We start from the raw sequence: 70,129 nt of genomic DNA on the forward strand, positions 1-70,129 counted from the left end.
TATTCTACTGGATAGAATGTCAAACCTGTGTCAAGTGTTTATCATTTCTCTCTGCTAACCACTAGTGTTTTTGTGGGGGCAAAGACCAGGTGAGGTTACCTGGTGGCCATTGCCTCTGTGTTTGCAAGCAGTTTGGGACTGTTAGTGACTCAGACAAAGCCTGCTGAAGCAAAAAGTGGTAATGGATTAAAATTGTGATGTGGCATTTCAGCTCTACCTGGCTGGAGGGGCAGACAGAAGAATTATGTTTTGTTTCTGTGTCAGAGTTGGGGGTATGACTATAGAAAATCTTTAGCAATTCAACTAGTTGATATTTTTCATATTTTCAAACTCCTGCTTACTGTCACTGCTGTAATGGCCCTTTAAGGCAAGTTACAAATCCAGTTATGCCCTCCCAGTGTGGCCAGTTCTCACAATATTATTGTGAATCTTGTGATCTATGATGTTTTACTTAAAGTCCCCACTCTTGGAGTCACGTAATTATAGGAGAAACTCAGGGCTTGTCTAAATCTGAAGATTAATTCTGATTAAGGCAGGGTGTGAATATAAATCACAAGAACTATTCCAGAGTAATTCCATGTGTGGATACTCTTATTCTGAAATAAGAAGGCCTTGTTCCTGTTTAGTTTAAACCATTTTCAAAGATTCCAGAATAATTCCATGTGTAGACAAGCCCTCCGCTTTTATTTTAAAACTAAAGTAAGTTTCTAGCTCTCATGATTGTGGAGAAAATCTTGAAAACAAGGCGCAAGTGTAGGCAGAAGACTCAAAAACCAGAGGGAAGATTAAAAGAACCCAAAATGTTTTTTTTTTTAATCTCATGATTTTTAAGTCAACATCATGATTTTTTGGGGTGGCTGAGTTTTGAACATTTAGGGGGTGACAATACTGTGTTCTATTCAGGACAGAGGGGTGCTGGGTCAGAAGAACCATAGACACTAGAGGAAAAGGGACTGGTGTATATACGCTCCTACTCAAAACACAGAGAGGTTTAGGAGGGAATAGCTTGTGGTCTCTCCAACTCCCAAATAGAACTGGCGGGTCTCCCTCCTGAGAGAAGCTTCGGATACTCTGGGAAAAAGGCATATGAGGAAGGAATCCCAGGTCAGGGAACATCTGTGTGATTGCAGTACAGAGGCCACAAACAAAGTTGGAGGTTGGTTACAATGGCTTCACAAAATACCAACAGGAGGAGCAGATCATAGGAAGGAGTCCTGGGGAAAGGATAAGTTGAGGTAAAAGCAGGTAATCACCTCAGTGTCTAGGGCCACAGGATTAGAATTTACAGAAGAGGGATGACATGAACATTTTCATTCCCATAAATGAAAGAACCATTTCTTCGGAGGTCCATCTACACAGAGATATAAGCTGTTGTCAGCACCTTAAAAGCTTGTGAATATTTCACATATCCACAAAAAAAGCTCTCAACAGTGCACAAACATCACCAGCACCACTGTAAGCCCAGCTTGTTACAAATCTTCACAATGCCTCCACTTGCCCTCACTCAACACACAATAGTGCAACACCACCATGTGTGCACAGTAACAACAAGCATTGCAGCTGCACTATTGCAAGTGGTCCTTCTAGCTTCATCCCACAGAACACTGTGGCCATTTTATCTCCCTGGTGCATTCTGCAACTGAGTTCCCTGCCCTCATTTAAGCAGGCGTGCCACAACCAGGGCTCTCAGCAGGTCTTGGTTATACCTGTGCTTTTTTATTAAAAAAATGGATTTACTGAAAGCAATACAAACTATTTAACTACATTTTAATAAAGTCAAACTGAGTTAGAACTAATGAAAAAACATTTTATCTATCTAGGATTTGTATGGTTCTCATCACTGTAGTATATGAACTCCTCCCAAGTATTTATGGATTTAACCTTATAACACCTCTTTGGAGGTTGGGAAGTATTATTATCACCATTTTACAGATGAGGAACTGAGGCACAAAGAGATTTAGTGACTTAGCCAGTCACATGGAAGCCTGTGGCAAAGCAAGATATTGAACACAGAGCTCCTGAGTCCCAGAGCAGCACCTAAATTATAAGACCACCCCTTCCTTCCAGTAGAAACCTTTCCTTTATCTTCTCCTGTGAAATGAAAAACAAAATCCCATCTAGATGCCACACACAGAAATGGAACAATGGGGAGGGGAGAAAAGGGGCTAAATACTGTACCACAGCCACTTATTTACGTGGGTGCTAGGGCTGACAGATTCCTCAAGGAACTTCTTTAGCAGCAGCTCTTACATGGTGGATATCTGCAAGGAAAACAACAAGAAAGGAATATTGCACCAAATTCCACAACCTTTAATCAATCAAAGCTCCAACTGAAGTAAATAGGAAGTTTTACTGATCAGGGGCTGCAAAATTTGGCCCACAATGACATCCAAATTACAAACACACACACTATGCACTCTTACTCACATTTATATACTCACTATTCCCTGGCACTCTCCAAATAGCCTCATTTGCCTACCCACTTCCCAATATAACCCATGGCAAATGTAGCCAGATGCCATGATGATGAACTGTAAGATAGATCAGTTAGACAGAGCTTAGCATAGAACTGCTACCAGCAATGGATACACCCGCAAGCAGTCATCCCCCAGATCATTCCCCAAGCAAGCAAATAAATGCCATGCAGCAACAGGTAGGGGGAAATCTATTTGAACCAGAGCACCTCTCCTTCACACACCTGTCCCTTCCAGACAACAACTCTGCCAACATCAGTCACTGGATCCTAGGGAGGAAAATATGAGAAAGAGAATGAACCTGTTCAACTACAAAACGGGGGGGAAAGTTTAAAACATTCCAAAACAATTAGAAGCAAGTGACTTGCCTCCCCCAGCACCCAGTTGGAGAGTGTTCATCAAAATAAAGGCCCACACATAGTCCAGGGGAGCACCAGTGTTTCTCCTTCTCTCATTTCTGCACAAACAATGGTAGGACAGCGGAGTTAGGTATGCATGGATCACACAAAGGACAGACCAACAATGGAAGCAAATCTTGCAAGAAATCATGAGTTTTAATAGGATCTGAATAGCAGAATATTTGCAAATAGCCTAGTAAGGTACTGCAATAACTTGCTCGTTTCAGAAGAACATTCATCACACTTGAAAGAGTTACAATGGAATATTAGGTGTGGTCACACTGCACCATTCTATAAAACTCAGGGTTAAGTATGAACAAGATGAACAACTGCAGGAACAAACAGCTCTTGCAACACTTAGTTGCATTTCAGCATGAAATAGTGGCATCTGATACTTACAGATGTTTCTGTAAAGTCAGTAAAGGGTAACATTGTCCTATTGAGTCTCCACACCAGTTCTATGCATCACCTGGCACATTCCTTTCAAAAGATTAAACTCTCGGAAACAAATTCCAAAGATACTTTAAAAATGCAACAAATATTTTTGTGCATACACTTGTTTGTATGCAATAGTTCTTCACCTGCTCGCACAGCTTGGGCTATCTGTATACTAGTACCTGTTTCCATACAAATCTTTTCTTATTCGCATAACTTGCAAGTGGAAATATCCAAAGGCTTGCATGCAAATTTTGCGCATGCATATTTGGAGTCCCTTAGACTCAGGACACCTACATACAATTCCAGGCTCAGCCACAGACTCCCTGTATGATCTTACACAGGGGCAGCTCTAGACATTTCGCTGCCCCAAGCATGGCAGCACGCCGCAGGGGGCACTTTGCCGGTCGCCGGTCCCACGGCTCCGATGGACCTCCCGCAGGCATGCCAGCGGAAGGTCCACCAGAGCCGCAGGACCAGCAGACCCTCCACAGGCATGCCGCTGAAGGCTGCCTGCCTGCCGCCCTCCCGGCGAACGGCAGAGCGCCCCCCATGGTATACTGCCCCAAGCACGTGCTTGGTGTGCTGGGGCCTGGAGCCACCCCAACCTTACATATGTGACAATCTGCCCTGCACCTCAGTTTCTCTTCTGTGAAATGAGGATAATACTTCTCTAACCTCACAAGGTCCATTCGTTATCATCAGGTATTCATATACTCTGATGAGGAGGCCATATGTGGGCCTAGACAGATACCGCATATGCTCAGATTGAGGATTCCAACACATTTCTTGGTTTTTCACTTACTGCTAAATAAAACAAAAGTGACAAACAGAACTTTAATAATCTGAAAAAAAGCATGAGGTTATAAAAATAAATTAGGAATAAATGTTTCATTGAAACACATTGGAAACTCTTCATCATTAAATGAGATACTTAAAATCTTTTTAAAATTCATCCTGAAGAAATCGCTTTGAGAATAGTGAGATTTACCAAGTCTATAGAGACGTGTCACCAGATTAACTATTCCATACGTATTTGTATTTTAAAAAGATATACTTCCCTGTTGGCTTACTAGTGACATTAGGCAGCAGTTCCATGGTCACTTTCATAGTGATGACAGTGCAATATTGCAGCTCTTTAATCAATCAAAAAACCCTCCCTCGCTTTTGATTCCTCTCGTCCAGGATATCACCACTTCTGGGATACAGTCCTCTTGGCAAGCTCCGCCAGATCTATAAACTAACTTCTCAACATGCTGTACTGCAATTGCCATTTCTAGATTAACATTGACAGGCACTAACAGAGTCTTCAAAAACATCATAAACTTCGTTTTAGAGCTGACACACAATTGCTGCTTTGTACATTATGGGAGCATACACAGAGCTGTGCAAGCATATCTAGTACTGGTCAGATAGATGCCTTTTGTCATCACCTCCAAACACTATCTTTCAATTAAGGCAGGGGGAGGAGAAAAGCCATAAGAGAGTGACTTCTAGAAGTGACCTATGTCAGGGGTTCTCAACCTTTTTCTATTTGAGCCCCCTCCACCATGCTTAAAAACTCCACTGTTTTTTGTATGTAAAAGCCAGGGCCAGCATTAGCAGGTAGCAAGCAGGGTAATTGCCTGGGACCCATGCTACAAGGGCCCCTGCGAAGCTACATTGCTCAGGCTTCGGCTTCAGCCCTCGGTGGCAGGGCTCACGGCCCTGGGCTTCAGCTTTCTGCCATGGGCCCCAGTGAGTCTAATGCTGACCCTGCCTGGCAGACCCCTGAAACCTGCTCACGGGCTCCCCAGCAGGCCCCAGACCGCTGGTTGAGAACCACTGACCTATACTACAGTGTCTGTAGGTCAGATGTATTATAGTATAAGCTACTTCTCATACATTGATGTAACCTAAATTAATAAAATAATATATAGTACTTTATAAGTGAGCAACCTGGCAGCTCAGCAGTAGTGCTCTGCACTGCCATTGAGGATATCCAGGTTCATTCATCATCGTCTCCCTCTCCAAGTCAATTGGGGCTCAAACCACCACGGAAAATCAGTCATTCATTCCAGGTGGGACAGCTTGCTTCTCGCTGCTGACGAATGTCCTATGGCTCTCATCGCCAAGTATAATCCCTTTCTCATAACTCTTAGAAAACAAGAGACCTGTGAAGACTTTTTATTAGGAACCCACAAGAGCAGTTACTCTCCAACTTCCTAACAAACTTCTCTTAACACTAGCACAGTCCATCTGAGTTGCAAGTTAAACACTGGTGCGAACTGTGGAGTTAGCTAGGATGGAGTTACATACACTCTGCAGTAGATTTACTGTATTATACATTGCCAGTGGAAAATTAAGAACTGGTGATGGGGAGGCGGGGCTTTGAATGGAATCATGTCTAAGCTTCTTACTCCAGAAAGATGGTGTTCATAATATAGAGGACCTCAAGAATAGAGGGGAAGAAGGGGGCTAATATGGAGGGAAAAGGAACAAATCTTCAGCATTCAGACAGAAACACAAAGATTTTCCCAGAAAGGAAAAATGTACAGATAAAGATATAGCATCAAATAAACCCTATACTACATAAATAAGTTGTATTTCAGTTGATTTTACTGAGGTCGTAAAAGTGATAAGTAGCAATAACAGTTATTAAAAAAGCCATCCTCTAAAGTGATCCGGACCGTTCAAAATATAGAACATTTGCTCAAATGTGTCATATCCTCACACAAAAATCATTTCAAAATAACTGAAGACGAACCATCACTATAAAATAGTTTCTTTTTTCCCTTCAAGTTATTAATCAATAGCCCTCCAGAGAATGGCAGACAGCCAATGAAAAATTCCACAGACTCATCTCTGTCTCTGGTTAACAGAAGCTACAATGTTTATCTGTCCAAAGTAAAATTCTGGGTTAAGGTAGCCGATTTAAACTTCTATAATAAGCAACCCATCTTACATCTAGGGAAAAAATATTCTAATTTTATACTGCCAGACATTCACTCATTCAGCTAATCATTACATTTGTATGTCTAGATTCTGTGCATAATACACACAGAATCTGCAACGATTCTTGTCTTTTCATTTGCACATTTCATAGCATAGCTAATTAAAAACACTACTATACTCCTTGTGTTATGTTAAGTGGAATAAAATTCAGTGTGACTAATAATAAGTTCTCCATTTTATCTATTTCCTTTAAAAAAATCATTGTTACTAATGATACCTTCTTCATTTTATCTCTCTTTTTAAAAAAAATGTACATGTACAAAAGTGGATATAAACAGTTAGGACAATGACAATGGAGAGAATGCTGCCACCTTTTGGTCTTCTGTATAAACAGCACCACAGAAAAGGCAGCAATATTTTTCCCCATTAAATTAATCTGTTTTATTTTGTAAGCATGATGATGGGTCCCACTCCTGATTGTGGGCTCCAGATGCTACCAAAGATAAATGATTTTTAATAAGAATAACATTTCAATAAGTCAATGATGCTTTTATGCTACTTGTCTATACTATATATCAATTATTTTAGTTCACATGATGTAAAGGAAAGATTTTGAATTAAGTAAATAGATAGAGCTATAAAGTTTTCTGAGTGCTGAGAAATCAGAGTTCACCAATATCTGACCTAGACATGGGATAGTAGTAGACTACCTCCAGAGTAATAAAAGCACTACACTACCATTTCTGAAAGCCAGAACATAATAAGTGCAATTATGGCTGAAAGGCAGGGGTTTTTTTACATCAGTGGCTTGCTGGCAAAATGGATAAAAATGTGAACAAGGCTATACGTTCCCTTGTTTCAGTTCTTACAAGAAGATATACTAGACCTTCCTGGGGAAATGATTTTTAATAGAAAAAAGAATTATTCCTAACAATATAAATTTGTTGGGACTAGGGGCTGGCATATTTTGGGGAAGTCACTTTCACAGAAACCCATCAAACTATTTTTGCATTCAGAAAACCATGTTAAGTTCAGGAGGAGAGGGTTTGTTTGTTTTTCAAGCACTTTTTTCAGAGGTTCCCTTTTAAAAAATAATGTCTTCCTAGCTAACAGAAAGTCTGTACTATGTATTAAAGACGAAGAACATCCAAAAAGCTAAGCCAGCACAACTGAGTGGCTGACATATATTGCCTCTCCCAGCCCCACACTCCAACCTATGCTGTTTTTGTCAGCTTCTCCTAAGTGAAATATGAACCAAACACTCAAGACTGAGCTGAACTTTCAAATTCACAATATACGCAGGAGTTTGAAATTAGGAGGATGAGTTTGCTCATTACTTGTTAGGACTCACTCCCTATAGAAATAATTTAGCTGCCTGTAAGCAGTGGATGGCCCATGGAATAGAACAGAGTTCATCTATCTGTTTTGTAAGGCTGTTCCATGTTGTGCATGCATATGACTTTAGCGCTCATATAAGGATATGATACTGAGCTCATTTTATTCTTAGAAAAGATAAAGTACATGCAGCGACAGTTCAAGCTTCTCCATACCTTCCTACCAACATACCTATCCTCTGAACTAGAAGCTCGGTGTCAAGATGTGAATGAGTGGTCTATTTGCCACGTCTATTAAGTCTAGGACAACTGGCCTGGTTTCTGGGATTTGTACGGACTGAGAACTGGATTGACGCCAACATTCCTTTCAAACATGCCTCCAAAACAATCATCATCTGGTAACTTTCAATCACTACCAACAACCTAGAGGTGAAAGGCTCTATAGCCTATTCAAAAATCCCTTGAGACATGCAGTTGTCCTTTCCTTTTCTTGTTCCTAACCCCACCAATCTCTTCTCTTCATTCTGTCTTAACAACTTTGCTCAAGATCAGGTTTCACACAGCTTACTCTTCCAACCCTTCTCCACTTGTGAGTCACAGTTATTCTGATCTCTTCTGGAAAATCTGGGGCCCTCTCCCTCATCTGGCATCCTGAAATTTGATGTTAAAAAACATTGAATTAAAGTAGATGGAGAAGGAGGAGATTTTCAAAAGCACCTAAGAGATTTAGGAGCAGAAGTTCTATTAACTTTCAATGGGGTATGTGCATCTAAATATCTTAAAGCACTTTTGGAAACTCTCTCCCATACTGCGTGAAACCTCCCTTGTTTGTTAGAAATCAGGGGGGATAGGAAAACCAATGAGAGAGAGACACAAGGCTCTGAAAACTCCATGAGTTTCATCTCACAGAATTTCCAGTCACTAGCCTTGTGACAGTAGCTACTGGAGTCAATGGATACTGAACCCCCTGTCATCTGATATTACCAATATTATTATTTGTTTGTAACATGGCCATAACCAGTGGTCCCAGTCAAGCATCATGGCCCCTGTGATAAATGAAAGAGTCGTGGGTAGCTCCCTTTTATGGACCCAGTCAGTTAGACATAAAATTCCTCTTAGTAGGTGTTCTCTACTCGCTTTACCTGTAAAGGGTTAAAAAGTCTCCCTGTGATGCATAGGTAAAAGGAAGGGAGTGGGCACCTGACCAAAAGAGCCAATGGGAAGACTAGAACTTTTTGAATTTGAAAAAAACTTCCCCTTTGTCTGTCTGTCTGTCGTTCTTGGGAAGAAGCAGAGACAGGGCTGGAACTATGCTGTAAGAAACTTGGGGCCAGGTTTGCAAAATCATCTGAATCATACCTAGAAACTCCTCATTTGAAACCCCAAATATGTAAGTAGATCAGGGAATGTCTAGGAAGACGCAATTAGGTTTATCTCTTTTTTATTTCTTTATGGCTTGTGGACTCCTCTGTGCTAACTCCAGGTGCTTTTGTTTTGCTTGTAACCTTCAAGCTGGACCTCAAGAACTCTTCTTGATGTTTAATCCTTGTATTTGCTCTTTTTAAATCTAGCAATAGCCTGAGTTTCCAGATTTTTTTTGTTGTTGTTTTAATAAAATTTATCCTTTTTAAGAACAGGATTGGATTTTTGTGTCCTAAGAGATTTGTGCGCATGTTGTTTAATTAGTTGGTGGCAACAGCTGATTTCCTTGTTTTTCTTTCTCGGGTCTTTCCCAGCGGGGAGGTGAAAGGGCTTGAGGGTACCCCACAGGAAGGAATTCCCAAGTGTGCCTTCCTGGGTTCTCAAATGGGTTTTTGCGCTTGGGTTGTGGCAGAATCTACCAATCCAAGGTCAGAGAAATGCTGAAACCTTAGGAGTTTAATACAAGCCCAGAGTGGCCAGTATTAATTGTTAGAATCCTTGCAGGCCCCCACCTTCTGCACTCGAAGTGCTAGAGTGGGGAATCAGCCTTGACAGCCCCTTTTCACTAAACATTATGCAAACTCTTCTTAAGACTGTCCCTACCCCAAAGAGATTGCTATTTAGGTTACAAAATGAAGCCCACCAGATGTACAAACCAAACAAACAGGAGGAGGCCACAGTAAAACAAGCATATCTTAGCAGAATGAACACTAGCCATAATGTTTTGCTAAGTGAATGAGGACCAGCAAATAAAGATCCAGCTCTTCCTAGCTCTCCTGGATGTCACATCTGTATTGCAGTAATGCAGGTGGGATGTACTTGGAAGGGAACCACCAGATGAGCAACAGAAAGTGACTCTTCATGCTGCTGCCCCAGCTCCCCTCTCCCTCCACAGCTCCAGTAGGAGGGGCTTCTGTAGAGTCAGGGGAAAGGGGACAGGAAGATAACACAAAAACAATACAACCCTCTCTCACACCTAGATCTATCAAGTTTTCAACCCCTCATCACAGCTGTGGAGGAAACAAGTTGGCCTACAGTTAAACAACCACTCGTATCTATGTGTCAGAACAGCACAAATAATGACAAATAGCAGCAAGTAATGACCATAGTTATTCACAGTCATGTTTGAGGAGATTATTTAACAAGGCCAAGGTTACTACTGTCTATTAGACTAAATTATGTAACGGTGTTACAATCAACAGCACAAACATTGGGTGGGGGGTTGCATTATTTTGAGCAATGGGGTAAATGACTGGCATTTTTGGAGGAACTGGATCTCACCTGCTATAAAGAGTCTGGGCTTAGCCCTGGAAAATAAAACATTTCTCTTGCAAAGGATTTTGTCATATCAGGTAAATTCTGAGGCGGGATACTCTGTTCAATAACCATATGCTTGCATAGGCATGTATTGCTATGGACACATTGGGCTAGATTCACTCCACATGGCACAGGGAAGTAAATTGTTCCTGCTTGTGCCAAAGACCTGTGCCATGTTTCAGAGGGCATTCATAGTGAGAGGGCAGGTGAAGTTTTCATCATTGCCCTCTCTTGGGTGGGCTATTCCATAGATATTGCTTGGGCCTCCAGATGAGCCATGGAAGAGTCTGCCAAGTAGATTGGCTGGATCAACATATTATTTCACCAGTGCCTCACCTTTTGGGCCACATTGGCCCCCAGCTTTAAAATAATTCAGCCATTTTTCCTCCTTCAGCAAAACAACGTCTTGAGCTACCAAAACCTCCCTTAGGACAAACTTTTTGCTGCTAGGGCCATGGCATGCTTGTGTACAGCCACAGAAGCTATTGTTAAATGGAAGTGAATCTGGCCTGTTGAGTAAGACACTATAACTTCCTCTTTGGGTCCTGACATCTCAAAGTGTGTGCAGGGCTAGAAGAAAATCCATAGATCTTATGTCTTGGTCCTGCAGTATCAAATAGCACAGGAGAGAATTATACTTAAGACTAAAGGTGCCCTCCATTCCCATAAGTAAATGTCGCTGATGACCATGGGTACAACTGAAGTCCACTCTCACATGAAACTAATGATTTTCTTTATGAGATAAACATAGAACATGCATCCATTTCCTACAGCATTATGAATATGTCCCTTATTTGCTCAAATTAAACCAAGACCAATACCTGCTTAGAATTCTCATCACTGCAGTCACCAGACTGCACTATAGTTGCAAAAACAAACACGAACTCTGGAAATGTGGTTGACCAGAATAAAAATATTGAAAGAAATGGAGCCACATGCATCTGTATTAGGCTTCCACTTTTAAAACTATTTATTTATTTACTAAGTTTAACAAGCTAACAAATCCTTGTTGTGTAAATATCTGAAATACAGGCAACACTCGACTTTACAATGTTCGACTTATGATGAATGGCACTTACAACACATCTGAACTGACATCCTGATTTGACTTACAACAATTGTTTTTGACTTTACAAAGCTCGGTCCCACAATGGAGTGGATTGCGGTTCCGAGTTACAACACTTCGACTTACGATGCAATTTTCAGGAACCAATTGTGTTGTAAGTCCGAGGACTGCCTGTAAAAGAATCATTACAACAGTTAGCTTTTGTTTAAAGAGACATAATACAGGTATATAATCATATCTTTTATTTAACAGGGTATTCATATTACAGAGTGAGCATCATTACAATGCCTATAATATGTCATGTCTAGGGATTTTTACTGAGTGAAATCTCTATATACACATGTTGAACAGACCTGATACTCTATCAAAATATCAATATTCAAGAAAATTGGATAACTGTTCTGGGGTGGAGTGTTTTGTTTGTTTTGGTTTTTTCCAGGTGAATGTACTTTATGTGAGTGTTGAATAAAAGGTAATCAAATATCTAAGCATCTATCTGCCCTCTGTCTGTTTTGCTGGGTACATAACTGGTGCATTTTTTCCATAACCGCCAATCTTTTTCAACCATTCCTCTATGGTGGGGTTATTTTACTTTTACCATCCATAGCCTACCAATAGCTAGCAGATGAGAGATTAATTCTTCATTTCCTCCTGTGTGACCATTTCCTCTAAGAAACCTCAGCAGGATTACCGAAGGATCATTTGACATAATAAAATATCCAACAATTTATAGTATTTGGTTACGGATTATATCCCAGTACTCTCTAATGAGTGGACAAGTCCCCCATATATGCATAAAATCCCTTACCACAATTTATCCAACATTTATCCCCATTCAATCAGTGTGTGTGTGTGTGTATATATATATGTATTGAACCTGTCTGATATGAGGTACCATTGAAGCAGCATCTTTAAGAAATTTTATTTTACTGCTACACAATGAGGTTTCTGGTCCTCTTTTCCAGATCAAATTCCATTCCTCTAGGCTAATTTGTTTATCCGGGTCCTTTTCCCAGGTTTTTTTTTTGGGGGTGGGGGTGGGGGGGAGGACACAGGAAAATTGCAAAGATTGATATCAATTAATCGTAATTTTTTGTTTCCCAATTGATCAGATGGCATCACTTCTATTCAAATTAATTTTCTATATAAAACAAGTTTTCTAGAAAGTTGAGAAATATAATGCCCAAAATGCAAGTACTGGTACCTGTGGAGAGTGGGCTAGTTAATGTTATTTTTGATCTCTAAATAAAAGTTAAAAAAATTCTTTACTCGAATAGCTGGCCAACCATGTGTATTGCATGGCTCTCACAATCTTTGAAGCTCTCTGGTTCACGATTTGGGTTAAGATCTGGCTTATTTGCAATTGGCGAGGGGAAAAAAGTTCTCTCTCTAGTTCTATTCCAAACCTATAGAGTAGCCTTTGCTAAAGGATGTGTGAAAATTTCTGGAGGGTCTGATTTTTTTTTTTTTAATTTATGGTAGCCCAGTGATGTTTACAGCATTCTTGTTCAATAAAGACCCAGCGTTTGACTGGGTTAGAGTGCCCCCAATCTATTACCGCTTTGAGCTGGCTGGGTTTGATAGTTCCACAGAATATTTGGAACAGCTAGTCCACCCTGTTTAATAGGTCTGTACAAAGTATCTGCTCTCAGTCTTGGTCTTTTCTTATTCCACCTAAATTCTAAGACCATCCTCTGTATGCCTGCTAGGGTTTTATCTGGGATTATCCCAGAAAGATTTAGAAACAAGAAAGATATCCTTGGCAGGATGTTTCATTTTGATTGTGGGTGAGGTAATGTCTTTTATTTGATCAACTTCTGTGGCTTCCCAACCAAGAAATGGCATACTTCCCTGAGCACACCAAGTCTTTTGTTCACTTGCTGAAGTAGTGGTTTGATATTTAAATCGTAGAGTTCTTCTAGGTTGTTTGAGATTTGAATTCCCAGATATCTTATAAAATTTGCTGCTCAATTTGTACCTAAATGTTTTCTGGAAGAGTGACTTTCATGCATCTGTATTAGATTAACAATTGAACTGTTAGAGGAATGATGAGCCCAATGTGATGAACTGATTTTAAAAAATAAATTTTATGAAAACAATTTGTATATCTACTGCAACTCATGATCTCGTCCCAGCTCTGCTGTATTCTCTTACCTTTGGTATTTGTCACCTTCTTTTGTAACACTTATGCGGGGGCGGGGGGGCGGGGGGGCAGGGACTGTTCTATCAATAATTCAGTTTAACTTTAAAATAAAAGGTTAGTTACTAAAAAAAATCTGAGGAAAGATAAATGCCATTGAAGTTAGCCTTGGATAAAGAGGTCTGTTTAATTTAATGTCAATAGCTTTCTATTCATTATGCATTTTAATACGGGCAAGAAAGCTACATCATTTTAACTTACATAGTAAAATAAAGAGAAGGAAAGGTGGTAACTGTTATGCCAAGTTCAAAGAAAAGGTTGACAATGAATTTCATAATTTTGGCATTCGCTATCACATCAGTGTTACCTTTTCATATGCTCTTGATCTGATGAATTCATTAATCAGAGTTGATTAAAATAATATAACTTTTCAATGTATTTGAAGTTGAAAACAATCACAGAAAAGACTGAATCTGAAGGCAGCTATTTTCACTATTGCTTCAGATCCAAAACACTTCAAAAAGTGAACAGAAAATATGGCAAAAGCAGCCTTCTTGTCTACAGTATTTACATGCTTTACATACTTTAAAAATATATGGCTTATTAATGACTGATTTTTCAACCTCCCCAATAAGCTATTTTATTAACATGACAGTCCGTTACTTACAAGTGTCAAGCAATTCCTTACTGTGCATGTATCCTTTAAGATGTTTAATATAAAAGATAGTACAGTATTTATACCCCTCACAATAAGAGAATGGATTGTTTTAAGGTTATACGGCCCAGTTGTGACAAAAAAAAAGAAGGAACCTTACAAAATGATAAATATTTTCATTAAAAAACTTTAAAACTAAAAGTTCAAAGATATGTTCGCTTCTCTTATATCTTGTCAAAACATGACTTAGGACCCAAAACTAATCTACTTTCAATTTTATTCCATATTTCAGAGCTGTCATAGTACTCAGCAGAGAGTATTGGAATACGATCATTTTTTATTTTGTTGATGTTACCGACAGCTTTATTTCACAAAGCAATCTTATACTATGTCTACCAGTGGCAGGTCACAAAGGTCAAACAGTCTATCCTTACAGGTAGAGCTTATTAAATGGCACGTCTATTAAACCCAAAGGACAACATAAAGAAACATTTCAGCAAAATACTTTTAACATAGTTCAATGAAGATATGAGTCAAAACGATAGTAAATAATTTAAACTGAAACCAATAAGGAATTGTTGTGTTTTACAAGCATCTTCAAAATTATGCTTCAAAGACAATAGTAAGAATGAGGATTTTCAAGGTACTGACATTTACAACTATGTCTCTAAGTGACTAAATCAAGCTATATTTATGCTATCTAGGACTGTGTTTTAATTATATGTTAAATTTAAAATCATCATCAAATTTTGGGTAATAATTTCCTTCAAAGCTATCTTCATGTCAGCTTACCAACCACTATACTGAAACATCATGGGATAATTTTTAAGAAACAACCTATTTGTAGTTATTTGTTTTAGAATGACACTTAAAGAGATCACTTCCTGGCTTTGGAAATAATTCAGTAATGTATGTCAAAAGAATGAACTCTAAATAAGGAAAATGTGTGGACTTTACATGATATTACATGAATGTTTTAACTGAAAAGGATGTATGTGTTTTCTGGGGCCAGAAGAAAATATTTATTGATACATAACTGATTTTATCTGTTTTTCTGGCATCATTTGATTGTTGTGGTATTTCCCTGTGACTTAACCTATCATATGTTAGACCTTACTCTTTCAGTATTTATGTTTGCATAATCGTATTTACAAAAGAGGAACAAAAATAGGACATCTGTAGGATGGAAAGGTTATATATTCAAATACAGACTCATATTAGTTATCTTTAGACTTACTTTGATTGGAATGCAAAGGTTAAGTATTTTTAACTGACTTTTTAAAAACCAGTACCTGAATTTTGGTAACCATGGTCTCTTATATGGACTCTGTTGGATGAAGTACTTGATCCACTGTTACCAGTAGGTTCACCTAGTCAGATAATTAATAAGATACGGAAACATAAAACATGAGTTGTTAAAGTTTACAATTACCTTCCCTCACAGCTTCACTTTAAATGCACTGTCCTTGCTTTAACACACAGTAAATCATCTACCTAAATGTATTTGCACCCAATCATTTTTTAAAGTCACAATCTTTGTAGTGTCAACTTGTCAAGGGTCAAAGGGAAGAACGGGCAAGATTCCCAAATCAATCTGCTTGTAGAAACTGTCTCATTTCATTTCAAATTACCTGCTGTGGCTGAAGCAGGCTATGGACAAACTGCCTTCCTCCATAAACCATGACAGCACAGGTCGAACTTATGTGATCATTCATAAGGGGCAAGTCATGCTGGGTCTGTCATTAACTACTTTTAAACTGCTGTGCAGGGTTAAGTGATCTTGCAGGGCAGCAGCAGATATAAATACTATTTGGACAGTTTAATGTCAAGAGACAACTCCTCTGGGATTAAAACTGTGTAACCCAATAGTGCAGTTGTCGATATAAGGATAAAGGTACTTTGGGGCTGTTTCTTAGAGTCATGACTTTGCATGTGTTTTGTATGTTATTCAGATCTCAGACCCAGAATACAGCTGTATAAATTGCTTTGTAACAGACTCCCTGAAAATATTAAAATAACTCCAGCCTCTTGGTGTTCAAATACTTGTGATCTTCTAAGTAAGCATTCTCAGATGGTCTCCTTCTGTCCTTGTGAAACTGACCAACACATGAGAGAACACTGCTAGTTTAAGCACATAAGTATGTTGCAGCAACTAATCGTACACTGGGCTATATGATCAGTGGTCAAATGGAATACTACGCAATCCCTCCCAACCACCCTTGACCATCGAAGCAGCCATCCAGGAACAAACACCCCTCACGTAAACACACCCATTCATCCCTTGGAAAACGTTGGTCATGTCAACCTTCCTGAGCTAGATCCCAGGAAGAGGACTAAAGCTGAACATGGTCCCTTAAACTGGACCCTGCCACTTTTGGCCCCTTCATCTAAAGAAGAGTCATTAGACCTGTCTGCAACTAAGATGTAAAGACAAATGTCATTCAAAACAAAATATCAAGGGATATTAAAAGGTGAATAGAAATACTACCACTTTGCCCTTTTACAGCAGCTTCTATCCGAGCATTTCAAACCTAACATAACTTGCAGGTTACCCCCAGTGCTGGATGCTAGTGAATAAGATTCAGGTTCATTAAGGGTTGCCTGCCTGCCTGCCTGCAAGTTTTATCCAGTTCTATTGGTTATTTAAATAAAAGCTACAACATATTTGATTTCCAAACCATATCTCTATTTGAAGATGGGCGCTCAACATTTGGAAAAGGGTAAACAAGTGTATATGATTGTTTTTGTATCGATGTTAAAATGCTTTTATGGTGAGTCCCTGGCATTCAGTGAACTACACTGATACTGAGATCAATCTCAAAGCACTCTATGGACCTTTGGGAGCTAAAAACAAAGCAAGCCCTGCAAATGTGGCACCAGAATGATCACTAACTTACAATAGTCAGAAGGATCAAAGTAATTCTTACCTGTGTGGACCTTTACAGAGTATTTTTCAAATGAGTTTAATATGCCAATGGCATATGATTGAGAAATTAATTAAGGCTGAAGGACTTCTGGGAGATGTTTGATATAGTCAATTCAATCTCATATGGAATATATAAACTGGACAATTTTGGATGTTATCATGCTAACCTGCAGCTATGTGCACTACCTTGAAAAGTATTCTTGACAACAACTGCAGTTCAAAATGAAGTATAGAAAACCCCTTATGTTTCATTTCAAGTAGCATTCTTGCTCCAAATAGACTTACAGTTATTTTACATTCAAATAAAGCCTGACAGATGATGTCTCTGGGAAGAACACTTCAGCAATAGCATGTGCGTGAAGGATTCTTGAGTGAAATAACTAAAGTTTGAGTCACATTCTGTACTAACAATCAGACCTGTGGCCCCACAGTAACATCCACAGAGATCTTCAGAGAAGTTGAGCTTTCCACAACAGCTGTATTCTTTGCATTAATCTAGTCATACAATGAGCTAACATGCAAACTAACAGGAATACCTTAGGATATACGCTATTCCTGAAACCCTCCAGAGAAAGAATTACAATTTAGGGAGCTGATATAAAGTAGCAGTTTTAAATAATGAGTAGGGCTGACTGACTTTTCCCCACAAATGGTTATAGTGAATTGAAGACAATTCTAATACAGCAAACATAATTAAAATGCAGAGGGGAAAAAAGCTAGCACTGCATACAAACTTACTGAAGCAGCATGCAGGAAAACAAAACACAGTCACTGCACCAAAATAATAATGATATTTATAATGTTGATCAGTTAAGGACTGCAGATGCTTCTGTGAATATTAAATTCACATCCCAAATGTCACCAGTTTCACAGATGTTAGGCTGCTGTTCAGGAAGACAGAACACCACGTGTCAAAATTAGAAGAAGAAATTTGTTGGACATATCATTAAAAACTTTGGTCCAAATCCTGCAGATCATAGCCCTGGTCTATACTACAGGGTTAGGTCGATTTTAGCTGCGTTAGGTCGATTTTATAATGAATGCGTCTACACAAGCAATCCCATTCCGCCGACCTAAAGGGCTCTTAAAATCGACTTCTGTACTCCTCCCCAGTGAGGGGAATAGCGCTAAAATCAACCTTCTGGGTCAAACTTGGGGTTTGCGGACGCAAATCAATGTTATTGGCCTCCGAGAGCTATCCCAGAGTGCTCCAAAGTGACCGTTCTGGACAGCACTTTCAACTCAGATGCACTAGCCAGGTACACAGGAAAAGCCCCAGGAACTTTTGAATTTCATTTCCTGTTTGGTCAGTGTGGTGAGCTCAGCAGCACAGGTGACCTTGCAGTCCCCCCAGAATCACAAATGAGCTCCAGCATGGAGTGAATGGGAGACACTGGATCTGGTTGCTGTATGGGGAGAAGAATCTGTGCAGGCAGAAGGTCGATCAAAAAGAAGAAATACTAATATATATGCCAAAATTGCACAGGGTATGATGCTACAACAGGGACACACAGCAGTGCCACGTTAAAGTCAAGGAGCTGAGGCAAGTCTACCAAAAGAGAAAAGCAGCAAATGGTCACTCTGAGTCAGAGCCCCATACATGCCGCTTCTATGATCAGCTGCATGGCATTCTAGGGGAGAACCCTACCACCACCCCACCACTGTCCGTGGACACCTGGAAGGGGGGAGTCTCACACAACACGGAGGAGGAAGTGTGGATGAGGAAGTGGAGGAGGAGGAGAATGCGCAGCAGGCAAGCGGTGAATCCATTCTCTCTGGAGGCCAGGACCTTTTCATCACCCTGGAGCCAATGCCCTCCCAAGGCAGGATCTCCACCCTGAAGGCAGAGAAGGCACCTCTAGTGAGTGCACATTTGTAACCGCACTACAGGGTTTAAAAGTAATTGTGTTTAATGTTTGATTTGCCCTGAGACTTGGGATGCATTCCCAGCCAGTACAGCTACTGGAAAAGTCTGTTAACGTGTCTGGAGATGGAGTGGGAATCCTCCAGGGACATCTTCACAAAGCTCTTCTGGAGATACTCTGAAAACCTTTGCAGAAGGTTTCTGGGGAGGGCTACCTTATTTCATCCTCCACAGTTGGACACTTTACCACGCCAAGCCAGTAGCAAGTAGTCTTGAATCATTGCAGCACAAAGCCTGGCAGTGAATGGTCCTGGGTTTGGGTCGCATTCAAGCAACATTCGGTCTATATCTTTCTGTGTTTGCCTCAGAAGAGTGATATTCATGGTCACCTGGTTGAAACAGGGGAATTTTTGTAAGGGAACAGTAAAAGGACCCCGTTCATGCTGGGCTGTTTGCACTTGGCTAAAAGGGATCATCCCAGAGAATAACCACGCAGTGGGGGGGAGGGGTGAAAGGATCATTCCAAATAGCCATGCGGAGGGGTGAGGGGAGGTGTGCGCTGCACATCCACTCGAAACCGCAGCCCCTCCTTTTAAATGGCAAACCCAATTGGCATTGCTTGCTATGGGAAAGGAGGGAGCTGCAGTTTGAAAACATTCCCACATGTTATGAATGCGTAAGAAGCCAAACCCGCATACCCTTTGGTTTATCATGGCTGCCTGGAAACTGAATTCTGTTGCCCAGCCGTGTGTGATGTGTCACCATACCGGCAGGCGTTCAATATAAAAGGCAAAATGCCTTTGTTTTCAGAAATGTATCATCTTAAATTTTACTCTTTTTTCCCCTCCACAGGTGCAAATTTTTCTATGCTCCCCCATCATCTCCATCCCTGAAGTTATTGCAGATTAGAAGGCGGAAAAAACACACTTGCAGTTACATGTTTTCCAAGCTCATGCAGTCCTCCCCCACTGATAGGGCACAGCTGAATGCATGGAGGCTTTCACTGGCAGAGTCCAAGGAAGCATTAAGTGAGCATGATGAGAAGAGGCAGGATGCAATGCTGAGGTTAATGGGGGGAGAAAACGGACATGCTAAGGCATCTGGTGGAGCTGCAGGAAAGCCAACAAAAGCACAGACCACCACTGCATCCACTGTACTACCGCCTGCCCTCCTCTCCAGGTTCCATATCCGCCTCACCCAGATGCCCAAGAATGCCGGGGGTGGGGAGGCTCCGGGCACCCAGCTGCTTCACTCCAGAGGATGGGCCAAGCAACAGAAGGCTGTCATTCAAACAGTTTTTATTTGTAGTGTGGCTACAATAAGCAACGTGGCCTTATCCTTCCCTCCTCCCCCAATCCACCCTACCCCACCTGAGATTAGTTATCTCCCTCTTTTTTTAATTAATAAAGAAAGAATGCATGGCTTCAAAACAATAGTGACTTCATTTTCTTTGTCAGCTGTGATCGAAGGGGGGAGGGTGATTGGCTTACACAGAATAAAAATCAACAAAGAGGGCGGGTTTGCATCAAGGAGAAACACACACAACTGTCACATCGTAGCCTGGGCAGTCATGAAACTGGTTTTCAAAGCCTCTCTCATAGGCAGCGCGCCCTGCTGCACTCTTCTAATCACCCTAGTGTCTGGGTGGTCAAAATTGGCAGTCAGGTGATTTGCCTCAGCCTCCCACCCTGCCATAAACAGCTCCACCTTACTCTCACAGATATTATGGAGTACACAGCAAGCAGTAATAACAATGGGAATATTGGTTGCGCTGAGGTCTAACCTAGTCAGCAAACAGTGTCAGTGCACTTTTAAACATCCAAAGGCACATTCTACCACCATTCTGCACTTGCTCAGCCTATAGTTGAACTGCTCCTTACCACTGTCCAGACTGCCTGTGTATGGCTTCATGAATCATGGGAGCAAGGGGTAGGCTGGGTCCCCCAGGATAACTACAGGCATTTCAACATCCCCAACAGTAATTTTCTAGTCTGGGAAGTAACCAGCTGCTTAAACACCTTGGAGCTCCTAAAGATGCGAGCATCATGCACCTTTCCCGGCCATCCCATGATGATGTCAGTGAAACGTCCCTTGTGATCCACCAGTGCTTGCAGCACCATTGAGAAGTACCCCTTGCGGTTTATGTACTGGTTGGCAAGGTGGTCCGGTGCCAAGATAGGGATATGTGTTCCATCTATTGCTCCACCACAGTTAGGGAATCCCATTGCAGTAAAGCCATCCACTATGACCTGCACATTTCCCAGAGTCATTACCAATATCAATAAATAATCATACTCATGGCCAGTCCCTCCCTACTTCCAAGTCCAAGTCCTCTTGCCCAACCAGACTGTCTTACCCCAGCTCTCAGTCCTGGTCTCCATCTCCCTCTTTGCCAGCCTCCAGTCTCAGTTTCCACCATCCCCAAAGCTTCCTGTCCCAATCTACTCTCCTCACAGCTCTCATTCTTATTCCCTCCACATTCAAATCAGGTAGCTTCCTCCACTGATGCCTGGGCCCAGCAAAGAGGTCACTGAGAGCACAGGAGAGACAGTCTCCCTGCTCTTAGCTCAGATGGTTGCCCAAACCTATACCTAGCATGGCCTACAGCAACCCAGTGCTTCAGCTGTAGGGAAAGTCCTGCTCAGTCCTAGACTGCAGCATGCCAGTGCAGATGGAATCTTTGGGGAATTCAGCTGTTAGAATCTAATAAGTCCCTACTGAACATGTGCAAACTGATTTTTTCAAAGGCTTCTAACTTGGCCATATTTGGGCAGATTTTCACAGGGATGGTAAAAGAAAAAAGGCCTGCTAAAAGTCAAGTCTCTATCAAAAGCATGGAGGTGCTAGAACAAAAGGTCCGGATTTTTTAATGTAGGCAAAACAGTGCATATTTCCCTAGATTTAGTCTCGAAAATGGCTAAACCATTTTGCCTCAGCTTTTCCAGAAATATTCAACCTGAAGTAAACACCTAGCATGGAGAATTTCAACCTAAGTGATTGTAGTTTGACAAATTATAATTAACTGAAAACAGAATCTTATAATGGGAAGTGTTGGGCAACCTTAATAGTAGATGGTACTACCAGCCTTTCCTATAATATTGGAGCTATAGTTATAACATCCGTAGATTGTACGCTCCGTGGAGCTGATACAATCTTTATAGTGTTTGGAAATCACCTAGTGCATGGTGGGTACTGCTGCCAAACAATCATTTAAACCTACAGCTAAAGGGTAATCAGTGCAGCTCAGTAAATAATGGTATAATGCAAGCATTTTCTATATTTTATAAAGTTAAGCATGCTGCCTATAGGTAAACAATGGAGAAAGCAGAAAGATGGGCTACAAAATTATTCATATTATTATATGAAACACAGATGTTTAACGTTTTAGCAGCTAAAATGGTTAAATGATTCCAGATTATTTATATGCAGTGTTATCATAGCCACGTCAGTCCCAGGTTATTAGAGAGACCAGGTAAGTGAGGTAATATCTTTTATTGGACTAACTTCAGTTGCTGAGACAAGTTTTTGAGCTTACACACACACACACACGCTCTTCTTCCAGTCTCACTCACCAACAAAAGTTGATCAAGTAAAAGGTATTACCTCACTCACCTTGTCTCTCCAGGTATTTTAGATATGTAATAACTGATAGCAACATGACAAAGATAAAAAAAACACTATTAGAGGAGATTCTTGAATACTGGCATCTACAAACATTTTATGAAGGTGAAAGCAATGCAGACCATTTTCTAACATTCAATCAAATCCAAACATGCACAGTCAGAATGCAAATTGAGTTTTAAGACCACATTCTGGGTTCAGTCTACAAATGCTTAAAACCTCCTCTTTTCTCCCTCCTGGCCCTAAAGGTAGACTAAAGAACTCCCCAAATTTACACACCTTGTACTCTCCCTTTGCTGTGGTCTTGCAAAGCATCCATCATCCTTTTGACCAAAGAGGATGGAAGAGGATGCATTTTGTTGTTTGTCGGGGTGCAGCAAGTTTTATGCTTCCCGAGAAGGTGGATTACCAAGAGCACTCCAGCCACGGAGTCTGGGTGCTCCAGTGTGGACACCTCAAGAGTTAGGGCGCTCAGGGCTGATTTAATGCACTCCAACTCACAAGTATAGCCAAGGCTTGCAGCTTGGTTTCCTCTCTCCTACCATTGAGCAGGAAAGTGTAAGGTTCGATACTTACTCAGCTGTTCACCCAATTCCTCCTACAAAATACCCTATCATCCATATATTTTAGCAAGTAATTATGGATACAATTCCCTACATCTTTTCCAGAAATTATTATAAATAGTGGTAAAAGGGCAGAATTCGTAGCAATCTATTCTTTTTTATAAAACTTGTAACATTTCATTAATTATTTCAATTTACTTACAAAGCCTGGAATCCTCACAAATCATCACTACGCCCGCTAAAAGTTGCAAGTTTTGTTTTTTCATTCTGCTGCTGTAACATGTTAATAGTAAAAATGAGTAATGCTTACTGTGATAGTTGTATTAGAAAAACAAACTACATTTTTACCTTATTTGGATCTAATGATTTGTTTGTCCTACAGATATCATTAGGTCATTGCTCATATGGAGGAAATCACTGAAGCAATCAGAAGACCCAAAAAACCTCAAGAAATCCTTGAACAGATGACCCTATGATCTAAATTAGTCTGACATAGTAAGAATTGCATCAGACATAATGTGTGTGACTACAGGGATGATGATGATAATCTGAAACAATGAACTACAATTCCACTAAATAATAAACTCTATTACAGGAATTTCCCTGGATCTTCCATGAAGACTGTCACTTATTATGTCCCTTGGGGCTCAATCTTTTCAGCTTTGTTTATATAGCACAATGAGAGGTTATATGATGCTAATGCATTCGGCATCACCAATATGTAACACTGTATCAGCAAGCCATATGGCTCCTTAACAAATGGGGCTGGCACAGTCTCCCTGATGACAGTGTGTCCAAATAAAGTGAGGACCTGGATGAAAAGTAGCTGGCACAAGTGTCAATCAGAAGTCAAGCTGGCTGGCAGGGGAAAGCACTTTGAAGAAATGACTGGAGCTAATAAGACTCACGTTAGCAATATATTATTATTTAGGCCTGATCTACACTAGGAAATTAGGTTGGTATGACTACATCGCTCAGGAGTGTGAAAAATCCACATCCCTGAGCAACACCATTAAACTGAACTAACCCCCAGTATAGACAATGCTAGAGCCACAAGAGAACTTTCTCATTAACCTAGCTACCATCTCTCAGGGAGATGGATTACCTACGCTGACAAGGGAACCCCTCCTGTTAGCATAGGTAGCGTCTTCACTGAAATGCTGTAGCTGCAGCTTTGTAGAGTTTTAAATGTAGACAACCCCCTATATTCCTCTTGCGGTGGGGGAGGACTTCAAGGAATTTCTCCCTTTTCCCCCCCCAAGACATTTCTGGGGACATCTCTCACATAATATATATTTGATTTTGTATTAAATTATTAAACACATTTGTGTCTTACTGTAGGGACAACTGTTATCTGTTGAACACTTTGGGAAATTCCCTTGAGATTCTCATTCAAAATCTGCAAAATTCTGCAGATGATTAACTTCAAAGAATGGACCAATTTTTAAACTCTCTTGCAGGTATGCTTCTGAATGAAGATAAGTGAAAAATGACACAAAGGTGGCTCTAGCAATGTTGCTTCATTAGTAAGTACACCTAATCATTCCTGAAGCAATTCAAATGATGCAACAGCAGGCAGCAAAGTGGAAGACACAAGCCAATTTTTTCTTCAACGTTGCTGATCGCTAATGAGACTGGTCATTGCAGAATTATCTGCTGAATTACCAGAGGTAACTTTCAGAGGTAATCTCTAATGCACAAACTCCAATGGGGTTGATGCAGAAGCTTGTAGAGATAAAAGGGTTTGTGTTCTCTCTTGCAATTCATACAGAATTGCGAAAGAAAGAATGTGACTGAATTGTTTCCAATCTCTTGGAAAACACATCTGACACAAATAGAGACTATACATGGAAAAAAGTGGAGAGAGAATGTCCCAATCAGGAAAAACTCCCTGTTACTTCAAGGAGAGAGTGTTCTCACTAAACTCTTCAGAGTGTGTGGGGGGGATAGGGTGGGGGGGGTGGTTTCTTTTTTGTATTCGAATAGGAATGCTTGTTCACTAAATCGCTTCACTTAACACTTCCCAGAGGCATGGAAGAGTCCAGATTCTGATCTCACATACTGCTGTGAGAATCAGGAGAAATTCCACCGAAACCCATAATATTACTCCTGATTTACAGTGGTGTAAATTAGATCAGAATCGGTCCAGCCTGAGTGAATAGTTTACACTTTTGCTGTAACTATTGTTTGACTTTTCAGCAGAGCTGGTTAAACAAAAGCAACACTGAAGCTTAAACAAGGTTTGCATTGTAAAGTCTGTTGTCACAATGGGAAAAGCAAATAAGCTCTCAGAAAAAGGTTCTTCAGAAAAATCCTAAAATTAAAAAGGGGCTAATTTTCTTATACTCAGCAGTCATTTTCCAACATCCTGTTTGTAACCTTATCCTAAGGCCTTGTCTAGACACGAACCTGCACTGATTTAATTAAACTGTGTCAGATAAACCAGTGGAAACCTCGGTGTGGGCATCCTTATTTCTCTTTGAATTGCTTTTTTCAGTTTGGCTTAAACCTCTTTCTACCTGACAAACTCATTAAAGCTGAAATATGAATAGCAACACAGCCTTTTTCACTGGTGTAATTAAATCAGTTTAAAATCACACTCAAGTTAACCCAGTGTGTACACAAGTCCTCAGTCCTTAAATACATCTAAATCAAAATCTAAACTAATTTCTATACAGTATTTGGACTTCAGTGGTGAACTGCAGCTAGACGTTCAAACTACATGTTGATTTCCCCAATAATAAGGTGTATAGGAGCATTCAACACACAACGAATTTCACTGTAACCTTTATTTTAAACAATCATTCCATTCAGCTCCCAAATGTGCTGACAGACCAGAACTCTATATCACATCACATATAGGAGCAATTCCAATTGAGCTGGTCCATCAGTACTGAGATATATTAGTCTATGTAAAATAATAAATGTTTCAAAACTGACTACTGAAATAAGAAGCCAGCTCCACTTGTCCCGATTCTGATATCACTTACCCTCATTGAATGATACGTTCTGGGGCAGCCCAACAACCAAGAGCCAGATAGAATAACTCTTGATTTTTTAAAAATACTTTTTTTTAAAATAGGAGAAGCTGAATGCCCCTCTTGACCTTCAGTCCATCCAAGCACGTTTATTTCATTTCTGGTAAACTATCTGCATTTTTCCTTAATTAAGGTGGGGGGGTCACACTGGCTCCATAACCTATTAAACAAATATCTACTTTAGTCATTCAACTATGTCTCCAGATCACTTCAGAGAAGATATTCCCCTCACCAAATACCATCTCCTCCCAGATCCTCCTCTAATGTTTCTTACCTCTAATAAAATATTAATAGTCACCAATGCCAGCTGCTGTAGTCCACTACAGTTGATTTTGCTTTAAAAACCTACCAGCAGTGAAGAGATGCTATGCTCCATAATGTTTCCCCCTTTGGCATGCAATGTAATCAAAGTCACCTCCAATAGTGAAAGCTTTACAGAATATAAGATTTCTATGGTGCAGGCAAAATGAGACAGCTGTGTCAGCAGCTGGCAGTAACGTTTAGCAATGCTAGTGGTTATTTATTATTTTATTTATTAAGATGTCTAATTACAAAAGTCTCAGAGCTTATCTGCAACGTTTAAAAATGATACATAGTTCTTAATGACTAAATCCAGCAAAGAGAAAAGCCTGCACCTCTCCCAAAATAAATGGAATGAAATGCCTAGACCTACAGGTAAAAACAGGAGAAAAGATGGCCCTTACACTGTACACACTAAAAGTCATCATACGAGTGATCTGTTGGACCAGCAAAGGAATCTAAGCAGAGCTGAGGCTATTAACAGGGAAGGGTTCAGGGAAAGAAAGAGAAAGATGGGGTGGAGCAGATAGCAAAAGCATGGTAATGAGGCAAAAAGTTAAACAGGGAGAAGACAGAGGGAAAAATCTCAACTTCTAGATTTGTATGAAGATCATTGCATGCCACCTGAATCTGTAATAAAATTCTGCCAGGAAACTGTAGATAATACTGCACAGAATTTTTTTTAAACTGAATAAGGACGTGGACAAGCAGTTTCAGGGGTTCTTAAAGATGCAAAATACTTTTCATAATATTCCAATTAGCAAAGTGTCTATATTTTGTTCTTTGAAATAAATACAGAAGGTTACTTCCTATTTTGGAGGAGGTTTGCCTTTTGTAAATCACACACTTAATCTTTAAATAGATCAAAACCTTGTGTCATAGTAAGATAGAAGTTTGACAGAAAACATTTTATATTTTGCTACCACTAATTATTACTAGAACCATCTGTGCTCCTGAGGGCTAAGTAACCACTGCTGCTAAAGCTTGCTGAGTTCTGTGTCTGCACTGCAATTAAAAGGACCCTATGAGGTGGGAGGGTCTCAGAGCTTGCCCAAACATCTATATCACAGTTAAACAGCCCCTCAGGCCAGGCCCCACAATCCCGAGTTAGCTGGCTTGTCCAGCTGCAGATGTCTGTCTGCAGTGTAGACGTATCCTAAGTCAGATTTTAATGTTTCCAGTTAGGTTCAAAGAAATACACTTTTTTTAAGCACTGGGTAAACACCACCATCCACTTTTTTAAATATCACACTTGTATCTGAAAATTCAGTACCTACTCGAGTTGCAAGTTAACACCTAAAATTACTCTAGCGTAAAGTGTTAGGAAAAAGTAATTCTCCATTTTTTTCAGTTTTTATTTGTGCATTCAACAGCACTTTGTGAATAGTTAGTTTTGTTGTTCCCCTATTAAGTATTCTCCACACTGAGAATATTTACAAAAATATCCCCACTGGTACTGACTCCTTTCCATTTGAGAACCTGTCCAGCAATGTTGAAAGCCTTAATGTAAACTCTTCCTGCAACTGGACCTGTTTTTACCATCATTTCACTTAGAATTACTTTCAGCATGTTTAACTGAAATACTGGCAAAAATAGTACCAGACCTCTGTGCAAAGAAGCATCCAGATACCTAAAGAAACAATAAGGTTACAGCATCATATTACATGGCAGTAAATGCGCCGCAGCTCACAGATTAGGAGCCACTGCACTATACTATCCTCAATGATCTCTTCATACAAAAAACAAAACAAAAAAAACACCTTTGGCTTACACATTTACTTTCAGTTTAATAACCTAATTTTCACTAACACTGAATTTGGCTATATGTGTCTGATGTGAGTCAATAGTACTGTATGTCCAGTGCGAAAAAATATTTAATTGCTATGAATCACTTGTAGAAATCAAAGCTTAAATCTTTTAAGGACATGAGCCAACCACATAAATTTTGTTTTCACTAATATAATTCATGTCATTAGAAAAGTACTGTAGTGCATTGTCTTTGATCACATGCTTTTCAAAAAAATTTAATTAATAAGTACCTTAGTACACAAACAAATGTTTTAAGTATTAGACCGTCTTGCTTTGTCTATCAACTATAAAAAGTAGCTTTTCAGATTTAGAAATAAATAGGTAATACAAGTAATGTCAGATCTTTACTTATTAGTCTGTAGAATTTGTAAACCTTCATTTCTTGTCAAATGCAATCAGACTGTTTCAATTTTGTATGACAATATAAAACATTTTCCAGTTATGTACATATCAGTCACTGCATTTAGTGCTCTGTGCTCATCAAGGCCAGCATCTGATATTCTGAATTTGTTTCATTTAGTATGAATAGATGTTTTGTAAAGAATTGCCATTCAGGGAAAGAAAGGAGGAATAGAAACATGAAACAATTAATATGCAGTTGTCACTGAACATATTTCCAAGTAATAATTCATTATTTTTTCCTCACCTAACACTGAACTGCAATTCATGCAAAAAGAAAAAAAAAAGCCTTGGGTGATTTTGCTACAGATCCTCCGCCCGAAGTAATACTCAATTATATTGTGCATATGATATGTGCACTACCTGCTTTTACTTTAAGGCAATGTATCACAATGCCCTCATGTTTTCTGCTGCTGTACAGCATACTTAGTCCAACATCCACAAAAGGAATTTGGTTCACTTTGATGATTCTGGAAAGTTAATGGGGAAATTTTTTAAACCAATGCATGGGTATTTATCTTTATTAACACTGGTGGAATCTTATGTGGCTGTGTGCCCAGGGTGTTGCTTTGAAAATAAATCTCATAACTGTAGGCATCAAAGATCAGGTTGTACAGGTAACTGATTGACAGACAGCTTGAAGGAAGTAAGAGATAAGGATTCACGAACAATACTTTATGGTTATTCCACAGTTTGTTTGTCCTTCAATTTCCACAGCTGATAAATGTTGCTGGGCTTGGTAATCATTGTCATTGCTGCATATATTATTACTATTAACAGTACTAAAATAACTATAACAGTAACTAGGCTTCATTATACTTAGAGGTACAGCAGCTTCTTCCGACACATGGAACTAATTTTCCAGCCCTCCAGTTCAATTGTAACTCTTTTACTTAGGAATACTTGAGTCCAAGTGGCATACGCGCTCATCCCCATGTTATTTCTTACCTATCTTTACTAACAGGTTTTCCTGTAGGTGTGCTCTTTGTACGTTACGTTTGTTCATTGCCTCATTTTAATTGTCTTTATGTCCGAAACTCTGACAGTCCCTTAAGGAGCCAGCAGCAAGATGGTGTTTCTAACAAGCATTCCTTAAAGCTCATGCTTGAGATAAGAAGGTGGATTCACTTAGGCTGAATTCTTCCTAACTCTTAAAAATGGGTGCACAACACGGTGCGGGAGGGAATATGATGCTTCTCAACACTCCCTGCATAACTCCAAGGCCTAAGCAGAACTGCAGGTCCTGCATTCCAGGATTTGAAGGGACTGCTCCCCCAGTACTCTCCCAGAGGCGAGATGGGGCACAGAGCCTCCTTTCACACTCCCTGCATTCTGGTCAGCAGAGCCAGGCAGCCTCATGGGGGAGGAGAGAGAGAAGCTACTGCATACCATAAAGGGATGCAGCAGTGTGCGCACTCTGGCTGCACACTGGGAGGCATTCTGCTTCACTGAGGCAGGATGTCTCTGATTCTTCCTCTACGGTAGGGTAGCTCCACACTCCCCACGTCCCAGGATTGTGCCTAAAAGAATTAACTTACAGTTATTAAAATGAGTTATACATACATTCCAAAAGCAAGCCAATAATCAGATAAGAATCTCTTTATCCTGAATATCCTTTTAAGTCTTCTCCCAAGAGTTCAGAATCCCAGAGAACCCACTTCTTGCTACACAGAGATATTTGTCTTGCATCAGAAAAGTGTACTCAACTAGCATATGCTGCAATACATCTACAATAAGGTGAGTGGGAATATAGCTACTTCGGAGGGGGGGAAGTGTCAATGTCAATAAGCCCTAAAAGCAGCGATAACATACACCACTGAACAACAAAAGGCAAGTTAACATTAACAAGCTAACATCCAACATAGAATGAATATAACTTGATACTTTATCTCCTTGTATTGTCATCCCAACTGTAGAGCCAAGTAACAGCAGGACTTCACTGGGTTAATCTTTCCTGAGTAACATATAATTGTATTATAAAACATACAGGAATTGACTCAAACTAGGTTATAAATAAAGTTGGCTGAAAATTTTCGAGTTTCTATGAGAAAGAGAGAAACAAATCAATATTTTGGTGGAATTTTTCTCCCCATTTTTCAACCAGCTAAACTAGACAGTTTCAAAACCCATCAGTATGTTGTCTGAACTGTTACTAATGGAATTTTCATCATAGATCAAAGGTGGGCAAACTACAGCCTGTGGGCCACATCCGGCCCATGACATCATCCTGCCCAGCCCCCAAGCTCCTGGCCCGGAAGGCTAATGCCCGGGTCCTCCCCTGCAGCCTCAGCTTGCTCACTCCGCCACCGGCACAATGCTCTGGGCCACGGGGCTGTGAGCTCCTGGGGCAGTGCAGCTGCAGAGCCCAGCCTGATCCAGTCTCTGTGCTGCACAGTGGTGGCAGTGGCATGGCTCAGCTCTGGCCAGACAGCGCAGCTGTAGCGCCGCCAGCCACCAGTGCTCCAGGGAGCACAGTAAGGGGTCAGGAAGTAGGGGGATTGGATAAAGGGCAGGGGAGTTTGGGGTGGTGGTCAAGGGGCGGGGGTGTGGATGGTGGTCAGGGGCGAAACAGGGGGTTAAATAGGGGCAGAGGTCCCGGGGGCAGTCGGAGGGGTGGATGAGGTGGCAGGGGGCAGTCAGGGGCAGGGGTTCTGGTGGCAGTCAGGGGACAGGGAGAAGGGGTGGTTGGATGGGGTAGGAGTTCCAGGGGGACCATCAGGAACGAGACAAGGGGTTGGATGGGGCGGTGGAGGTCTGGGGGCAGTCAGGGGACAAAGAGCAGGGGAGTGTGGATGGGGCAGGGATCCTGCGGAGGGTTGTCAGGGAACAGGGGGGGTTGGATGGGGCAGGAGTCCTGGGGAGGGGGGCAGATCGGAGGTGGGAGCCGCTCAGCCCACTGCCGGCCCGGGGTTCCATCTGCCGGCCCCTGCCAGCCAGGCTCTTGGCCGCCAGCCCCACTCAGCCCACTGCCAGCCCGGGGTTCTGTCCATCCAGGCCAGCAGCAGGCTGAGCAGGGACAGCGATGGGGACACCAGGCGGGCAGCAACGTGCCACAGTAAATCAGCTCACGTGCCGCCTTTGGCACGCGTGCCATAGATTGCCAACCCCTGCCATTGAGTTTAAAATCATCAAATTTTGGTGTAAACCCGTTTATAAGATGAGCCCCACTCTTTGATGCATCACTTTTTTACCAAAAATATTCAGCTTACGAATGAGTATATACGGTATGTATAATTTTTCTCTTAAAATATACATTAATTCCTTGTGTTTTTAAGGGGATTTTCAGGTGTTCAAGGCCTCCTTATGCTTTTTTTTAAAATAAAAAAACAGTAATAAGGGGAAATGCTGTCATTTCTCTATGGACCCACCAGAAGACTCTAAATACAGTGGAATTGTCATGGTCCTGCTGCATGAGTGAGAAGACCAAGGACAGGCCTCTCAGTGGCTTTCAGTAAACCTCATATGCTCTGGAGTAGAATAGTGACAATGTGGAGAAGTATTTGGGAGCATTATGGGGCAAGCTAGGGAGAGGCAAGGGATGTACTGCACATATCAGAAGGACACTAGCATATGAGGCGCATTATGATGTGTCTTCAACTGGGAAAACACATAGTTTTAACCCATGCTAAACTAACTCATTTTAGTTAATCCCATGTTATGATCCTAGAGGACACTGTTAATGTTTTAACCCATGTTCACTGGCTCACGTAAATATTTTGGTGGTCATAAGAGGTGAATCCCTACGGCTTACCTCAACCAGATAACATCTTAAAACCAAAATGGCCTTGTCTCCACTAGGATTGCAACACAGGGTTAACAATATATTCTTTTTCCCTAGTGGCTACAATGGTAGTAAAGCAGTTGTGCGCAATATCAGGTTGAGAAACAGGTTTCCTTTTGCCAGATCCTTTGTGTGAAGCCTGAATATTGAGCCAGTATTTCTATAAATAAGAAAGGACAAGAACACAAGTTTGTTAATACCATGCATAAAACACTACACTTAGTCAAAGCTTTTGTCACCCAACTACCCTGCAAAGAAGAGAAATTTCTACAGAACAATTTTGTTTTGTTTACAAAACAATTTCCTAGACTAATCATCATACCTACCTTGCTCAAAAATTGTTAAGACCTTGGGTCAAGGAGACAGTGGCATTAGCTCTCAACAGAAAATGTGCTTTCCTACACTACTCTACACTAAAATAGCCTCTTAAGCAAGAATGTGGAAATGATTTATCTTGCAATGTTTAAAGTTGGATCTTCACCTCAACTATGACTCCACAATCAGTCAGAGAGAGGATGTGATACTTTCATACAAAGAAAAGAATACTAATGGCCAAGAGAGTTCAGTATCTAACAAGAAACAATCTTTTGGTGAAAAAAAAAACGCAAATTACAAAAAACAGATAGGAAAACAGTTCATTACTGCCATTTATAATTTTAGGATTAAAGAGATTCTTTCAGATGCTTTAGGCCCCAACATTATTTAAAATGTTTCTTTTCTTAATTTCAGTGTGAACAGTTTGTTTGAATTTAAATATTCATGTTTGCAACCCCAAATACCCTAGCAGTGTGCTAGTGCATGACAACCAGAAAATGAAACTGAATATTAAAAGAAAGTGAAACTTATTAATCAACTGTGTTAAACCGAAGTGCAATGTATTGTGCAAAGATAGGTAATAGAATTAAGAGTGCAAAGCACATTAAATCTTTCAGTTTAGTAATTTAAGGTATTATTTACAAGACAAGTAAGGATATTTGGTTTTTATATCCATTTTACATATATGATTTTAAATTGGATCATACTTAAAACAATTAAAAACCTTTGTGTTCTAATAAAGGCAATTAAACTTTTAGACAACAAAACATTCACTGAAAACAACAGGGATAGTCTGATTTTGAAAAGAGTAGTAATTTATTTATTCACTACTCTTCCATCACTATATTAACTACAGACATTTCAGAATTTTAGGAGTACAAACCCTTTCAATACAAGGCCCTTTTGTTATGCTTATACAAAGCACACGGGATCTTTATAGAGGTAGTAAATACGCAGCATTTATTGAAAATATAACAGTTAGCATATGCTTTTCAGTCACACACACACACACATTTTATTACTTATATATAAGTCCTGCAGTGATGTTTATAGTTACCAGTCGGTTGTAGCTCAAGTCAATTTAATGCCAGTTAGATTGAGCACGAGTGTGGAGCTGGGTTCTGTCGGTCGTGATCCGATGCTCCAAGGCCTTGCAGGACTGAATCCAGAGTTCCATGGCAAAAACATCCCAGCTTTATAGTTGTAAATTCCCATTTGAGTCCATGCATTTTGCAATGTCATCCTGTAATCATTAGTCTTTAAGTGGTGTTATCATTTGATGGTTATTGTCCGACTTCATACCGTTATCTCCTTTTTGTTGTCTCGCCTTCGGGGGTGCCTGCCACCCCTCGGAGGTCATCAATGCTGCTAACATGTTTAACATGGGATACAATGCATGTTTTCTGATTGTCTCCTGGTCTTTCCAAGTCTCCCACTTCTTCTTGTCCATCTGGACATTTGTCCTGGCTTTCACGCCTTATCTTATCCTGATGCATGCATTCCTCATTCACACGAAACCTTCAACGGTATACAGACAGCAGTATTGTATATTCAGCAGAATACACTGTAAATCAAGCCTTGCTAAATCTTATAACTAAAACAATTCACACTGAGGCTTCAGGCCCTCAACATTCCTCTAATCTCCTTAACGTAGATACAATACAAGATTCTGTTTTTTACTTTCTAAACCTTAAAACAAAGAAATGTATATTTAACTAGAGTCCCTAATTTGTAATACATACGGGAAAACAGAATCTCATAGTCCCAGAGGGTCATTTCTTTCTGCTATTCAAAAAGGGTGGCTAGCAGGATTAAATCAAATCATACATTAATTCTTACAGTGCTATATAAAATCCTGCTCCTACACTCTCCTGCAAACACTTATGCATGTGCAAAGTAGGATTTGCAGGAAAAGGCCCTACAAGTCTCCCCATGAAAAGAAATAGATGGCTTTTGTAGAGACAGAGTCTGTGCCATGTGATCCACAAATGTACAAGAAACCTCTGGTGAGGTCTCTATTTACAGAGGCATGTGAAAATTTAGAACAACTTCCTTTGTTCTTTATGAAATTCGCTAAGCTGCTGTAGTACAAAGTAAGCACTTATCATATTGGACATGATGTGATTCCATTTAAATCAATGTAGTTACACAAATTTACATCAACAGAGGATCTGACTCCTAATAAGAAATCTAAATTTTTTTCTCTAGCACCAGCCCAATCTGAGCCCTGTTGAATAAGGACATCAATGAAGATTTAAAAAAGAGAGTAAAACTACAGTTAGCACTAAATTCTGGTTCCTCTTGTCCATTTAATGCTAAGGGGGAAGATGACCTTTCCCACCCATCACAAGTGAGCAAAAAGCAGATTTTAGCCCTTTATTTTATAAAAATTAAATGAACCTAGAAGAGCCAAACGGCTCCTAGAATGAAGCTTGCTGCTAAAACCTCTCCCATTTTTATATATGGCAACCGATCTATAGCACTGAGATATAGTCTCACCAGATATTTCCAAGGCTAGTCCTACTCATGACATATATATATTGCAACGATACAATTATTTTATGCTGAATCTCATTCTATTTAGTAACAACCTTCACTAACAGCAGATGTCTGAGGGATTATTATATTGTAAATAGATAATTTATAGTAATAGCTCATCTAAAGGAATATAGCACTTGCCACACCAGATAAAATGAATGGTCCTTTTAGGCACATCACTTGCCTCTGGCAGTGGAATTCCAGATGCTTTAAAGAGAACTGGAAAAAACCAACAAACCTATCTAGTACTACATTAGATAATGTACTGTGTATGTAGGCCAGACTGTCAGCTGCACCTATTGTAGGATTGCCTGTCATTTCCCGATTATAAGACCCTATTTTCAGTTGCCTATCACTGTGCCAAACTTTAACATTTGTCTTCATTTTTTCCATGTCAGATGGCTGCCTCAGGCTGAATGTTTTTGGAAAATTTCAGTCAAAACTGTTCTGTTATTTTCGAGAACAAGACAAGAGAAAAATAACTTGAAAAATATCATATGATTTACGAGGAGAGGCTGAGGGAACTGGGATTGTTTAGTCTGCAGAAGAGAAGAATGAGGGGGGATTTGATAGCTGCTTTCAACTACCTGAAAGGGAGTTCCAAAGAGGATGGATCTAGACTGTTCTCAGTGGTACCTGATGACAGAACAAGGAGTAATGATCTCAAGTTGCAATGGGGGCGGTTTAGGTTGGATATTAGGAAAGACTTTTTCACTCAGAGTGGTGAAGTACTGGAATGGGTAACCGAGGGAGGTGGTGGAATCTCCTTCCTTAGAGGTTTTTAAGGTCAGGCTTGACAAAGCCCTGGCTGGGATGATTTAGTTGGGAATTGGTCCTGTTTTGAGCAGGGGATTGGACTAGATGACCTCCTGAGGTCCCTTCCAACCACGATATTCTATGATTCTATGATCTTGTTCTGCCCATGTTAAAAATACTTGAGACCTTTTTTTTCAACAACTCTGCCACTCCCATGCTTTAGTGCAGGGACTTGAAAATTGGCAGAGGGCCATGAATGTGCCTTTTGTTGTCACTGTAAAAATCTGCCCAAATTTGGCCCAGTTTAAGTCTTTGAAAGATCTTAGTTCATATACACTCAGTTCTTAGATTTTAGTAGTTAAATCTCCAAAGATTCCATCCCCTCTGAGCTTACTAGGATGACCAGATGTCCCGATTTTATAGGGATAGTCCTGGTATTTGGGACTTTTTTTTAATAGGGGCTCCTATTACCCCCCACTCCATCCCGATTTTTCACACTTGCTGTCTGGTAACCCTAGAGCTTATTCTAGCCACTCAGAGCTCCCAGCACCGATCAGGCTGCACACGCAGTGCCCCGATAGCATGAGGAAACATGCTCCCTGAAAGCCCAGAGATGCAGGGACAAAGCCAGACTTACCCAATAATGGCTGCTCCCAGCCTGTCTCTTCTGTGCTCTCATTCCTCTCAATGTCCCCACTGTTGGCACCTTAGGCAGTCTGAAGCAAGAAGTCAACTGATATGAATGCTGAGGAGACAAAACCCAGACATGAGAGGAGGAAAGGACTTGACTGGGACAAGGAATCTAGTGAGACTGGGACTGGAGAGAAACCATGATTGGGAATGGGGGATGAAGACTGGGAGTTGGAGGAAGCAGGGAGCTGGAACAGGTTTGGCAAGGAGACTGAGAGCCACTACTGGAAACAGAGGGGGGAACAGGAAGCCAGTTGCATGGGAGGATGACTAACACTGAGTTTGGATGATGACAGGGAGTCGAAGGGGGACTGGATGATTAAAGAGACTAAGAACCAGTATGGGGAAAAATGGGGGTGGTTGGAAGAGAGACTTCTGGCAAGGAGCTGGGTGTAGGGAAAGAACTGGGACTGGTTAGCCAAAAAGAGTGGGAAAGATTGAGATTGGATGAGTCTGGAGATGGAGACATGGACTGGGAGCCAGTGGGAGAGGAGAGGAGAGAGATATTGGATGAGAAAACAGAAGAGGAAAACTGGAACTACCTGACCAAAGAGATTGGGGCCAGGAGTTTGGATGGGTGGACTGGTACTGGCTGGGCTAGGAGACAGGAACTAGATATGGGGAGGGAGGAAAAACAGGGAGAGTAGGAATGGCTGGCCAAGACTGAGATGAGTACATGAGAAGCGGAGACTGGGACTGAGTAGCCAAGGACAATAACGCTGGGACAAGGAACCAGAAGAGGTAAGAGACAGGACTGGGACAGTGAGAGATTGGAGGTGATGGGCAGAAAATGCCAAAGTTGGGGAAAACAGGCAGAAGAGTCTGTGTCCACTGGAGCACACTTCCCACTAGATTCCTGAGTCTCAGCATTTCTCTGCTGTCAGCAAATGCCTGTGAAATCCACTGGCAAAGTGTGCCTCATCCCCCCTATAGTGCTGGTCCACAAAGAGTATGACAGCTACTACTGTTACCAGTTATTCTTTTAGTTCAAGTGGCAGTGGATCTAAAGATTCCAACCCTGGCGATAGCCCAAAAGGGTGTCAATATGAAGAATTTCTTTTTTTCAATTTTGTCAAATTCCTAGAAAATTACATTTAAAAACCATACGTTAAAAGACCATTAAGACTGCAAAGTCAGACACTCAAAAGTCAGGATATCCCAGAATTAAGGTCACCTGAGCAATGCCTAGGTCCCTTTGTGAACCTGGGCCCGGGTAACTAACATGTCTTCTCTAGACTTTTACCTCATGTTACTTAAAACAGACTTTTATTTATAGAGAATACAGTCCTTGCCCCAAAATGCTATTATACTTTTAACTTTGTACAAGCAAATCTATTTATTGGGGAAGGGGTTGTTTAATTTTTCTGTTTCCTGTTTTATGACACTTACATTTTTAGCAAACAGCGGCCCTCACCAGCTGGATCTGGAACCTCCAATCTTGGATAATGACTTTCTCAACCATCAAGTGTTCTGATGAAATTGGGAAACACACATACACAAGCACTGAATTACCTTATTAACCAAATAAGCGATTATCCCTCAAAATATTTTTCACTTTCTCTTGTAATGTACATCTACAGTTTGTTATCAACTAGATGCCAGTAGACTATCAGATTTAAAAATAAATTTGAACAATTATTCCCTTATCTGTTTTCTAAGTATTGTGTCTTGTCTTTCCTTTTGGTTATTAATGGCAATTATATCAAGTCAATTTCCTCATTTGGTAAAGCTTTTGCTCACATGCTCATGTTCTAACTGATCACCATATGTGGGGGTAGGAAAGAATTTTCCCCCAGATCAGATTGGCAGTGACTTTGGTGGTTTTTTGCCTTCCTCTGTAGTCACAGAATTCAAGGCCAGAAGGCACCACCAGTTCACTTAGTCTGACCTGTGTATCACAGGCCACTACCACCACCCAAAGTCACACACTAAACCCAACCACCAAAATTAGACCAAAGTATTACAAGCCACAGGAGACAAGACAATTATGTGCCACAATAAGAAAATAGGAGGGACCCAGGTGCACAAATGCCTGAGGCCCCTAAAATGGCAGGAAAATGATTAAGTGAGATATACCCACACCCACACACTACAGAGGAAGGTGAAATAAACCAAGTCACTGCTGATCTTATGTGGGGGGAAATTCCTTCCCACTCCACGTATGGTGATCGGTTAAACCTGGAACATGTGAACAAGAATCAGCAAAGCACCTGAGAGGAAAAATGCTGAGTGCCACTTCACAACTCCTATTGGGAGGCTGTTCCAGAACCTCGGTCCTCTGATGTTTAGAAACTTTCTTCTAAATTCCAGCCTGAATTTTGTCATAGTCAGTTTATATCCATTTGTTCTTGGGACAGCATTGTCCTGTATCTTAAATAACTCTCCAGCCTCCCTGGTGTTTATTGACATACCCCCCTCCCCCAAATGTATTAAGAGGAAACAATCATATCCCCTCTCAGCTTTCTTTTTGCCTGGCTAAACAAGCCAAGCTCTTCCAGTTTCCCCTCAGAAGACAGGCTCTCTGTTCTTCTGATCATCCTAGTAGCTCTTCTCTGCACCTGTTCCAGTTTGAATTTCAATTCATCTTTCCCGAACGCAGGAGACCAGAATTGTACACAGGAGTCCAAATGAGGTCTTCCCAGTGCCTTGAACATTGGCATTAATACTTTTCCATCTATACTGGAAATGCCTCACCAGATACATCCTAAGATCGCACTTGCATTTTTCACAGCTGCATCACACTGGTGGGTCACAGTCATCCTGTAATTGACCCAACCAGGTCTCACCTCTGTCACTTCCAACTGATGAGCCCCCAGCTTATTATTAGATTCTCAGTGCATGATCTTGCACTTTGTACTATTGGATTTCATCCCACTTCTGTCACCAGGGCTGTCTGCCTGGTGTGGGATTTCACTATTAATACACTTGAAAGCCTTTGTTCATTATAAAATATCCTTCTTTCCCTTAATGCATGTCCTGACAAATTTGTTTTCCCCTCTCCATCCCCTTATGCATTTGATTTGCCGTTGCCAAGGCCATAATAAAGGAAGACCCAGATATCAAATTTTACATAAAGTGCAAACAGGTGACCACATCTTGGTGGCTGGCTAACTCAACAGTTTTCTCATTTCCAGATCCTAGCCGCAAATTCTTCCAAAACTTAATAATTTAGTGTATTGCTACCATTCCACATAACTTCTGACCTGCCATGTTTTACAGCAGGGAGAGTGTGTTTGTTGCCAGTTATTACCAGGTCACTTCTCACTGTGTATTAGATATGCCCATGTGTTACTTCTGCATTGTTTTCCTGGCATGTATATTAGTTACTCGGAATATTTAACACTAGCTGCTGTTCTTCATCTTTCTTGGTTTCATGGCTTTGTAACATCATGAGCTTGTTCTGAATTTAAATTTAACCTCCACTTACTGCTGGGATTTTTTGTTTGTTTGGGAGGGGGGGCTTTTATTGGTAGCAGATACCTTTTCTCTGATGCGGCATAATTTTTTTAAAAATCAGCTCAAGTGTGTGATCCATCTACCCACAGCCTGAGGGCTTATGGGAATAGCATGCACCATGAACAAGGTAATGCCCTGCTCTCCTAAACTGATAGGAGTGGGATCACTTGCAGGAGGACATGGTTTTGCACAAGCCTGGGCAAGATGATGGCATGGCTGGTCCATTACTGGGGGCAGGACCAACCAAAGAAGCCCTTGAACTGAAAATACAAACTGCCTGAGAGCCAGGGGAGGAATCAGAGCACAGGGATGATGTGCTCACCATGACTCATCCCACTGAGAAGGCAAATGAACTATAATTCCACACAAATGGATGCCTCTGCATGGCATTCACCTTCAGGCTACAACAAAGAAAGTTACAATAAATCCGCTCTAGAAGCAACACTCAGGTGGATCACTGTGGTCAGATCCTCATCCAGGAGAAAGAGGCAACTGCAGCTGGAAGCAAGTTTTTTGTTGGTTGGTTGATTTGTTTTTTAAACCACGGATCCTGCCTGATCATCTTCTATGCCAGTTCTTTCATGAACCACCATTCTTAACTATAGACACTGGTTACACGAAATAAGGAATATTACAACAATATCACGCAGAGACGATCAAAATAAAGTGCTTTAGTAAGATAGATACAGCCGGTTAGTTACATCTCTATTTGGTCCATTTGCTATTTATTTCCTCTCCGCAGCTGTAGACCAAATCTTTATTCATTGTCAACAATCCCCACTGCACTAATTTCCACAACTCACCTTGCAATTCTATGCTTTTCCTCTCCACAAGAAAGCCACACTTTGAATAAATAAAGCTGCAGCAAACTCTAAGTCTTAACTAGCAGGAAGAGCCATTATTTAAGACTGACAGATTCTTCTCCATTATGAAAGAGAGTGAAAGGACTGGTTTGAAAACTACAGTAAAAAGTGGATGAGGCAACAAGGTGTTACCTGGCAGGTGGGCCACCAGGGCATTTCATCAGGTTATTGGTATAGACCGCCAAAGACTCTGTGCCTTCTACTGTGAGATCTGAGTTTTATGAAGTCACTGTCTTTGCTCACCTTAAAAACTTTTGCCCCTTACTGTATCTTTGCCCTCAGCAACAGGTAGTATGAAACTAACTTTAAAGATATAAGCTTCTTTTCCATTGCAAGGAAGTGCATACCACCAAGCTATTGTTCTACACAACAGTAAATAGGAAACGTTCAATTTTAAAATCTGTGGTATCAGTTGCTGAAGCCCAGATTTTCAGACATGACTAGTAATTCCAGGGGTCTCACTTTTTGGGTATGCAACTTGAGATACTTAAAACGTTGCTCAGCCCCCCTGAAAAATCAGTACCCGTAAAACATATCTCAGGTTGGGCACTCAAAATATCACTGGCCCCTTTTGAAAAATCTGGATTTATTATGTGCATCTGTCTTTGACTGCCAGAAACTGGGTTTGGATAGATCACTTGATAATTGCCTTGTTCCGATCATTCTCTCTGAAGCATCGGGCACTAGCCACTGCTGGAAGAAAGGATAATGAGCTACATCAGAGGTAGGCAAACTATGGTCCGTGGGCCACACACAGCCCGCAGGACCCTCCTGCCTGGCCCAAACTTCTGGCCTGGGAGGCTAACCCCCAGCCCCAGCTCAGTGCGCCACCAGCACAATGCTCTGGGTGGCGGGACTGCGAGATCCTGGGGCAGTGCAGCTGCAGAGCTTGGCCTGAGCCGGTGCTCTGGAGTGGCTGGTTCCTGCCAGGCAGCACAGCTGCCTATCCTGCTGCTCTGAGCAGCCCGGCTATAGCATCGTCAGCCACCAGTGCTCCAGGCAGCACGGCAGGGGAGTTCGGGGTGTGTGTGTAAGGGGGATTGTGGCTAGGAGGCAGGGCAGCCAGAGGGCAGGGAAAAGGGGGGTAGAATGGGGGTAGGAGTCTGAGGGGGGCAGTCAGGAAGGAGGGGGGGTTGGATGGGGTGGCAGGGGGCAGTCAGGGGCAAGGGTTCCAGGGGTGGTCAGGGGACAGGAAGAAGGGGTGGTTGGATGGGGCAGGTGTCCCGGATGGGAGGCAGTCAGGAATGAGAGAAGGGGTTGGATGGGGCAGTGGGAGGGCAGTCAGGGGACAGGGGTGGTAGAGGATGAGGCAGGAGTTCCAGTGGGGCAGTCAGTGAACAGGGGGTGTTGGATGTTTTCCCCTCTCCATCCCCTTGTGCATTTGGTTTGCCAGCGGATGGGGCAGGAGTCCCTGAGGGGGCTGTCAGGGGGAGAGAAGCAGGGGGAGTAACATAGGGGGCCAGGCCACGCCTTGCTGTCTGGGGAGACACGGACTCCCCTACCCAGCCCTCCACAGAATTTTGGAAACCTGATGTGGCCCTCAGGCCAAAAAGTTTGCCCACCCCTGGTTTAGATGGACCAGTAGTCTGACGCAGCATAGCCGTTCTTATGTCCGTCCTTGACTGTATATATTTTATACTTTCTAGTTATTTTATTGATATGTGTCACTAAGCCACTTTCCATTATAATAAAAGAAAAGTTAGAAAGGGGAAAGAAATCCCATTAAATGAAATGACAAAGGAAAAACTTGCTCATCCCAAGGCCACGGGTTTTACATATTGTATATAAAGAAAATTTTTTTTTGAAAGTTTAGCGATCATTTGTCTCCTTTCATACTGGGAAGGTCAGGATATTACCATTAATTTAGAAGCATCAGTATTTACAGATGCACGTCTAGTAGATCACTTCTAGCTTTGTAAGATGACTACAATACACTTTTAAATATTTTAATCTAGTGTTTCAAAAAAACATTCTGAGTTGTGCTTGTGCCCTTTTTTTGGCTATGAAATAAGAAATTGCTCTTTGTTTTTGCCAGTCCTACTGTAATGATAGAGGTCCAGGGCAGGCCTTACCATGAGGTGAATTGAGGTGGCTGCTTCAGGTGCCAGACTGTGGTGGGGCACCACTAGGACCCAGAGTGTAGAAAATTGTGTCTGCTGCTGGTGCATATGTATTTTCTCTGCTCTAGATGCACAGAGATGGTGGAGTGCTGTGCTAGAGGAAGGAGGGCACAAGAGACATAACAGGCAGGCAGGAGAAAAGGGAATAACAGAAAGCAGCAGATGCTTCAGGGAGAGAGAGAGGAGGAGGAGTCTCTTATTTACCTCTCTAGCACCCCCCCAAGAGCCTGGACTGATTAACACTAGATTCTCTGAGAGCTTCCTGTTTCCTGCTGCTTCCCTGAACCCACTTGAGGGGAACAGGCAGTTAACTGAAGTAGTAGGAGCCAATTAGGCCCTTAAGACACTGATATCTTCCCTCACTCAGGCCCTGCTACCAGCCTGCTTACTTGTCCCCTTCAACTGAGTGTCAAGAGCCACTAGAGCTGGCACAGAACAGCAGTCATGAGTGAAAGAAAAAAATGCCCTTCTGAGGCAGCATTCAGAAAAAGTAAGCAAAGGAAGCTTTTCTATCTAAGCAGGAAGAAGCTCTCCTGAGATACATAGACACAAATGTTCATAGTGAGCCTTCCAGCCCCAGTGAGGATGAGTGGTGAGGAGATGCCTGATCTTCCAGTTAGTCAGAGTGCAGATAACCTGGCAGCTACTGCAGCATCCATACTTCCATCTCAAATGGATGTAACCATGCACGTTCCTGAAGAAAAGTGTAGCTCAGAGAAGAGCGTGATGGAGGTGCAAGAAACAGCAGCTGCTGAGTTTAGTACCTTAAGTCTAGATGATCCAGGACTGTAGACCCACTTGAGCAGTAGCCTGAGGGACTTCCTTGCACTGCATGGGCCACAGCAAGTGAAAAACTTCATGTTCCCCAAAGACAATGAAAATAGAAGTTTCCGTCCAACACATTACTGGCGTGAAATCCCCAATGGTGACAAAGTGGAGAGGCCATGGCTTATGTACTCAAAAACCCAGAATGCTGCAAACTGTTTTTGTTGCAAACTCTTCTAGTCTAATGTTCCAGTCATATTGAGCACTACAGGAACAAAGGACTTGAAAAATCCGGCTAGAAATCTGGCATGTCATGAGAAGGAAGCAAATCACCAGAGAGCACTCCATAAGTGGAAAGAGCTTGACATGAGACTAAGGTTAAAGGCCATCATAGATGATCAGCATCAAGAGAAGATTGCATCAGAGTCTTTTTATTAAAATGTTCTGAAGGCTCATTGCCATTGTGAGAATGCTCACTACCCAAAACTTAGCACTGTGTGGCACTTCAGATCAGCTGTATGTGCCAAACAATGGAAACTTCCTTAAAATTGTGGAGCTGATGGCCAAGTTTGATGTTGTACTCCAGAAGCATCTAAGAGTCACCACGCAAGAAATGTACACACACCACTACCTTGGAAAAACAATTCAACATGAGATCACTATTGGCAACAAAAGTCAAACAGAAGATTGTGGCAGATCGGTTTCTGGACTGCACACCTGACATCAGCCATACAAAACAAATGACTTTAATGGTGTGTTTTGTAACAACAACAGAACCTAGTGAAAATGTCCCTGCAATAGTGACTGTCAGAGAGCATTTTCTAGAATGTATTGACACTGATGACACTACAAGAGTTGTATGACAAATGTGCTTCTTAAAAAGCTGGAAGATATAGGAAGCGCGATAGTTGACATGAGACATCATGGCTACGATAATGGTGCCAACAGGAGAGGAAAGAACAGAGGAGGGCAGACAGATCCGAGAGTTAGACCCGCAAGCTTTTTTTTGTCCCATGCAGTTCTCATTCATTGAACTTTGTTGTCAGTGATGCAGCATCAGCTTCTAGTGAGGCTGCTGAATTTTTTAATGTAATTCAGAGCATCTATGTATTTTTCTCTGCATCCACTCATCGATGGCAAATTGTGAAGCAACATCTGGGAACATCCTCTCTGACACTGAAACCACTGAGGGCGGCTCCAGCCACAGTAGGTCCAGGTTGGGGCTGAGTAGGTGCTGGGTTTGGGCTGGTGGAGGGATGCCCTGACCAGAGCGGTTCGGGCCGGGGCTGGGTTGAGGCCAGTGGAGGGTCCCCCCCGGCCGTGGCAGGTCCAGGCCAGGGCTGGGTTCAGGCTGGGGGTAAGGCACCCCTCCCCTGGCTGCAGCAGGTGCGGGGCTGAGTTGGGGCCGAGGCACCCCTCTCCCCACTGGGCGGGTTCCCTGAGCGCATGCATAGTGCTCAGTAGGCTGCTTACAGGGTACTTAGCTGCAACCCCCAAGCCAACTGAAATGAAATGTAACATAGGTAGGCAGAAAAGTGCATGTGGCAAGGAGAAATTTTGAGAATGCTAGCCTAGACAGACTATCCTTTGGCCTTAGAGGAGACATCAAAATGAGGATCCTTTTGCCAATTGCTGGTGATGGTCTACACAGAAATTAAAGATCTCATGGAACTTTTCAAAAGCACCAGAATGCTAATACAGCTCTCTGTAAAACATGCTTTAATGTCAAAAGCTGTGTGTGAACCTAACAGCTGCTGAAATTGCCTTACCAGTAACTATACTACCCCTACTTAGCTCATTAGTTCACAAAGTGTTTTGAGATAGCTAGAACTAAATGAGGGGCTACAAAAACTTAATTGTAAAGACTAAAGTTCTATGGATCACAAAAAGAAAGATATTCCAAACTTACATTTCCCCTAATTCCTGTCCATTTGATTACATACTGGAGAGCTGATCAAATTTAAAACCTAATTACGATGTAAGTAGGCAGCCCTCTAACACACCTTTAGAAAAACATTTACTATGGAAGACAGGCTAAGGACTGTGTAAATTAAATAAACTTGTAGTAAATGTGATAAAAAAATAAATTCTCAATCTACAGAAACCAAAAATTAGCTATCTAAGCATTATATTACATAGAGAGAGTTGCAGTGAAAGAACGTAATATTGCAAAGTACTCAAACATTAGAAAATGCCAGAATTAAATTGCCTGTAGAACCTTCGTTCGGCTGCCTTGTGCATATGCATTATGACAGTCTCTAGTTATTCGATCACATGCTAATTTTTCCAATGCTCAGGGAATTAATCCAGGTTGTCTGTAGCACCCCTACCTCATTTGTTGCAGAAGTTGGAAAGGGTGTAGGATGAGAAAGGATGATTTTGCAGTTTAGGCAGCTGAATGTCACATTGGGGGATTGGATTCTATCCCTGGTTTTGCCACCTTGAAGAAGAACTCTGTGGAGTTCGAAAACTTGTCTCTTTCACCAACAGAAGTTGGTCCAATAAAAGATATTACCTCACTCACCTTGTCCATAATCAACCAGGAACTTTGTTTGCAGTGTTGTTGTTGCTGCCATGTTGGTCCCAGGATATTAGAGAGAGAAGTCACATAAACTAAACTTTTCACAGGCAGCCATATTCCTCATGTTTCCTCATTTTCTGGGTACCCAACTTCTGGGATCTGAAAAGTCTTGAGAAGTTGGACCTACAACTCAGTAAGAGCTATGCTATGAACATATGAAGTACTATATAATACTATATTGTCTAAAAAAAAAACAACAACCCATAAGTATACCAAAATAGATCTTAAAATTAGTCTACACTTTTGAGTCTCGCTGTGCCTCAGTTCCCCACCTGTAAAATAGGGATACTACTACTCTACCTCACAAGGGTGTTGTAAAGATACATTTATGGTTGTGAAGTACACAGATGCTACAGTGGTGAACACCACAGAAAAACCCAAGATGAAATTAAGAACTCCGTATTCAAAGCAGGATTTGAATGGTGTGCAATAAATAAGGCATGAGACCACACACTGAACAATGAGGATAAAACAAAATACTGAGTAGTTGCTCATTCAGCATCATCTATTCTGTGCACTGAAAGACAGTAGAGCCGGTAGAACAAAAAGAAAATTGTATGTGATTATGTAAAAAATACTACATCAATGCATCTGCACAGATGGATCAGATTAAGGTGGCAGAGGCAATCTTAATTCTGGCATTTCCTAACTTTAAAGTGCAACTTTACATACAAAACCAACTATATTAGCAATGTTAAAGGTGCAATGTTCTTGTTTATATAAAAGCAAACTGAAAAACACAAATTCCATCACATCATACCATGCTGACTATCCCATGATTCTTCAGCAGGATTAGAGAACCTTTAGATCAGTGGTCCCCAACCTTTTTGTGGCCAGTAGCATATTCATGTTTTCAGAAGAGTATGGTGGGTGCCAACAATTTTTCAAGGCTTATTTTGTATTTGTACATTAAATAATACAAAAATCATATTTAATATTACGTAATATATGAATCCAGAGAGAAGCTGGAGAGAAGCCATGAGGACAGAGAACACCAGTGACCACAGCCCCAGAGTACTCTGTCTCCAGCAGGTGCTGGGCCCCGGCTTCTCTCCCCTGCTGGGCACTAGGCGGCCTAGCACCTGCCAGGGACAGAGAACACCGGTGTCTGCAGCCCGGAGTTTTCTGTCTCTGGCAGGCATGGGGCTGCAGTTTCTCTCTAGCTTAAGCCACGACCCCACACCTGCCTGGGCCTGAGAACACCAGCGCTCACAGCCTACAGCCCCGGAGTTCTCTGTCCTCGTCAGGTGTGGGGCCGCAGCTTCTCTCCCCTGCTGGGCACTAGGCAGGCCCCGCACCTGCTGGGAACAGAGACCACCATGCCCACAGCCTAAGTTCTCTCTCCACAGCAGGCGTGGGGCCGTGGCTTCTCTTCCCTGCTGGGCACCAGGCGGGCACACATAAATGCCCCGGCGGGCGCCATGGTGCCCATGGGCACCGCACTGGGGACCACTGCTTTAGATCAACAGCACAGACTTCTGTCACCTGAGCTAAGAACTGAGAGCAGTAGTAGGTTACTATGCTCTATGTGGGCCAGCCATTAGAGTAAGATGAAACATACACATTGCCAGAGGATTTCACAGCTTATTTCCTGACAACTGAAGAATGTTGAGACTCAGGAATGCTGGGTTCTATTCCAGGTTCCGAGGACAGCATACTCTAGTGGATTCAGACTTCTGCTTCTATCATGTCTCCCTGACCCCTGAAGCGTGGCTCCTTCTGCCCTTGAACCTCCAGCCGGACTGCCCTCAATTGGCTCCTCAGCCCAGCCTCCCCTCCTCTATCACCCCTTCCCCCAGACCTCAGGGCCCAGCTCCCTATTCCTCTTCATTTGAGTCAGGCTGCCTCCTCCTTCTCATTGCCCCTGTCAGCAACAGGAACACCGAGTAGAGAAGAACAGGTCTCCCTGCTCTCACAGTTCTTGTGATGTATCACAGCATCTCCTTGCTGCCAAAGAACAAATTGCAGGGGAAAATCAGTCCCTCTTCAACCCCTGCAGTCTCATGCTAGATCATATCCAGCACAGATGGAATCATCTTAAGAATTTAGCTGCAGAACTCTCAAAGTCTCTACTGAGCATGTGCAAACTGAGATTTTTCAGAGGCTCATAACTAGGCCAAATTCAGGCAGATTCTCACAAGGATGACAAAAGACACATCTCTGACATCAGAGCAATACCCCTGACAAATGTCAAGACCCAGCTATAAAGCATGGAGGTACTACAGTTTTCAATGAGATGGTTGTAAGATTTTTTTTTTTTAAAAATGTGGGTAAATACACCATTTCCCCCTATATTTTGTTCTAGGAAATAGTTGAACTGTTTTTGCTTAAATTTTCCAGAAAAATTCAGCCTGAGTCAGACAACCAGCAGGAAAATTTCAGCCTGAATGGTTAAAGTTTGGTGAATTTATAAGCAATTAAAAAGAATGTCTTATAATGAAAAGTATCTGGCTAACTGCATGCCTATAATAAAAAATAGAGAATGCAGGAAATAAAGGCTACAATACCTTTTACACTATTAAAAGTATGCCTTCTAGTCACAAAACACATTTTCACAATCATCCACTGTAACATTACAATTAGAAGACTCATTTCTAGTGGGAAGCAAAGTGCAACCAAACGATGATTGTTTTCATGCAAATGTTGTTAGTAATAAAAAGAGAGATAAGACTAGAGAAAATATGACAAGCTGAATTCTTTCAAAATCTTTTCAAGGTTTTCATGAGGCATCAGCAGCTTTTTATCATCTCATGGGAGCAAAAGCAAATTGGTGAGTTGCCATATTTCCCTTTTATAATACCAAGGGATAGTCTATAACAAAACTATTAGAAGACTTTTTGACATGCCAGAGTGCCCCATTATAGCATTATCAGATAGATTTTTTAAAACCAAGGCATTATTATAACAGTAAACATGTAAATGTATATTATGTTGATCCAAGCAGAACTGACTTTCTATTTTACATTATCAAATATCCTGAAACTAGAATTATTATAAGGGAACCCTCCCTCCAGCCTAATTAAGAGGTACTATGTTTGTAGCAGGGGTTCTCTGTTTAGTGCCAGAAAAGACAAAATCCTCAAGCTAGCACAAAATTGTGCCTTTTGTGCCAACTTGTTTGCTCTTCATTTAAATTGTGTGAGATGGGATATTTAACATCGAGCACTTCATCACTTCACCTAGAATTAGATGATGATTTTACTTACCAGGGGCTGAGAACTACAGCCAGCTAATACAATGAATTTGCTCTAGCACAGTGGGCGGAAATCTTTTGGAAAGTACAAGCTTGCTTCAGGATTCTATAAAAGCCTGAAATGCTTATATTTTCATTTTCTTAAGCATGCCCTCTCCCCCCCCTAAATTTGCTGCGCCGAAAGTGCCTCCTGCTTTTATTCACATTCAAATATTACTATATTCAGCTGTGTTAATTTCCAGTTTTCAAATAGCTCTGGAGTACACACTCAGTTTTTGCTGGTTTACAGTCACCCACCCGAAATCTGGAGGACAGAGAACCACATTGCTTTGTCTGTCTCAGCATCAGTTCTGAGACATGAGCTACATACAGTGGTAAGTATAAATACTTCAATTTGTGTATGTACAAATTCTTATTTATCATGCATATTATTTCTTAATGGCCACTTCCTTGTAAATAATTCCCCTTCAGTACCTTCAACTTAGTCTCTACATTTGGGGCTGGGAAACAGGATTTAATTCCCTTCCAGCCCTTTTTAAAATATACTTCCAGACACTAAAAGTTATGACACAAGAAAGTTAATTTAACCTTGAGAAATCATAGAAAATCAAGGTTGGAAGGGACCTCAGGAAGTCATCTAGTCCAACCCCCTCCTTAAAGCAGGACCAATCTCCAGACAGATTTTTGTATCAGATCCCTAAATGGCCCTCTCAAGGATTGAATTCACAACCCTGGGTTTAGCAGGCCAATGCTCAAGCCACTGAGCTCTTTATGTTCCTTTCCCTCCCTATATCCCCAAATCACCCATAGGATTGTTAGTTTGCTATATTTATACTACTGCTTCACACACATTAAGGAAAATCTATATTTGCAATATGTAGTTCTTTCCAGCACCTAGCAGAAAGACCAGCTTCCTATATTTACCAAGCGCTCAACATTAAGCACCCAAAACAAATAGATGTGGCACACTGAGTACTGTCCTGGATACAAATGATTTGAACTCGGTGGTTAGCTAGGAAAAATGTGTGTGTGTTCTACTTGGAAACCCATTTTCAATTGATTGCACAATTACCAGTGTGAAGTATAACAGTTTCTATCTCCCAATCTTACACAAGGGTTCCTGTCAATCTCCTGGATACTACCTATATTACTTGCTTAAGTACTTTGTGTTAATGTAATTGTTTGGGTTTTGCCCATAGTTACCATTCTGTTTCCTTTTGGCATACATATATCTTCTTCCTTGAATTTCAGGTAACTTAATGGCTAATGGAACTATATGTTCTGCTTAAATCTTCTCAACTTCCCTACTTCCCTTTTCAAACTGTTTTGGGGACTTTTAGCACTATTGCATTTATTTTCTACAAGCGAGTTTACGAAACAGTCGATAAACCTATTAAGGAAGCACAGAACATATACTTAGGGCTGGTCTACACTAGGAATTTACATCAGCATAGCTATGTCTCTCTGAAAAATCCACACACCCGAGAAAGGTAGCTACATCAACCTAACCCCAAGCGTAGACAGCATTAGGTAGAAGGAAAAAAAGCTACCATCTCCCTGAGAGGCGGATTACCCTCGCTGACAGGAGAATCTCTACATCAGCATTGGGAGTGTCTACACTGAGGTGCTATAGCAGTGCAGTTGTGCCACTGTGGGAGTTTAAGCGTAGACATATCCTTATGCTACCTACTGCTTGTTTGAATAATGGTTTTGATACCTTACTTTTGGTAGGTCCTTCTTTAAAGGCAAAAAAAAAAAAAAAAAAAAAAGAGCAATGGGCTCAAAGCAAAAACCAGTTAATAGAAAATGTTTTGTTTAAAATCTTAAAACAAAATTATCTCTGCATAATATCTACAGAAACTCTAGCTCTCAACTTTCAACAAATTACAAAACATTCAAATTACAGTAAGTGCACTACCACTGTACAGAGCCATACACAACAAAGAGGATCATGTTGGTCAACTAGTTTAAGCAACATCTAACTAATCTCAATGGAAAGTTAAACATTAATGGTATGATGTGGCTCAATTTTTTTTTAACAGCGTATTCAAATAAGAATTTCCAAACCAAAAAAGAATCTAAAAGCATTAAAATATTTAAGTCTGCATGCTTAATACCAAAAGTATTTTTATTGATCTAAAAGAACAAATATTTACAATAAAAATACCTTAAAACATGCCATCAAGCTATGTTGCTTCTGCAATGCTATTTAAAACATTTTATGGAATTTTCTTAATAAAAATGTCTCCGAAGTGTGACTGGATAATATAAGTGATATCTTCATTCTTTAGGATTTTGTGAATAATAGGTTTTTATTATTAAGCTAAAGCAAACAATCAGAATACATATTCAATATCCAGTACACACAATATAAAGAAAGTAAATCATAACCTCTGCAAAACAAGAGATGATAAAAAGCACGAGGCCTACAAAAGTTATGGTCTACTCCATCCCTTGATGACAGACTGGGCTCCGTGTCTGGCGATCAGAGGAAGCTTACCTCACTAAATTGAAATAAGGATGAAATACATAATCAAGTTTAGAGAAAAAGTTAATGAGATTAGATTAATTCTGCGGAATCAGGCCTAATAATAGTAAAAAGGTGATAGTTCACTTAGAGAAACAGGGTTTAGGTTTGTTTTTTTGGGAGGGTGGAGGATAATGGGACATAAATTACCCAATTTTTTGTAACAATTTGTTTAATAATTCCATAGTTTTCAAAACACCACTTGCATATCAGAAGTGTTTTACACTTGCACAATGTTAATTACTTTATTATACATGGAAGCCTGTAATAGGCTGATTACACTAGAAGACTGCAAACAACCACTGGTACTTTTCTGACACCAGAGAAGTACGTAAGACTGAAACATCACCAAGAGTACATAAAAAACCATCAGCATAAACATCACCAAAAATTACATAAAAAAACTAAGCAGAAAAAAACGTTTTCAAAAAAGTGGTTTAGAGCAGTGCCACTGCCTTTCAGCAGCTTCAAATGGCCACTAGCAATTCTGGGTTTCCGTGGCTCCACAGGCATTAATCAAGATTCACATATAATAAATAATGTACCACAAAATATACATAAAGTATGGCAATAATTCCATTAAAGGGTTATGGTGACATTAAACCACTCAAGCGCCACCCTTGTGATGTATGTCACCACCAGAAACCTTTGATGGCATTGCAGCCTTAAGCCCCAAGTCTGCAGTGAGATAAGTTGTAGACCAGGGCACCTATATGGAGACCCACTGAAGTTACTGGGATCCGTTGGATATAGTCATCCATGTTAGCAAATCCCAAGGCAGCATCAGGGCCTTACTTTGTACAATTGGGAGTATATTATTTCTTATTGTACATGGAAACCTTAATAGAATTATAAAATACGTGGGTGTTTACATTTTTATTTTTCTGTACTTGATGTCATAAGATGACACCAGTAAGTACATAATAAATTATGCACTTTCTGGAATGTAAATCTTTTCACAATTCTAACTGTTAAGATGGGAAGTAACCAGGGAAGGACCACAAACCATGTAGGATTGAACCAGGGAGGACAACAAAATATGCAGAATGGGGACCTAGCATACTAACAGGAAGGGATGGAAGAGAAGCGAAAAACACTGATTTGTTTTAAACCATGTATAATAAATAATGTATCCCAAAGGGTATATGAGTTATGACTGTAGCTTCAAGTTGGGGTTCTAATGACATGAACAAGACACTTAAGATTTGTTCTCAGGGCTTATGTCACTAGAATCTCTTTATGGAATTACAGCCTTGTACAGGAGTTCAGGGGACATTATTGTTTATATTAAAGCTATCATTCTAGGCATTTACCATGGATTCAAGAATATTTGCCCGACCAATCTGGAATGAGTCACCTGGAAGAAGAGGAGTACATTAAAAGCTACAGCAAGATGTAGGTAGCGAAATTCTCAGAATTTTGGATCATCCTAGATATAAAAGACAGCAGTCTGAAAATGTTTTAGATCCCTTCCTTAAATGTTGAAATATAATTGCCACTATCTGTAAACTGGAAGTTCCAGTACACAAATGGTGCATAGAATTTCCATGCTTCGTTACACTTTCCTGAGAGTAAAGCAATTAGAATAAACCTTAATCCTAGGAACAAAGTTAATTTTTTGCATTTTAAACTTTTGGGCTATTCCCAGACACTCTATGTATGTAAATTTGATTGCTAAACATTTGGAAAAAAAAAACCCTATTTTAAATCTATTGATTTTTTTTTATTATTAAAACCCATAATAAACAGACCTAAAAAAAATTACACTAACAAAATAAACTAAATATGAAAAGTTGCATTGAAAGGGCATGTTACATTATTTTAACAGGACCATGTAGAAACATTCCAATGGCAGTGTTATGAAAATAGAACAAAATTACATTAAAAAGACCCCACAGCCTGGTCACACTTGGGACCTTACCTGTAACTTTGGCTGGTAGGGGTCTTTACTCTTGTACTACATGGCTCATTTACATCAGACATCATATTTGTATACCCTGAGAAATCTGACACTGAAGTCCTTATTCTATGGTCCACTTCTCCATTAGAGTTAGTGATAAAAGTCATTGGCACCCTGCTGCCCAACTTAAATTGAGAACCAAACGCTTGTGCAAAGTTCTCAATCTGGTATGTTGCTCTAGGCTCTACATCCTTCTGGGGATCTATCTGGCTAGCTAACTCCTGAGGTGGAATCTGAAAGCTTGTTGAAGATTCTAAATTTTTCTGTTCCTTCTGGCTACTCAATTTCTGAGATGTAGACTGGTAGTTTGATGAAGTCTCTAAATTTTTCTGTGAATCTATCAGATCATCCAGCTCTTGAGAAGGAGTCAACTGTTGATGTGTAGCCTCCAAAGCAGATAAATAAAAACCTGGTTGAGATCCAAGCAACATCCCAAAAGGAGGCTTTGGCAATGCAGTTGGCAACACTGAGGTAACAGACTGGCTGAAGCCACACTCAAGAGGAGATGTAGTGTATATCTGTTTGTCTTGAAATAAACTGTGGTTATGGAGAGTTGAAGACAAACTAACAAATTGGAAACTGGGCCCAAAAGCAAAACCAGTGCTATTGGTCGTTCTTTCAAAAGCCTGTTGGAGGTATTTAGAGTATTCTTGCAACATGCTTGCCTTATCATTTGAAGCTGTTTGAGAATTTGGGCTCATATTTTCTTCTTGAACCATCTCAGAATGTTCTCCCGAGGGGTGCAAGTCTACACGTTGTTCAGTTATACTGAAAGGATCTTCCTTCTGGCCTTCTGACTTGTGAGAGTACTGGTCCAAAAGACTCTGCAAGACTTCATCAGGAATTCCAGACTTGTCATGGCAAGACTTCATTTCAGTATTTAGAGATGTTGAATCAATAAGAGATAATGGGGCTTCATTATCCATAACACTTACACCTGCAGACTGGATGACAGACTGTTGGGAGGCCATATGTCCAACATTTATAGAAAAGGCACTGTTACTGCTGGCAGTTTGCAAATATCTTCTTTTCTTTGAAAACTGCATGGCATCATCATAATTGCTACTTATTTGACCTGGCTTTCCACCTGCATTTTGAAGAAGGCCAATAGCTTCTACACCAGTATTGGTTACTATACCAAGAGAGCCACTTTGTTTCCCAGGCAATGGTTTTTGCCCAATAATATCAGGTAATGGTGACACAAAATTAAGGTAACTCTTCTCTGCATTTTTTCTGTTTCCTTTTTTGAAGACCAACTTTGGCACCTTTTTTTGTAATTCTTCCATGCCAGCACCAACTAAGCCACCACTGGAAGACACAACAGGAATTTCTACTGCATAATTCTGCATGGTTATATTACTTGCAACTTGTGATTCAGTTACTTTATTACTAGACTTATGTCCTTTGTTATCAATGGATATACTTTTTGTTTTACTTTTTCTCCTCGAAGAACTTGTATTTCCCTGAGACAACACAGCCAGGCTCCCCATGTTGTGATTTGATGATCCAGGTTCCATTCCTGCACCTGCTTTACCTATGGCTTCACCGCATGTTCGTCTGTGCTTCAACAGTCTATCAGTCCTTGAAAAATACTGCTGACAAGTGTCACATTTGTATGGCTTTTCTCCACTATGTGTTCTCTTGTGTCTCTCCATATGGTACTTCTGGATGAATTTCATGCTGCACTGGTCACATCCAAATGGCTTCTCCCTACTGTGGATCTTCTCATGTCTCTGTAGCAAGTACTTCTGGATGAAACCCATGCTGCACTGGCTGCACTGGAAAGGCCTTTCCCCAGTATGAATGAGCACATGTCTGCGCAAGTGATAGGAGCTCCTGAAGGCAGCGCTGCAGTGTTCACAGACATGAGGTTTCTGACTTGAGGACAAGATGGCAGATTCTGTGTCTCCCACCAATGGGGGTTTGGATGAGGCGCTCTGCTTGCGCTTGGCTTTGATTCCCTGAGATTCTGGCTTTGGCCTCTTCACCTTCTTGCCATGGCCATCGTGCTTTGGCTCATCAGAGCCCCCAGGGGCGCTCTCGCTCCTGCTGCTCAGTAACAGGTCCCGGTGGGGATGGTGGTGCAGGTGGTGGAGGAGGCTGAGGTCCTGAATCACACTCTGGCTGGCTCCTTCCCCGCTGCCACTGCCCAGGGCTGGGTGCCTCTCCTCCCCAGCCCCTCCGAACAGCCCCCCATAGTGCTGCTGCTGTTCCTCCTCGCTGGGTTTCTCCTGCTTGATGCTCACCAGCGACTGGAGGAAGCCCCAGGGGCTCCTCTGCGAGGAAGAGGAAGGGAAAGCCCCAGCCGGCTCCTTCTTGAAAGTCACGTCCTGAGGGGGGGGCGGCGAGGGAGTCTCGGCCGCCGCAGAGGAAGAGGCGGCGGAGGGGGGCGGCGGCAAGACGCACTGCGAGGGGTGCTGGGCCGCCGGCGGGGGCGCGGCCGCCCGAGTGAAGCTGGTGACCGGCGGGAGGCGGTGGTTGAACATGACCATGCTGGGGGGGAAGGTGGGCTCCATGGCCACCGCCCTCTTGCTGCCGCCGCCGCCGCCGAGGAAGCCGCTGCCGAGTTTCATCCCCCAGGAAGCCGGGCCGGGGAGGAGGCGCGGCCCAGAGGGGCTGCGGGACCCGCCGCTCGCCCGCAGCCGGACGCCGCTAGCTCAGGGTGCCGCTCAGCGCCCGTTGACCGAGCCGGCCCCGCCCAGGAGCATCGTCACCGCCCCACCCGCGCCGACGGGCAGCTCCCGGCCCTGGCTGCACTTACGGCTCCCGCCGCCGCCTCCAGTCAAAAATAACGCCGCGTCCGCTCCACAATGGAATTAGCAGCCCCCGAGCGCGGCACTGCACATGCGCGGCGCGCGGCATGCTGGGAAACACCCAACCAGGAGGGCTGCGCTGGGCGGGCAGCGCTCGGCGAGCAGCGCGCAGGCGTAACAACCCCCCCACACACACACACACTCTTCGCAGCGTGCGGCCATGTCTGCCCTGCGGCCAGTCACGGCGCCTGGGCTAAGCCCGGCGACAGAGGCCGAAGGGGATGGGGGTGCACCCTATTCCGGGGCGAGGCCTAGGTGCAGGTGCCCTCCCCGTGCCGCCGGCGTGACACAGGGGCAGGGATTGCCCTTGACACATCCCTGCTGTGGCTCAGGGCTGTGTAACGGGCTGTGCGCTCACCAGCTGCGGCACGTACTCAGACACCTCTGCATCGCCTCAGGCACTAGTCCCAGCACCAGCGGGGAGGCTGCCTTCCGCAGTCTCTTAGCGCAGCTTAGGTAGCAAAGCCTGATAGAAAAGCCCCGTGAAGACAGGCGAGAATGGGTGGCGTTGGCTCGGTGGATTGTGGCCTAAGTGCCCTGTTAACTTGCCCAGGGACTAACATAACCTAATGGTGTTCAGACGTGTTAGTGCAACGCACTTGTGGATGGTTATTACAGCTCTCCCTCTTTAGCCTGTATTGTAACAGGGCATTTGAGGCATGAAAAGCTAAACGAACTAATATGGGGGGGGGACCCATACGGCTCTGTGCACACACACACTGAGCCTAACACTAACTTAAAAGCATGTGTGCATCTTCACTCTTGCAAAGTATCTGCAGGATTAGGGGATATATATATATAGAGAGAGAGAGAGATATAGATATAAATAAATCTGTATTGTTTCTGTTGACAGACTCAAAAATAATTACTTTGACAACCCCTTCTACTCACAAAGAAATCAATATTTTATGTGTTTATATGGAGCTAGATTCTGATACCTTTATTGAGTTAGCATCCTACTACACTGACTCCATTGACATTAATGAAACCACTCCTGAAATATTAAGAGTAAGAACCAAATTTGGCCTATTGATTGTATATATGTATACATTCATAACATATGCATATTTGCTCATGGGCACTTCATCTGAAATCTGTGACAAGTGCAAATTGGAAAGCACATCTAGATAGTTCTTCCGAAAAAAAATAGCATAGAGTAAAAGGCAGCACAGTTAAAGAAAACTGTGCAGGCAAATTAATTGTACATTTAGAGACTTGATAGTTAATATACCTGAAGACTACTGCATAATTACTCTCATATCAGTACAGCCCAATTGAAACAGTTTGGCACACAGTTGTAACAAATATACACATGCCTGATTAATGGTGCCGCTTGCCATTTTAGTTACATATAAGAAAATCCCTTCACTATTATTACGCTTAGCAGAATTTGATTTTGAATGTTTGTTTTTATAATTTTGACAGCTATAAATGTATATTTTAAATAGACAAAAATTGAAAAAATCCTTAAATTTTCACAGTTGCAGAAAATTATGGGGTTGGGGAAATTTAACCATTACTTAATGACAGTAGACACAGGTCTAAAAAGTTAAACCCTTTTAACTATTAAAACACAAATTGTCAACATCATGTCAGCATCTACAAAGTAACTATCAATAAACTAAACTCTAATAAGTTGTCAAGCAGCATTTCTCTTTGCCAATCTGTAAATTTCTATTATTATTGATGGAGATTTTTTTTTTGTCAGTTTGTGTGTATTTGGTGAAATCAACGACTGACATTTACTGGTAAAAATCTAATCTTTCCAAAAGTAATTATAATGGACTGATGCAACTCCAGAGACACATTCACAATCACACCACTTTAATTAAAAAAAACAACCTCTCCATGAAAGATTGCAGCTGACATTTTTCTTCATTTTTCACTAGTGTTGTTAAACTAGATATGCAGCCTTGACTACTAATAACTTTTGAATAAAATGGTTTAATTTCCAACAGTTGATTCCCAAAGCTTTTTATTTATTTATTTCTATGGATTTTTAATATGGCATCCCAAATATAATATGCACTCCTATGTATTAGTAACTTCTTGCTGAACTGATTAAAACACTTTTTTTAAATCATGAATGGAACTATAGGGGCACAAGCTATGATAACAAAATTATAATTTGTTTACATTCTATTTGATATATCTATCACCTGTAAAGATCATCAAGTAATTTCCATAGGCCTGTTTGCAGCTATTAGAAAGCCTTGCAGTAGATTTTAAAAGTCTTCCAAAATATATAAAAGATGTAAATATTAAACCTAGGATATAAGAAGTTTCTATACACTACAGAATTCTAAAGTCAGTTATTAAGTAACACTAGTTCTTGCTACATCATGTAACTATAAATGCAGTTCCATTTAAACTGTGTGCAAACTAAAACTTAGTTATATATAAAAACCAACTTGAATTGTGAAAGTTTAAGACTGTCAAGTGTAGCCAGGTGTTAAAAGAAAGACTAGGAATTCAAAAACTTAAAGCAGCAGTAAAATATTAGTCAATGCCTATGAGAAATGAGTCTGTCCCTTTATTCAGGGTGTCTATGTTTAATGGTAAGATGGGATGCATATAAGCTAGTCCAAGCATGAAGGGCAGTAGGACACTCATATGGAAAGCCAACTTTGTCCCTCAGTTATCAAGATAAGAAACCTGTCATTTCTCTCATTCACTCTGTCAGCCTTGAGATACTCCAAGCAGACTTACCTCTGTGTTGTACACCCCATATATCAGGAAGATGAAGAGACCCTGTAAAATAAAATGGAGGGAAAAAGCTGTTAACTCTAATCATTTCAGCAGTAGAAATACCTGAAATAAACTTTCCTGGGAACAGACAAAAGAAGACACACTTCATCAAGGTCAATTTATTTTTCTATTTTTCAACATTATAAGCTGTACCTTGAGCATTTATTTGATAATATAGGAGTACATTGCCTACAATATTTGTGCTATTCAACTATTTGGCAATAAAATATTCAGAACCAAAGAGTCTAAAATGTTAATTAGAAAAATTTAAGTCACACCTGAAACATGAAATAAAAAAACACAAAAAATGCTATTAAAACAAACTAAGAAAAGAGCAAATATTTATATTGCTAAACATCTTTTAAAATGCAATCAATAAAAAGATTATCGTTTATTACCATGTTCCATAATAAAACTATATGTACGCATGCATACTCGTTTGTGTTTGATATATAGATACATACACACCTAAAACCACTAATATTCAACTTTTAAAATGAAACTAAAATAGCAATAAAATAAGAGATGTAGCATTATAAAGAAAAGTATAGAGAAAGGTAACAAAAATTAAATGAAATAGCTAAATTGTTCAATATTTCATTAATCAGAGATCTCTGTCTCAAAAGTAGGGAATAGTGAACTCTCAAGGCAGACTTAGACACTACAAAATATTACAGAACAGATACTAATCATGATTTATCAAAGCCAATATATTTTATGAGCTTCTTCAAATCTGACTAGCATCAGAAACTAAACAAGCAAAGAGACATTCTGGACTTCTGTGGGGCTCTGTATGGTCTTTTCACAGGAATCTATTTGCAAGATCAGGGGCTGAGTTAATATACTGTTAATTCTTCCAAAGACTAACAACAGGCAAAATCCTTCAAAATATGAGCAAAATACATCAATTAGGAACATAGCAAATAAGAAAATCATTATAAAGTTGTAGAAGTACTTTCTTAGGGAAACTTTTCAATAACTTGAGTTCAACACCTCTGGTATAATTACCCTGAAGAAATAAAAAGGGAGTCTCATATTTGCTCAACAGAATTTTGAATTCATATGTGGGCCTACCGTACGTTATAACAACAACAACAACTTTGTTCTGTTTTTTTCCATTGGCATATACAAGCTGCCTGTAACACAATGACACATGAGGTTTTCTGAAGCAGAATAGAAGATAAGGTAACAAAAGAAGTTACCGGTTTTAAGTTCTATATAAAAATTATTTAAACACAACTAAGGTATTTCTGCAGTTGTTACATCATCAGAATTACTATATCAAGACATACTGAACTATAAGGGAGATTTTGCACATTTAGTATTTCCCCAGGTTACACAGCATGGAAGTTAAACTCTTGACGGGGAGGATAAGATTACTTAATTTATTTATAATAAAATAAATATTAAACTCCAGTACACCTTTTTGGGGTGTTTCTTATGATGAAAGCAGTGTATTTAATGATACATATAAACTGATACAAAGGACAGACACCTAGTTCCGTACACGCAGTATTGAACATTCTGCACTTTTATATTGTGCTTCTTGTTTCCAAAAAAGTGCCAGATTCTGCAAACACAGCAATTCATGGAAGTGAAGTTACTTACATGCATAAGTGTTTGCAAAATTGGGTCCTAATTTTGCTTTCAAATGAGGGTGAGCATAAACTTCCTTATGTGGAACATATAGTGTAAAACACAAGGATTAATAAATTTTAGCATACCACTGGTTTCTCTCAGAGAAGAATTTGAAATCCATGTTGCTTCGACTAAAGGAGTAGATTAGCCTGAATTTACATATTTCATTAACTGAAATAAAATTCAAAAGATGAATGAAATATAGTTACAGAAATTTAAAAAATATGGTTGTATGATAGGTAGTAAGAAAAAATAATAATGTATGAAATGTACATTGAATGTTCAAACTTGACTAACCAATAATCAAATGAAGTTAATGTGATACACAGTAATCGAAGCAGTATCACAATTGTTATTACAAAGCTGAAATACTATTTAACTTTTTTCTAATATTCTGCACAGAGAATTATTGTATAAACATGGATCCTTTATACAGACCTGAAGGTCAATCAAGCTCATGCCAATTAATATTGAAGGCTGTCATTGACAATTAACATTAAGACAGTTAAACATTTAAATTATTTGATTACTATTCAATGGCCACATATGGACCGAACATATGCAGCTGCACAGGACTAAGAGGAGGAGTAAGATACATGTCTGTATGGCCTCCTCAAATCTCTGTTGCAGGTGTAAAAGCAGGAGCTGAACTCTTGGTACTTCTCTTTCTACATAGGTGGAAAGCGAGTGAGTGGGGAAGGGCAGGAAAGATTAATTGACACAGAGGAAGCAGTAAGCTGTTATTGGTGAGAACAAGTAGATTACTACTCTATGGGAGCAGGGAAGGAATTGTGCCTCTCTTAGTACAGATCATAGAATATCACGGTTGGAAGGGACCTCAGGAGGTCATCTAGTCCAACCCCCTGCTCAAAGCAAGACCAATCCCCAGACAGATTTTTGCCCCAAAATCCCTAAATGGTCCCCTCAAGGGTTGAATTTACAACCCTGGGTTTAGCAGGCCAGTGCTCAAACCACTGAGCTATCCCTTCCCCGCAAAACAAAACTCAAACCTGGAACCTTGAATCCCTTCATCCTCTAGAAGGGCAATGTGCTATCCATTGCGCCACAGAGCCACCTAACTTACTCTGATCACTCTATCATCTTACTCTGATCTAAAAAATCCCTTCACTAATAGGCATGAAGACATTTTATTATTTGTATTACAATAGCAACTAATGACCCCAAGTGAGGTTGGGATCCCATTGTGCTAAGTACGATACAAATATAGAATAAGAGTTCCTGCCTTGAAAAGTTCACAATCTAAATGGACAAGACAGACAAAGGATAGGGGAAAGGATAGAACATACAAGCAGAGTTGAGTCTTATTTTCCAAGAGTTCAACAGAAACATTTGACACCTCTCATCTGTTTTACCTAGAAGTTCCCACTAGTTCTTCAGATCAGCTAGGGTCTACTACTCTGCTTTTTGGACTTTGAAAAAAACACAACTAGTGTTGCTCTGTCTAGTATTTACTCAGAAAACCTCTTTAACTGCGTCTCTCTTTTGGGTGTAAATCAGTTGTTCATCTTTAAACCTCAGCTGTTCTCATCAAAATTGTCCTTTCTACCTTTGGTAAGATAGCCCATGGACAGTTTTAACCTTTAACTATTCCTCAAAATCTGTTCTACCTTGGTTAGTAACTGTCATATTAAAAGTCCATTTGGATTTAGGGCAAGAAAGCCCTGAGGCCCAGTTCTTTTATCAGAACATTCACCCCATGATTTATCATTTATTCCTTCAATCTGCTGCTATTTGAAATTTGCTAAAAACTTTTTTTATTGACAATATATTTGCAAGATTTGAAAGACATAAAATATGCAATGTCTCAACATCTATTAAACATTGCATAACATAAAAAATGAATATAAAGTATGTTTATATCAACATTGTTTTAAAATATTCCCTGTATCAGGACTTTTCTTTTTGGATTATATCATCCTTCAGAGTGTATGGCATTATTTAACCCTGTTTACCTTTAATAATCACATTTTTGAGGCTCTTGCACTTTCATTTGCTTAACATAAAAATAAAAATGAACAGCTAAAAATTTCCAAGTACTAAAAACACAGCCTGAGATACTTCAGTGAATCAATTACATATATTAGAAAAATTGTAAATCTAAGTTTATCACTTTGATGCAATGTAAAGGAATTAAAATATCTGAATTATAGTTTTACTATGTAAATTCCTGACATGACCACAAATATTTTAACACATGCATCTAATATTAACTTATTAAAACCTTTCTTTACAGAAATAAATCTCTGTGTTGTAAAATACATTCTGTAATATACATGCAGTGAGGAAACAAAGAGAGAACACTTCACCTGCAGACACACTGAATTAATTATGCTTATTTATTCCATGTGTAAGAAATGGGTGCATGTTTTGTGGCAGTAGGCATGTATGGATTGCAAAAATTACATAGTGAGACTGAGCAATCTCCCTAAAATCATAGATGAATTATATCAACCCTTGTCCTTGACAAGGATATAGAATTTTTTTTTTACATTCCAGGGCCAGGCTTCATAGTCACCAACTTATGCATGGCCTTGCATCATCAGGGAAAGAACTAAGTACCCTCAACTCCAAAAGTACAGGCTTTTATCACTTAAATTAAAGAAGTACTTCCATTAGCTTGTCCAAAGTATTTGTTTTGACAGAACCATGTTGCCATTTAAAATTACATTAAAAAGCTTCAAAGTTAGCCCTCAGACATCCATAGGAACAGTTCACATCTCTTAGCTATTGTTCAAATCTATCTGCACTCTGTAAAAATGTAGGGAGATAGCATGGCTTTGGTTCATATTCAGGTGGTTTTCTTCATAACTGTAAATACTAGAAACTTTTAAAATGATTAAAGATTTAATATCAAGATAAAATGGCATTCTGGCTCATTCTCCCACTGCAAGAACAAGGCCACTCCCCCCCATCCCCCTAAACTGTCCTATGCATATTGCTGTGGGGACAAATCTACCTGGTGCTTGAAAGGAAGATCTAAAGCAGAACAAGTAACTTTAAATAGCATTGCTTACATCAGAGGACAAATTCAGTCCAGGACTATTCACTAAAGGTTGATTAAACCCATCCAAAGGAAAAGAGGTAGCAACTGTTGAAGAGACCTGCGTTATAACCAAAGGATGATCTACCACACCTCTCAAAGTTAAACAAAAATAATTATCTACACAGCTGTAGCAAATATCTTCCTCAGGAACAAGTGCTGCTAAGAAGCCTCATGGAAATTCCAGTAGAAATAAATGAGATATTTATAAATGAGGGCTAAGCACCTTTGCCAGGCTATTAACATAAATACCACATACAGCCAAATTCTGCTATCCTTGCTCATGTTTAGCAGTACCTTACAGCACAATTAATGCCATTAATTTCAATGAGACAATTCATGGAGTAAGGTGCTGCTTAATGTGAGTAAGGGAGACAAACTTTGGCTCATGGAAAATGGAAGGTTTAAAATTATTACCTCTAGAGATACAGATGGAACATTGTAAATAAACAGGGATGCAATCAAAATGTGATCCCAGTGTTTCTGTCATGTCCAATTCTACATTTTCAGGTATTCGTTTACCTTGAAGCTACAGATAAGTTTATTTTCTGCAAAAGGTTCTGACAATATATCAGGGTACAACAGCCATTTCAAAATGTCTGTGTGTATATTTACCATGATCTTTAGTGTTGTTTTATGTATCATATTGCCCTTCCTTTTGTTGCCTAATAATTTAGGGCTTGATCCAGGGCCAAGTCAAGTCAATGGGAGTTTTTCCATTGATTTGAATGTTTTTTTGGATTAGGTCCTTAATCTCTAGAGGTTGGATTAAACTAATTTAATATAAACTTTCATTCTACTAGAACAAAAATGTTGCAAAGACTAAAGGGTTAGAGTACTGATGAAATAGTAAATTGGATTTAATGCAAATTGTATAGCTACATTGTCTGAAATAGAATTTAGTGATTTTGGTCAGAATTCAGACCATTTAAAACATCCCTTGAAGATCAAGAAATATGAATTTACTTTCTAACAAATCAGACAGAGGGTTATCCATCCTATGTTTCATTAGTGAGCTTTAGATATAACTTATGAAAGCTTTCCATCTAAATTCTACCCAGTTACTGAATTCATGCTAGATGTTGTTTCCTATAGAGCTAATGTCATGTGATTCAACAGTTCTGGCACATTCTTTTCCTCATTTTTTCACAAATCAGATCAACTCTCTTTGGATTAGAAGTGGTCAGCACTGGATTTAGGGGCAGGCGACCCAGAAGACTGTCTGGGCTAGCAGGCTTGGGGGGTGGGCCTCAGGCTCAGAGTGCTGTTTTTGTTGTTAGCAACAAAAGGAAAAATAGAATGTGTGCAGTAAAATGTTTCCAGTATTCCATATGTGGATGCATTTTTCACTAACCTCCTAGAATGTTCTGGACCCTTATAGAATCTCATGGAACCTTCCAGACTTTCTGGGAATTACATTTTCCTTGAACTTCCTAGAATGTTCAGCCATGCTCTTGCAGGTATATAAGGGGCAGGGCATCGCCAGTCGGTGAGATACAAGAATGAAGTGAAGTGAGAGCCCAGCAAGGTTATTGTGAACCTTTGTTTCATTGTGTAATTGTGAAAGTGTACTTGTGTTTTAAGACTTGAAGGGTGTAAGTGGCAACTAATAAAGAACATATTTAATGAGACACCAGAGAGCTCTATCGAATGCCTATCTATGCAACAATATAAAAGAGATACTGTTACTTCTTTTCCCAGGCTTAACACGTAATATTTGATGACTTTCTAAGACTTCAAAACATACACTTTTGCTCTCCCTATTACTGTTTGTTTTCCCCCTTAGAAAACAAAAGATGCCCCCAAAGAACCCTTCAGGACCTCAGTATAGAAAGTTAAAAGCTCAATTTCAATCTAGGTTGCAGGAAAAGGCAGATTTGATGGGAAAATATCTGAAACAGAAAAACAGACTGGGCTTTAGGCAGTTGCAATTATCTCAGCACAGAAGACATTGAGAAGTGAAGTGTAAATGATGGACATCCTACTGAGGAATTAGCAGATTTACCTGAACATAAGAAATGGAAACTTGAGGAAAGTGATGGAGAATTGTCCAGATTTCCTGGCAGCTTAAAGGAAAGTGATGAAAGAAGAATGTGGCTCACATGAAAAGGAGAGTAACAACAAAGAAAAATCTGGTTTACATGAAAAGGAGAGAAATTATGAAGAATCAGCCTTGCATGATGACAGAAATAGCAGTGGAAAAAATTATATATCACAAATCGATACATCGAATCCTGCTTTATGGCAGGCAGTCCTAAACTCTGCTGATATTGATAGTATAATTTTGAACAGTCTGGGGAAAATCAAGGATATGACTTTCCAGTAAATAAGCAGAAGCGACACTTTTCAAAGTCACGCTGCAAAAGAGTGCTCAAGAATGGTGAGAAACTGACTCAGTGTTGGCTAGTTTCCTTGAAATTAAGTGACAAAGTGTTCTGGTTTTGTTGCAAAATATTTAACAAGAATGCCAAATCGTTGCTTGCACTTTCTGGGTACAGTTACTGGCATAACTTAGCTGATGCTCTGAAGCAACATGAAAAGTCACCCAGCCATTTTATGACCTACTCCAAATGGATGGAGGTTGAGTCCAGGCTCAGGATGAATAAATGCATAGATGCAGAAAACCAGCACATTATTAATGTAGAAACCCAACATTGGAAGAATGTGCTCAAGCGTCTGATCTCAATTACCCTCTTCCTTGCAAACAACAATTTGGCTTCCCAGGGCTCGTCGGATAAGTCGTTCACTCAACATAACAGTACTTTCCTTGGTTTGGTATAGCTCCTTGGGAAACAGAAAATATCACGTGTGAGCGCCTACATCAAGTAGGTCATGAAGCAGCTATGGACCATTACTGCAGCAAAACAATTCAAAACAAATTGATTGACTTTATGGCAAGAAAGGTACTCGAAAACATATTGATGCGGCTTGGCAAAGTGAAGTACTACACCATAATAATGGACTGCACTTCTGACATTAGTCACAGTGAAAAGATATCATTTACAGTAAGATTTGTTGACAATGAAGATGGCTGTATCCAAGTAACGTAACACTTTATCTGTTTCTGGTCTGTGGATAACTCTACTGGAAAAAGCCTAACAGAACTCTTTATGAAGTTTTGAATGAGAATAAAATAAAGCTTCATGACTGCCAAGGCTACGACAATGGCATAAACGTTGAAACAGTGGCATCCAGACAAGGATCCTTGCACTCAATCCAAGAGCTTTTTTTGTGCCTTTTGGCAACCATTCTCTCAAACTCGTTGAGTCAGATGCAGCATCATCTTCTTTAGAGTCAGTATCTCTCTTCGGAGCATGGGAAAGAATGTAAGTCCTGTTTTTAGCATCAACTATCAGATGGAAGATCCTCATGGACAGTGTTACAGATCTGACCATGAAGCTGCTAAATGACACTCACTGGGAGATCTGCATTGACAGCAAAAGGACAGTGAGGTACCAAGTGACAGGTTTCTGACACTCTGATGAAACTGGCGCAATCAAGTAAAGCTGAGGCCAGAATCCTACACAAGATGCAAAGCCTGGCAAACCAGATCACTGATTCAAATTTCTGGTCTCAGTTATGGTTTGGCACGATATCCTGTTCCAAGTAAACATTGTAATCAAGGCACTAGACACTCAGTTGATGGACATTGCGACCACTACCACCTGATGAGAAGCTGCCTTGATTTCATTGTGGCCTTCAGAAACAAAGGATTTGACTATGCCATCACTGCTGCCAAAGAAATGCTGGAAAACTTAGGCATTGAGCCTGTCTTCAAGGAAACTCATATGCATCGGTAGAAGAGATAGTTTGGTTTCAAGGGCAGAGATGAGGTGATGGGAAGCTCAGAAGAAAAATTCAAGAGGGAGGTTTTTTGCTTGCTTGTTGACACTGCACTCGAGTGTCCATTGAAGAAAGGTTTGGACAAATGAAGCACCATGAAAAAACCTGGGGTTTTTTTTGTATGACTTTAGTAAGCTGCCAGCAGACAGGAAAACACTCTTGAATAATTGTATGTACCTTCACCAGACACTGACTCATAGGGAATGTTTGAACATCAATGATAAAGACCTCTGCATCAAATTGGACAACATCCATCACATTTTGCAACATGGGAAGGACTCTCCACTCTAAGTTCTCCAGTTCATTCATGATACAGAGCTGAAGGACACTTTTCCTAATGTTTGGCAGGCCTACACTGGTATACTATTTTCATCAAATCCCTAAAAACTTTTCAGTAATTTTCTTCTATTACATTATTGGGCCAGTTCTCCAATACTTACTAACATGATCAATCTCACTGAAGAGAGAGCCAAAAACTGGCCAATGGCATTTTCAAGCAATAAAATAACAAATGATGTCAGTCTCTCATCGACTGAAGGTGTGTTTTAATGAGCCTAAGCTTTGAAAAGCTGCACTCACCACTTGCGACTGTGACCGGCAGCATGAACAGAATTCTCCTTACAAGACTGGGCCCTATTTTTCATAACTACTGTAAAGTCAGAGTTACAATCCCCAATATTACACTTCTGTAGAGACTTGGCATTTATATTTTGTAAAGGACAATAATTCCAGTAGCACATGAAAGAACTGTGATGATCCCAAAGCTTTTTCTAAGGGTAAAATGTATACTACAATGTTCTAAAACAGGTATTTGATGTGTTCACTTTAGTCTTAAAATGAGATAGTAATCTGAAAATGCTTTTCTGGGGTTCCATGTTTATGTAATTGAAGTCTCTTCCATACAAACGTATTCAGTTTATAAATAAAGTTCTTATAAATGCCAGCACAGAAGAAAGTTGTGGGGTGGAAGAGACCTAAAACTCCCCAGATCCACCATGGTTTTTATGTAAAATCTATCAACTAAGTTTCAGGCATATGCTAAAAAATCATCTCACTAACTGTCCTGAAAATCCTTATGGTGGTCCCATGCATGAAAGTGGACAGGAATCTGTTGCATTTGGATGCTGGAGAAAGGTACCAACATTATCTGGAAATTAAGAAAAGAACAAGTTGGAGACCTCATTACTCTTTTTATATTTAAATAAGGAACCAGTCAGGTAGCATTTCATGCTCAGTGCAGAATGAAAGAGAGAAAGCTGGAGTTCAGTATTTCTCATTCTGCCTATTTTTCTGCTGGGATCCTTTCTCTCTCTATTTTTCTTCTCCTCATTGGCCTCTTATCACCACAACTGAATATCCCCATCCCTGGACAACTGTCATGGAACATTGTTTCCAAAAGTCTATCCCATCCCCTGGTACAAGGACACCACCGAAAATAGTCTGCTCACTGTTAGCAAGAGAGAAAAACAGTCACTCCATAGGTGCCTTATAGCGGGGGCAACACTAAGGGACCTCACATACTAAGGAGTACAAGGGAGAGCTCAGAAGATGGAAGGAGAAAGGAGATGACAAAGGGAAAGAAGATGGTCAGACAACAAGAAGGGAAGAAAGGTGATGGTGGTGAAGCAGGAGACTACATCAGGGTGCTCAGATGGGCTCAGTATAAAAGGGATAGCTCACAGCTGGGTTAAGATGTCAGAAATGTTATCAGTCTTAGACCTAGACAACAAGATGAATGTTAAAAGGCTGATCATGAAAAGAAAATAACGCTACACTGTCCAAGAGG

The 70,129-nt window shown here is 40.6% G+C and overlaps 1 protein-coding gene across 2 annotated transcripts; it reads right to left on the reverse strand.

Annotated features, from left to right (window-relative positions):
- Nucleotides 1–32,618: 32,618 nt before the first annotated feature.
- On the reverse strand, nucleotides 32,619–57,055 carry ZNF281 (zinc finger protein 281). Of its 2 annotated transcripts, none has more exons than XR_004001624.1 (2): nucleotides 53,594–57,055; nucleotides 32,619–32,636 (listed from the first exon to the last, which is right to left on the reverse strand). XR_004001624.1 is itself a non-coding variant. In XM_030572871.1 (2 exons), exons 1-2 carry the CDS (start codon nucleotides 56,811–56,813, stop codon nucleotides 53,634–53,636), a joined length of 2,616 nt encoding a protein of 871 aa, XP_030428731.1. In that variant the 5' UTR covers nucleotides 56,814–57,055; the 3' UTR covers nucleotides 52,445–53,633. The 2 variants fall into 2 exon arrangements, 1 of the variants encoding a protein (XP_030428731.1); XM_030572871.1 differs by lacking the exon at nucleotides 32,619–32,636 and having other exon boundaries at nucleotides 52,445–53,637; nucleotides 54,202–57,055.
- Between the last annotated feature and the right edge of the window lie 13,074 nt (nucleotides 57,056–70,129).

The sequence above is a fragment of the Gopherus evgoodei genome, chromosome 8 (genome assembly GCF_007399415.2).
Source record: "Gopherus evgoodei ecotype Sinaloan lineage chromosome 8, rGopEvg1_v1.p, whole genome shotgun sequence".
NCBI classification, from domain to species: domain Eukaryota; kingdom Metazoa; phylum Chordata; order Testudines; family Testudinidae; genus Gopherus; species Gopherus evgoodei.

Excerpts from the sequence above, each read along its gene's own strand:
- ZNF281 (XM_030572871.1), bottom strand. The coding sequence starts at position 56,813 with ATGAAACTCGGCAGCGGCTTCCTCGGCGGCGGCGGCGGCAGCAAGAGG.